Genomic DNA, 72,089 nt, shown 5'->3' with positions numbered 1-72,089 from the left:
AAAATTTTGGATTATTGTTCTTGGGAAATAAGAGGGTTTTTACATGAGTTAATTTGAAGAAGATGGGTAAATAATGCCCTTTTGGGTGTTATAATTTGTGCCTTGGACGTTTAGGGTTGAGGGGAAAGGACCAAAGTGACCCTTGATCTTTAAGAAGCTGAAACAATGAAGGAATAGACCCACGGCGCGCCCTCTAGTCCAGGGGAGTAGCCCCCACACCGCCCGCCTTATCAAGGGGGAATAATCCCCGCGGCACGGGCTTATTGCCTGCCCTTACTGCCTCTCACAAAAAAGGTCATACCTTTTTGCTCAGGTATTGGATTAAGGCAAAATGGGTATTGTTGGAAAGCTAACTCAATTATCTGTCATTTGGCCTATCTTGATATGAAAAATTCCACATATATAAAAAGTTATACATATTCAAGATGACCCTTGTAGAATCGAATACAAAGATATGAACGAATCAAAGACTCTTAGTTCAACTTCTCCCTAAGTGATTCCCATGAATATTTTTCACCTCATAAGCACTTCACACACTAGGATAAAGATCATGACACATGTATTCACATACAAATTATGGAAATAGAGTTTACACACGTAGGAACGACGGTTACAATTCCTCTCATGAGGCATCAACTCACGAGATGTATAAGCAATCACCTTTCCCTCCTGTATTAATACAATACCCAATTCAACACCTGAAGCATCACAAAATATGGTAAAACCCACGCCCTCCTTAGGTAAAGTCAATATAGGAGCTGAAGTCAACAAATCCTTGAGCTTTTGAAAGCTCGCCTCACAAGCATCAGACCACTGAAAGGAAATCTTCTTCTAAGTGAACTTAGTCAAAGGAGATGCAATAGATGAGAATCCCTCAACAAAATGTCGATAATAACCTGCCAAGCAAACAAAACTCTAAATCTCGATAGGCAAAGTAGGTTTATCCTAATCACGAACTGTTGTAACCATGGCTGGATCAACCATGATACTTTTTTTAGTCACCACATAACCCAAGAAAGAAACAGACTCCAACCAAACTCACACTTGGAGAACTTAGCATACAACTTCTGATCCCTCAATCTCTGAAGCACAATCCGCAAGTGCTCTTCATGCTCAGCTTCACTCTTGGAATACACCAAGATATCATACATAAATATAATAACAAAAGTCAAGATATGGTCGAAACACTCAGTTTATCAACTCTATGAACGTGGCTCGGGCATTGGTCAACCCAAAAGATATGACCAAGAACTCATAATGACCATATCAAGTTTGGAAAAATATCTTTGGAATATTCAAAGATCTAATCCTCAAATAGTGATAATTGGACAACAAATTAATTTTTGAAAGTGTCGCGGCACCTTGAAGTTGATCAAATAAATTATCAATGTGAGGAAGAGAATACTTATTTTTAACCTTGCCATGTTCAATTGCCGATAATCAATATACATCTGCATGGACCCATCCTTCTTTTTCACAAATAAGAAAGGCATATCCCAAGGCGATACACTAGGTCGGATAAATCCCTTATCCAACAGCTCCTGCAACTAATCCTTTAATTTCTGTAATTCGGCTGGGGCCATCCTATAAGGAGAAATGGAAATGGGTTTAGTGCTCGGCTCAACATCAATAAAAAAAAATCAATATCAATATCTGGAGTCATACTAGGTAAATCCATAGGAAATACATCTATAAACTCATGAACAATATAGATAGAATCCAAGGAAGGAAGTGAAAAAACACTAGTATCGCAAATATAAGCCAAATAAGCTAAATATTTCCTCTCAACCAATCAACGAGCCTGTGCATAAGATATGACCCTCTTGGGTACCAAATGAAGCGCACCCTTGCAAGTTATCCTTGGCACACTCAACAAAGCTATATCCACAGTCTTAGCAAAATAATCTAAGACAGCATGATAAAGAGCTAACCAATCCATACCTAAAATAACATCTAAATCAACCATATCTAATACAAGCATATCTACCCAAGTCTCACGGCAAAAAAAGGTCACAACACAAGATCACTGCACCCAATCCACCACTAAAAAATCTCCTACAGGGGTAGATACACAAATAGGCATGGCAAGAGTCTCACTAATAGAATAAAAACACAAAGAAAAACATACAGACACAAGGGGAAAGTTGATTAGTGATTAAATAATACACATGCAGATCTGAAATAAATGGGGATGATACCTATGATCACAACATCAGAAGTCTTTGCCTCTAGTCTAGCAGGTGTAGCATAACACTAACCACGACTACCAACTAACTAAATAGCCCTCCGACCACCAACATGGGCTCCACTACCTCTATCTCTTGCACCTCTAGTAAAACCCCTATCTCTTAAAACTAAATAGGAGTAACTCTTAAAACATGACGAGGATAATCCTTGGCCACATTGACAGTCTCATCACATACATAGCAAACTCTAAACTTACCCTGATGTCCACCCTGTACAGAAAGAGTAAAACATAATCCAGAACATGGGGTATGAAAGAACTACGCATGATAAGGAATGAAATGAGGAAAGTTTTCCTAAAGACATCTTACAGCCTCTAGTAGAAGTAGAAGTTTATGTAACTATCTACGAGACTTTATTAGACATCCCATTCGTACACCGTTGAGACTAATGAAACCAACCAAGATGCTCGGATACTAATTTATCATGACCCAAAAATCAAGAGTCATGATGGCACTTGTCGCAGCATACCTTGAAAAGTAAGCCTATCATCCAAATTGATACACAGTGCAGAAAAGACATAAATGCTCCCAAGATAAAGCTTCTAGAACAAAGACAAACCACACAAGTATGATAAATGTGGAAGGAATATAATCAACAACGCATCCATAACTCCCAAAACTTGGTGTCAATAATATAAGAACTACTAATACAACCATGAGTTAAATACATTAAAAATACCCACACAGGGTCAATATCTGTCTTCGAATACAAAATAAGACATAACTACTATAGAAATATAGAGGTGAACTATGAAAAAATGAATGTCCAACCGCTACCTTGAGTAAATCTGAATGATCTCAAAATCAACCAATATGAGGCGCATGCGAGCTAGGTCCTGCACTAAAAGGGCACAGTAGACATGAGTACAGTCCACTTATACTCAGTAGGTACCACAGGCCGACCAAAAAAATTAATAAATAAAGCATACAAAATACACACTAAGGATACGTCACATGCAATCAGAAAATATCTCACAACGGTAGCCCACACCACTTACACTAACAGCTCTACAATATCCACACGTAATAATACAACAAAACATAAGACAGAGATACAAATACAGAAAATAGCACATATAAATAGAACAAAAAAGGAGCATGCATAATCAAGATCATCGAGTACAAATAAAATAAGATAGAACAATTAGACATTAATAAGTTAAGATATAGAACAAATAGATAGATTACGAGTCAATATGGCAATACAAGCACAACATAAATACAATAAAGCAAGTGCAATATAAATGATGATGGTAATGATGATAAGGTGGAGGAGGATGATAAGGATCCATGAGGTTGGTGCACAACCTTGAGTTTGACACATAGCCTTAGGTTTGGCACAAAGTCATGGGGTTGGCTCACCGCCTTCGTATTTTCAGTATTTTTAGTATTTCTAATGCTTTTAGTAGTTCAAGATTTCCATTATCTCAAAAGTACATGCATAACATAAGAACCAATCAAGTACGCATACATGACAACAAGTAAACATAAAGCAATAAAACAAACAAGTGAAATGATGCGTATGATAATATGAGACTGATGATACAATATTCACAACCATACAAAGTGAGTATTTCCGCGACCAATCTACATGGTGTATTTTTCACAGCCAATCCATATGATGTATTTCTACCACCAACCATAATGTTATTATTCAACAACCACGTGAGCCAACACCCACCCACTATTTCTATCACATGATTCATATATATATATATATATATATATAATAATCCAAAGGCACCACAATAGGCATTTATAGCAACACGATACAATTATTCACATATATTTCAGGCTATAAACATCACATAAGACCTCGCATTGTCACACATACCACAGGATATCTCAGATTCAGTAATTACATCACATTCAGGCCCCCACACGGACACAACGTATAGATATCTATATTTCATTATTAGTTTTCACCCTTAACATGCATTTTGTACCAATATTTACTATCCAACCCAGTTTGAAAGAGTTAAGTCATAACATACCTCAAATTCGAGACCGATCCGCTATACTTTGAACCCATGACCGTACTTTTCATGAACAATCTCAAAATTAACTAAAATAAAAAATATAAAATCTATGCATCAAAATAAAGCCAATGATATTCATATTTTCTACTTTTGGTTCTAGTTCAAAATGGACCCTCGAAATGGGTTTTTAAAAAAGAAGGGAAAAATCATAAATTTTACTTAAAAAATATGATCTTCATATTTTTAGGAATCTACAGCTGAAAATTCAAGTCAAATCAAGTAAAAAATGAGGTTCAAATCAATGAAAAATAATTTTTAAGCTTTATTGGATCAAATCTTCAAAATTCATGTTAAAATCAAGAAATGAAGTTGTTTTGACGGTTCAATTGATGAAAAACTAGTAATTATTAGATTAAAACATTATTCAATTGAAAAGGAGTGAAATTGGGGTTTTAAATCAAACCTTGAGATTTTTGAGATTTTGAGAAATGAATCATGAAATTATAGTAGAAAAGGATGAAATCTCACTTTAAATCCATATCATAATCAAGAAATAGATGTTAATATAGCTTCCCAAGTTGACACAAGCTTCACTTTTAAGCCCTCACACTATTTTAGGATTTAACTCTCAAGAGGAAAGGTAAAATAATGAGCCAAAAGGACAAGAAAAGGGGCTATTTATAGCGCACCAGCAAAGCTGGAAAATCAGCTTTTTAAGTCCAAAAAAAGAACTTCGACGGGGTGCCCGGAATTTTTTTGGAGTCCGAATATCCAAACTAACTATGCAACCACACTAAATTCGATTCTTTGGACTCAATGGCAGTATCAGACTTTTAAAAAAATATTATTTTTATAGAGTTGACCCCCAAAATCCAAAATCATAATTTTCCAAGACGGAATTGAATTGAGATTTAAAAGTCATAAAACCCAACCAAATAAGTTAAAACCCAAAATTCAATGTTCCGAATGCACTGAAAAAGTTGGATTTTTCATCCAAGGTCGTTTCAATCAAATGTGGATCTCACACTCATATTTCTAATTTTTTCAACTTTCTGACCAACAGGTCAAAATGAGCTCGGGTGCATCGGGACCTGAACTAAAGGTCTACCTAGCCTAAAATTATTATTTCAGAGCTATTGGCGTAGTCTGTCCAGTCATACATCGCAAGGATGAAAAGATAACCACACAGGTCCATATAAGGCTCTCAAAGCTACCAAAAATCACAATATCGCACAAATGGTACCAAAATGCATCAAAAATTGTGTCAATCAACTCCACACCCCATAAATATCATAATTTAAATGTGAAGAGGGGTAAAATAGTCAATCATGAAAAATCATAAATTTCACATATTTTCAGATCGTGACATTTTTCTTCTTTTTTTTCTTCTCTATTTTGCTGCTTTGTTTCTGTTCTTTTTTTTTTCTTTTTTTCACATCTTTATTCTTCCTTTTTCTTTATTTTTTTGCTTAGTTTTTTTACTGATGGCCTATTTTTTTGCATTCTTCTTTCTTATTCTTTTTCTCTATTTTCCTTAATTTTCCCTCTATTTTCTGTTGTTGTATCTTTCTCTTTTTTTGTTGTGATTTTTGTTTGATTTTTTCTTATGCTTTCTTTACAACAAATTTAAATTTTTGATTCGGCTTGAAAATATGATAAAGGGAAAGTGAGACTAATAAGAATAAAGTTATATGTGTTTTTTTGTGGCTTGATATTTAATGGTGGAGCTTTTCGCCATAAATAACATCTTATTGCAAATTGTAACAACAATATAAGAAGTGTTCAGAGGTTGTGAGAAAAGAAATTAAAGAGTATGTTGAATGAGAAAAAAACCTAAAATATCAAATGTTATCTCCACTACAAGATACTAATCTTGATGATGATGATGAAATGGAGGAAGGAGAAACTGTTGATTTATCACTTTCTTTAAAATTACAAAAACAATCACAAAACACATTAGTATCTTCAAGTGATGTATTAGCTGATATGAAAGGTCCAATAGATACTTACTTTTCATTGAAGCAGGAAATGATTCAGCAAAATATGGTAAGAATTTGCAAGCTGTGGCCAACAAAATTTTGAGGGATCGTGTTGTTGCGGCCTTTACATGGTGGTTGTATGATGCAAGGTTGCCCTTCAATTGTGTCAATTATGATACTTTTGCAGACATGATTGAGTCCATTGGCTAATATGATCCTGGGATGAATCTACCCACTTATCATAAGGTTAGCATCATTTATCTAAATAAAAAAATGGAAGAGATACAAGAAATTATAGAGAAGCATTGGGTGGAATGGGACAAGTTTGGATATTTTATTATGATACTTGGTTTTCATTAAGTACAACAGAACATTGAGGCATCATTACAATGCTCGCAATGAATTTGACCTAATTAGCTTGGACAACATTGATGATGTCAATGAATGACTAACTGAAATCGAGAATACTGAAGATGAATCATTTTTTATGGAGATACTGATTTCACTTGGGGTGTTGTTGCTAAGGCGGGTGGAGTTGATGAACGTCGTTATGGTTTAAGGGGTAGTACTTAAAGATTATACAATAAGAGAAAAGAAGTTGCCATTTCAACAGGAGATGAGGAATATGAGAAAGTTGAAGATGATGAGCATTATCGTGAAACTAAAGGAATAGAAGATTTGGACAATTTTAACGAACTATAAAAGTTTTAGATTGAAATGATATTAATTTAAATTTGATTATTATTCTTTTTGTTTGTTTGTTTTCTTTGTTGAACTATTTTTTTTCCAATAGTTATTTCAGTCATCTTGGTGTTTCATTCAAACTTCTGTTTATATATATACTAGGTACCCGTGTCCGTGCAAGGCACGGGCATTTTGGCAACACTAATGTGCAAAAGAGATCCAACTTTGAAAAAGATTATTTCCTACTTGTTTTAATTATTTAGTATAGGAGTAAAAGAAAAGAAAAGTAGTATAATGAACTGATGTTAATGTAATATATACATTCAGTGTGGAACAAAATTGAGTTTGCTAGACTGGTCCAACCATTACAAAAGTGATTATATAAGCGGATAAAAATCTAGCTAGATTGTTGCAACTACAGTTGGTAGCACGTCTTTCGGTTGGACATTCCTTGAAAAGTACGTGATGCACGTCTCATTTGAAAGTTTCAAATATATGAGTTGAGGAGACATACGTCGATTTCAAAATATTTACTACACTGTAAAATTATTGAAATACACTAGGTAGTCATTTAATAAGGAACAAAAATATATTTATAAAAAATTACTACCATGTATAATTCAATTACAAAGGTCTAAATAAAAATATTATTAAAATAATACATGAGGACAAAATTAATAAATATAAGAAAAACACAATATGCATGTGTAACTATTTTATTGCACCATAAAATTGACGACAAAACTAATAAATATAAGGAAAAGGCAATATGCATGTGTAACCATTTTATTACATCATAAAATTACCGAAATACCCTTGGGGTATAAAAATCAAGTAATTTAATAAGGAACAAAAAGATATTTATAAAAAATTACTACCATGTCTAATTAAATTACAAAGATCTAAATAAAAATATTATTAAAATAATACATGAGGATAAAACTAATAAATATAAGAAAAAAATAATATGCATGTGTAACCATTTTATTACACCATAAAAATGAGGAAAAAACTAATAAATATAAAGAAAAAGCAATATGCATGTATAACCATTTTATTGCACCATAAAATTATCGAAATACCCTTGGTAGTCATTTAATAAGGAACAAAAGATATTTATACAAAAATAGTACCATGTATAATTCAATTACAAAGGTATAAATAAAAATATTATTAAAATAATGCATGAGGAAAAACTAATAAATATAAGAAAAAAGCAATATGCATGTGTAATAATTTTATTGCATCATAAAAATAAAGACAAAACTAATAAATATAAGAAAAAAATCATATGCATGTGTAACCATTTTATTTACTATTATATATAAGTGAAGGTTGGGGTGACTAAAATTACCGAAATACCCTTGGTAGTCACCCCAACCTTCACTTATATATAGTAGTAAAGAAAAGTAAAGTAATAGTAATAGTAAAGTAATAATAGTAATAATACTATTCATCAACACTTGGATCTGCTTGAAAAGTGGACGATCTCAAAAGTGCCACCCAGAAAGTTGTACCAAATGGGAACTTTCAAGACTTTAGGTCTCAAACAAGTTGTTAAAACAACTGAAGAGACACTTATAGTGAATAGTGATCATGCTACTTTCAAATTGTTACCTGAAAGTGATTTTTCTCCTTATCGTGAAACATGTAAGTTCATTCATATTGGTTTAATTCAAGTTCCATCTAAACCACTAACCTTGAGAGGTTTGCCTGAAAGCTTTATTGCAACCTTAAGAGATGGCAGAAATAAAAATTGGAAGAAGCCTCTTATTGCGACAGTTCAAATAAGTTTGGCTTATGGCCCTGTGAATTTTAATGCATATCCTAATTTACAGATATCTTTCACTGATGAGAATTCTTTAGATGCATTAATTTTGAGTATTAAAGTACATGGATATGATTACATGCCTGATACTGCGGTTATATGTATTTGTTATAGGATATATTATAATCCTCTTCATACCTTAAATCCAATGTGTAGGATGATGGATTTCAAAAATGAAAATATTTTAATGGAAACAAATTTTTGTAGGTCCAAAGTTGTTACTAGACGGCCTATAAAATGAGATGAAATTGATTTCCCAAGAAAATGGATCCTTGAGGATGCAGCTCCTCCTCAAACTGATCTCAATAAAGTGAGTTCAGAGGTAGAACAATCCACTAATGATACTGTTCGAATCAGAATTTCTGATTCATTGCCTCTATTAAACAGAGCTGAAGATTTGTGTGTTGCAATATCATTGAGATTAACAAGATCAACATTGTCATACATATCTCCTGTAAATTACATTATTAGATATTCTTCTAGAGCTTCTACATCTCAAATTAGAGAAAGCACTAGAATGAATAGCATCAGGATTGATAGTGATAGTATTGTTACTACAATCCCTGATATAGATCCAACTGAGTCCGAAATGGAATTTCCAACTGGTTTAAAATGAATCACAACCAGATTGATTTTAGTCCAGGATCCCTGGCAAGAAAAAGAATTTCTGAAGAATTTTATAAACCTAGATGAGAATTGTTCCAAACATGGTTTTTCCAAAACTTTAGCAAAGAAGAAAAAACTGCTTTCCAGGAAGAATTCTATGCAGATCTTTCTGTACATAGTAAAATAATTGCTTTTGCGCCCTGGTTTATGGCCAAATATGTGGATAGTTATATTTCCATGTTAGCTCGGTACTTTTAATTACCTACTGGAGAAATTACTACTTCAGTACTACCTCCCCATCAGTCCTTTCAAATTATAAAAGATAACAAGGTAGTTTATTTTACAGTTTTTGCTAAGCTGATTGACAATGATACTGCCTTAATAACTGCTCAAAATTTTGATATGATGCTAAAGCAGTATAATTATGCTAATTATTATATGATCATCTTAGGAGAGCAAATTATTGCTCTACATGAAAAAATTGATAAGGTCCTATCTAAATTAAAAAGGATAGAGCTTAGTAATACTAATCAAATAGACTTTAAACAAAAAGACCCTGAAGTCCTGGCTACTCCCACCATCCAACCTCCCCCTAAAATCAAAGATTTCAAGTTATCTAGTAACTTAGATAATATCGTAAAGTTGCTAGAAGAGAAATTTCATGGATTAAAAATAAATCCTACCCACGATGAAAGTTTTGCAGGAGACAATGGTGGGAATGCTACTCCTATTGAGATAAACAAAATCTCAAATAAATTTGCTAGGAATCCTACCCAAAAGATGTTTTATTATCCTATACCAACTCCTCAAGATGTTTTATTTGAAGAACAAGGATTATATATCCCAAATAGTTTCAGAGGAGATGAAATCTACGAGTGGAATGTAGATGGATTATCTAATAGAAAGATATCTACAATGGTACAAAGAATGTTGATGTACAGTGCCATTAGTAAAGCCCTTCCTAATACTAGTGATAGGGGCATTGCTGAAATGATTACGGTAGGTTTTTACTAGTCAGCTTAAAGGCTGGTGGGATAATTATCTTACCCAAGACCAAAAAACCAAAATCATTCAGTCTATAGTAAATAAAGAAGATGGACAAGAGGTCATGAACGTTGTCTATACTTTAATTATTAATATTATTGAGCACTTCTCTGGAAGATGGTCCAATAATAATGAAAGTATTAGGATTCTGCTCTAAAATCTTAGATGTAAGACTTTGACATCTTGGAGATGGTATAAAGATGTATTACTTTGTAGAGTGATGGAGTTACCTGAGATTAATAGTTCTCATTAGAAGTCCAAGTTTATAGATGGTCTTCCCATGTTATTTGCTGAAAGAATTAGGAAAACCCTTAGAGGTCATAATGTGAGTATTAGTTATGAGGCTTACACATATGGTAACCTTGTAAAGGTTGTTACTCAAGAAGGTTTAGCTTTATTTAATGAGATTAAGTTAAACCAACAGGTTAAGAAGTATCGTCTTACTGAGAGACAACAGCTCAAAGAATTTTGTGAGCAATTTGCCATAGATATCCCTAAAACCTCAAGAGAATCTCATAAACATAAGAAAAAGTTCTCTGAGGAGAGAAAGTCTAAAAAAATTAAGAACAAAGGAAAAAGAAATGAGGATTACAAATCCAAGAAGGCTTATAGAAAAGCCAAGAAAACCAACACTTGTTACCGATGTGGTAGATTTGGTCACTTTGCAAAAGATTGCAAAGTAAAAAGTAAAATCAAAAGTCTCACTATTGATGATGATATTAAAGACTCTTTGTGTAAGATTTTGCTCAATTCCTCTCCAAAAAACTCCAGTCCAGATCATAGTGATAATGAGGAAAATGATTTAACCGATGAAGACCTACGAGTTCTCCAACAAGAAGACTATATGTCTTCTGATAATGAGTGCATACCTTGCCAAGAAGGACAACCTTGTACTAAAAAGGAGAAGGAGGATGTTTTATACAACATCATATCTTAATTTCAAGATATAAAAATTAATGTCTTGAAAGATGATAAATTAGCAGCTCTACTAGAGATGCTAAAAGAACTGAGTAAGCAGGATGATAAGCCATCCACCAGTTCTTCCCCTATTCAGGATGAAATGCATATTATTCCCTTTCAAAAAGGTCCTTATACCATGACTGAAGTTAATAGACTTCTAAGGGAATGATAGAAGGTTAAAGTTATTCCAGAAACAACCCAAGACCTAAAAAACGAGATAGATAATCTCAAAAAGGAAATATCTTTCCTTAAGAGTCATAATTTAGCATTAGATCAAAGGGTTTCTGCTTTAGAAAATCAAAAATTGTTACCCGTTGAGGATAGTCAAACTCTCCCTGATGGGGATTTCCTTAAAACCTTAGAAGAAGCTGCCCACCAACACTTCTATTCTAAGGTCACCCTTCTTATTGATTACAATTATAAGCAGGAATTTATAACTCTCATTGACAGTGGGGCAGGCTGTAACTACATTCAAGAAGCTATGATACCTTTAAGGTATTTTGAAAAGACCACTAACACTGTGAGAAATGTAAGTGGTCAGAAAATCGGAGTCGAATATAGAATCCTTAAATCTTACATTTGTAAAAACAAAGTTTGTATGCCTGAAACTTTTGTTTTAGTTAAAGATATTACCGATGAACTTATCTTAGGAAACCCTGGTTTCTATAGTTGTATCCATTAGTCCGATCGGATGAAAAAGGTATCATTGGAACTTTTAATAATAAACATATTCAGTTTGAATGGTGTGATCCACACTATACCAAATATTTAAATCTGATAAAAGAAAGGATTCTTTTAAAAAATAGGCAAATGGAATTTTTGAAAAATGAAATTTGCAGTTTGACTATTAATGAAACTCTTCAGAAACCAAAATTACTTGAAAAAATTGAGTTTCTAAAAAATTAGTTGTCCATTCAAATTTGTGGAGATCATCCAAATTGATTTTGGCCAAGAAAACAATATGTTGTTAGTCTTCCATATGAAAATGATTTCCAAGAAGGTAATATACCAACTAAGGCCAGACCTTGTCTAATGAATTCTGACTATTTAGAATTATGTAAAAAAGAAATTGAATCTCTTTTGCATAAAGTCCTGATTCGATCATCTAAGTCTCCATGGTCATGTACTGCATTTTATGTGAATAAGCATGCAGAACAAGAAAGAGGAGTTCTGAGGTTGGTTATTAATTACAAACCTTTGAATACATTCCTCAAATGGATTAGATATCCAATTCCCAATAAGAAGGATTTATTAGATCGTTTGTACGATGCTCTAATATTTTTGAAATTTGATTTGAAATCAGGTTATTAGCAAATCCAAATTTCGGAAGCTGATAAATATAAATCCGCTTTTAATGTCCCAATGGGAAAATTTGAATGGAATTCCATGTCTTTTGGTCTGAAGAATGCTCCTTCCGAGTTTCAGAATATCATGAATAATATTTTTATACCATACAGTAATTTTATTATTGTCTACATTGATGACATTTTGGTGTTCTCAAAAAACATAGAGACACATTTTAAACATCTAGATCTTTTCAGAAAGATCATTATACAAAATGACTTAGTCATTTTGAGATCAAAGATATTTTTATTCCAGACTAATATCAGATTTTTAGGTAACAATATTGACAAAGGGAAAATTATTCCCATAAATAAAAGTATTGAATTTGCTTCTAAATTTCCTGATAAAATAATAGACAAAACTCAGTTGCAAAGATTTCTGGAGAGTCTAAATTATATATCTCCTTTTGTGAAAGATCTGAAAAAAGATACAACTATCCTGTATGATAGACTGAAGAAAAATCATAAAGCATGGTCTGAGAGTCATACTACTGTGGTAAGAAATATAAGGCTAAAGTTGAAAATCTTCCATGTCTTACACTTCCAAATCTCAACTGGGCAAAAATAATTGATACTGATGCATCTGACATTGGATATGGTGGAATTATCAAGAATTATTCTGAAGAAGAAAAGATTGTTCATATTGTTCAATTTTATTCTAGAAAATGGAGTGTTAGTCAAAAAAATTATGCAACTGTAGCTAAGGAAATTCTTGCTATAGTTAAATGTGTTCTTAAATTTCAAGGCGATCTTTATAATCAAAAGTTCTTAATTAAGACTGATTGTCAAGCTGCCAAATTTATCTTAAACAAAGATTTTAAACATGATGTCTCTAAGCAAATGTTTGCAAGATGGCAGGCATTGTGAACCCCATTTGAGTTTGAAATCCAATATTTAAAGGGGTCGGATAATAGTCTACTCAATTTTTTAACTCATGAGTTTTTAAGCTATTTTTTTCTCTTATGGATCTTAGGATAGCCTCATGAGGATCTTCTTCTTCGTTCAGAGGAAGGGGTGGAAGAAATTCACCAAGAGGCAGAGGTAATGTCCTCGCCTAAATGGGGAATCAGAGGCTGATATCCTCGAGCATTGCAAGCTCAAGTTCTTCTGGTATGAATACAGATGAACAAACATATCAGGAGTTTTTAGAATTCATGAAATTCAAGTCTAAGAAATAAGGGGTTAATGAAGTCCTTTGTATTCAAGTATTATTAAAGATGACAATGGGAATACTGAGTTGTATGAACGCAACAAGACAGAGGAAGTCATAATTCTCCTTGAAAATCATGATCTTAGATGGAAAGATAATCCTTGGCAGTTGATGCAAAGGTACTTGGATAATACATTTTATGCTGCAGTATCTTACAAATATCGCAAACATTATCAGTCCATATTATCTACAATAGGTTCTGCAGAAATCCAACATTTATATGCTAATGAAGCAGTCAAAAAAGATTATAGTTATTCTAAAATTATAATCAAACAGATTCTGACTCATGAATAATGGGGCTTGAGTACCCTAAAAGAAAAAGAATATATACATCCCGAACAGCAGAAAGTTGCTATAAAATATAATTACTGGGATTATATGGAAAGCTTTGATAAGATTTTCTTATGTGAGAATCCTGAGAGATCTCATTCATGGTTTATGAAAATATGTACAAATGTGCACAAACAAAGCATAGCAAATTGGTTTGCTAAATGGTGGATCTTGCATGGTCCGTCACCAATAATATTGCCTGAGCCATTTAAAAGTATGTATAAGGACAGGACAAAAGTATCACCGACACTTCTAAAAATGCAAAAATATAATATATATTTTGAAGGAATATCTATGATGTATTTCTTCAATGAATTTTCAATTTCCTGGATCATGAAGTGGTCCATAGAAGTAAAATCAACTATGGATAATTTATTATGTTTAATGCGGGTTTATTATACTAAATTTTGGAGTAGATTAAACCAGCAAACGAGTTATGGTAATATCCTTGGTCACCAACTAATTGAATCAACAAAGATGACTGTTGCAAAATATAGGCAGCAAGAAAAACTGGAGTCTCCTCATGAGTAGGAAGAGCTTGGCCCTTTCAAAAACATCACTAGAAAGCTTCAAATGAAAAAGGGCTCAATGACCAAAGCCGAGATTTTAGCATCCTATATGGAGGAAGTCAAAAAAGATTTATTGAAAAATCTTGATCAAGAATGCACTTCAGATATGTCAGTCTCATCTGCAGGAGATTGTTTGGCTGGAAGGTCCACAGCATCCAGAGTGATGAAGACATAGATCTGGATGAATATTTGAGAAAAATTCAATCAACAATAGAAGAATCTTCCAGCCCTGCAAAAAAAAAAGGAAAAATAACATGAGAACATGAAGGACAAGGAGAGCCCCGCCAATGTTGAAATTATTGAAAGCTATGATGGCTAACAAAATGAAAATAGCTTTATGAAAAAGCAAGAGTCATTGAATAGTAAAGGACACTTAACTTTCTGAAAAAGCAAGGGTCGTTTATAAATAGTAAAGGCCAATTGTGAATAGTAAGGGCCATTTTTTGTTTTGTCCTTTGTATAAAGCATCCATTATATAAGGAGCTCATTTTCATTTGGAAGAAGTAGGTTTTTCAGCACCCCTCTCTCTTTTGTACTCTCTAACCCTCTCTTGTAAAAATATTTTGAGTGTGGAATAAAAGATCTTTGCTTCTGAGCACAATCCATCCGTCTTAAGGTTAATTTAAATTTTTGTTTTGTTTTAATTTTAATTTAAACTTTATTGTTTCTAGCCTATGATGGGCTAAATTCCTAGTGTTGAACTGTAACAGAATATGTTACATGTATGAAATGGCATCTTGTTATTAATAAGAATTGTAAGCCTTTATTGTTGCAGAGGTCTGTATGTTAGGATGCTGCAGTTATGAGTACAATTTTGGCATAATGTCGGATGTCCCTGTAAAGGCCGATTAGCCAAGTGGGCGTGAAGGACCGTAATTGGGAATTGGTTTTAAGATTTGACTCATGACTAATATTAAACTAACATATAGTGAAGGTACCTACTGCAACAGTGAAGCGATCCGGTTCTACTTTGTATAATAATAGTAGTAGTAATAGTAATAGTAAAAAAATAAATAAATAATAATAATAATAATAATAATAATAATAATATAATAATAATAATAATAGACAATAGTAGTAATAGTAAGTACTCACAAAAAGATAAATTAGTAGTACACCAAAAACTTTCATGTATATATAAGAGTAATAGAGTCTTTATTATTGATTATATAGTTATTGTGGTCTTTTCAGTTATAAGTTATTGTTTGAATGCTCTATCAGGTCTTTTTTCTATTAAATTGTGTTTTACTTTAGTAATGCAGTCGCATCGGATAACGCATCGCATAATGGTGATTTGAAGCCTTGTTATTTTTTCCCACATCATATTTTCCTGAACCCTGCTCTGACAAGCAAAAAATTTAAGAAGAATTAAATCAAAATTGGTAAATGAGTGTTGAATCGTGGTAATTTGATGAAAATTAAAGAGAAATTGGAGAAAAACACGATTTGAAGTAGTTACCATGAATTTTGGTTAGAAGGTATCTGACAGATACTTTAACTGTGAATGACCAAATTTTAAGGGAGAAGTTACATCTTTAATGGATTAGGTAATGTATCAAGTATAATGGAGAGACAAATATTACAACTAAAAATTACATATATACACAAGGTAACTTTACTTTATTACATAAAATCTCATATTGAAAATAAATTACAAAAATCCCAAATTAATTACTTAAATCCCTACCTTTTTTATTTTCTCTCTCTTCCTTCTTATACATCCCAAATAGCTCCATATTTTCCTCCTAAAATCTTTCTACCTTATCTCTCTAATTATCTATCTGCATTAAACCTCCTTATTATCTCTCCACACCCATAAATTTTGATCTACAATAATCTCTCTCCAAAAAAAATCTTCTGCATTTTCTCCGTCCAAAATCAACAAACTCTTCTCCGTTCAAAATTATCTTTTCTCCGTCCAAAATTGATAAAAATCTTCTCCATTTTCATCAAAAACCCAGAAAAAAACAACAATTTCATCCAATATATGCTTCTCTGAATCTGGGAATATATGCTTATCTGAATTTCATCAAAAACAAATTAAGTTGAATTTTCTCCATTTAATGGTCGCGTATTGTTATTTCCGTTGTTGGTTTCTTTCTTGGTTCTTTTGATTATGAAAAATCCAATTTTGTAGAGAACCGTTCGAAGCACCGAAACGATCCAGTAACAATGAAGAAATTGAGGGAAGTTATCATTTCAAGTTCAAACAAGAAAGCTCCAAAATCGTCAAGTAAGAAAAAGGTTGATGATTTTGGACGACCACGTCTGCCGAAGGTTTAGCTATCATTAAAATATGTATTAGCAGCACTATTTTATGTATAAGATTTCATTATACAGTTGTTAAGATTATATAGTGACTTGTATAAGGTGTTCGTAAACATGTGAAACGGTATTAGATTATATTTATTACTTGTATAAGGTTTACACATACATGTGAAACTGTTGAATGAGGTTGTCTTTTATTTATTTTGGCAGTATGATTCTATGTATAAGATTTCATTATACATGTATTAATACTATATTATTAATTGTATAAGGTTCACACATGTATGTTTAATAATGTTCTAAAATTTGGTATCCTTATACATGAAACTATATTGTATCAAGATATTATAACATTGAATTGGTTGATCCATACAAACGCTTCACTACATCTATATTACTATATCATGAAACGTTACAATGATAGCTGCAAAAGAAAAAATTCTCACGAAAACATTGTATGATGATATAGATATAATGTCAAAATATTTCATCATACATAAGTCTATATGTACGATGAGTCATTATCCATTAGTATACCAAATTTTTACACATTTTATAATGTATAGGAATAACCAATACAATAGTAATTACATTAACCGCAGTGACACATCATAAAATGAACTTCTTTAAAATCTATAACAATCAAATTTCTCATATTTATTAAACGTATAATATAATACAATGTTATTTCCACAATACATTCGGGTATGCAGAATCTGTATATTGCAACAACAACTTCAACTCGAGTTCAAGTATGAACAAGAACACAATGAAGTATTAAATACCCTCAATACAAGATCAAAATGACCTTTCCAAGAGGTATATTTATTTTTCAGAAAATAAAGATGAAACAGAAATGATTAAGGCCAAGTCGTCCGAATTCACGGACTTTCCTTAAGGAATAATTCCCCTCACTATACCCGAGGTTATGGAATCTTCCTCCTAGAATAAAATGGACTTCAATCCGACTATATTGGTACCTTAAATAGGAGAATTCTTCGAACACACTCACGGTTTGAATGATCACACTTAGAGTATTTTTAAGACAAGAAGAAGAAGTTTTTAATCTAAAAATTTTTGTATTTTCTATCTCATAAACCTGTGGATGAACCAGGTTTATATAGACACTAGATGCCTCTTTGAAAAGATGTCATTGGTTCATATTGGAGGTGAGTGACTCTTCCTGAAAATGCATGTCTATTCACTTAAACCAATGCAATAATTTTCTGAAACAGTACACTATTTCGGAACAGTGCACTGGTTCGAAATAGTGCATCACTTCATTGAAGAGTTGTATCTATTCGAACCAATGTATCAGTTTAGAAAACATTGTTTCAAAAATCTGCACCAGTTAAGAAACAAAAACACAGAAGTAGTGCATCAGTTCGCAAAATAGTGCAATGATTCGTTGAAATAGTGGCACCATTTCAGGTCGAACATTGCATCTGTTACTGTTACTGCATGGATGTATTTATTAATGGAGTATTACTGATTTAGTCTGAATTATTTTCGTCAAATAAAATTTGTCCAAAAAGAAAGATCTCATCAATCGATCATTTGACAAATCCAAATCCGAAGCCGAGCCGAGCGAGCGACGACGACGACGACGGCGTGAGGCAACTCTATTTTCTTTCCTCACTTACCATGTGGAGTAAGTGTTTCACAATATAAACATTCTCAAGTTCTCTTTTTCCACTAATGTGGGAGAAAGAGTAAACTTGCCAAAATTGAGTACACTTTCCATTTTTGGTGTTAACTCAAATTTTCCCTTCCACTAGATTTCTCCATTTTCAATTCAACACACTTTCATTACTATGAACCTAACAATCCCCCATATGAATGGGGAATGGCTATTTTTCGTAAAAATTTTACGGACAAGTATGTGATCATCAAGCAAAGACTGATTGCATATGGATAAGTGGGTTTCCCTTTAAACTTTCCGCAGTGAACATGCATCGGATGAACTCGGTTAATCAGTAGATTTGATATCTTTGAATAGTCGAGCTTTAATGTACAGCTAGACAACACATGTCACACAACCAGCTTTTTACCGTTTATGGTTCTTTCGGTTTTGTTCTTTTCAGCCATGAACACGTCCTTGTTTTCATAATAGCTTAGAGAATAGGCCTTTACTAACATTCTCTTTGAGGTGGCTTCCACTTCGCCCACACATAGGTGATTTATAAACGTTCAATCCTATAGATTAAACTATTTGGTCAAATCTGCCAAATTTAGACAATCATTAAAAGACTTTTCACATTAAGTCTTATCCTTGTTTACTATATATTGTCTACATCATGAGAATGGGTTGGGTAATTGACAATGTTAAACCTGTCAGACACAACTTTGTTTGATCTCCTTGAACCTAGCTCTTGGGATCTCTAGTCTAGCGGTAGAGTTACCGCCATGCTGACTCATCCTAGGCCTTAAGCCTATTCTCTTAGATGTCCTTTCTACTCCTTCTCTAGATAGGCCTTTTGTAAGTAGATCCGACACATTATCCTTTGACTTTACATAGTGTACAGTGATAATTCCACTAGAGATAAGTTCTCTTACGGTATTATGTCTTCGTCTTATATGACGAGATTTACCGTTATACATCATGCTCTCTGCCCTACCTATTGCCACTTGGCTATCACAGTGTATACGTACTGGTGCCACTGGCTTGGGCCAATATGAAATATCTTTCAAGAAATTTCGGAGCCATTCTGCTTCTTCACCGGCTTGATCTAATACGATAAATTCAGATTCCATTGTAGAGCGATCGATACAAGTCTGTTTGGATGATTTCCAAGAAACTGCTCCTCCACCGATAGTAAATACATTTTCACTTGTGGATTTTACTTCGTTTGATCTGGTGATCCAATTTGCATTACTATAACCTTTAAGTACCGTATGATATTTATTATAATGCAGAGCATAATTTTGAGTATATTTAAGATACCCTAAAACTTTTTTTATTGCCATTCAGTGAGTTTTGTTGGGATTACTCGTGTACCGACTTAATTTACTGATAACGCATGCTATGTCTGGTTGTGTACATTTCATTATATACATTAAACATCCCAATACTCTTATGTACTCCAATTGTGAGTCACTTTCACCTTTATTCTTTCGAAGTGCAAAGCTCGCATCCAATGGAGTCTTGGCAATACCGAATTCTATATACTTGAACTTGTCAAGTACCTTTTCAATATAATGAGATTGTGAAAACTCCAACCCTTGTGGAGTTCGATGGATTCTTATACCTAAGATCACATCTACAACTTCAAGGTCCTTCATATCAAACTTGCTCTCAAGCATTTATGTCAGAAATGTCTCTACTGATGATCAACATATCATCCACATATAAACATACAATGACTTGGTGATTTGGAGTGTCTTTAATATAAACACATTTATCACATTCATATATTTTGAATCTATTTGCCAACATGGTTTGGTCAAACTTCGCATGTCACTGTTTTGGTGCTTGCTTTAGTCCATATAGTGACTTGATAAGTTTACACACCTTGTTTTCCTTTTATGGAACCACAAAACTCTTAGGTTGTTTCATGTAAATTTCTTCCTCCAAATCTCCATTTAGGAATGCGGTTTTCACATCCATTTGATGAATTTGAAGATTATATACCGCTGCCAAGGAAATTAACATTCGAATCGAGGTTATCCTCATTATTGGAAAGTATGTATCAAAGTAATCAAGGCCTTCTTTCTGTTTGAAGCCTTTTACTACAAGTCTTGCCTTGTATTTGTTAATAGTACCATCTGCCTTCATTTTTCTTTTGAAGATCCATTTAGAACCTAAAGTTTTATTTCTGGGAGGAAGGTCAACTAATTCCCATGTCAATAGTACCATCCGCCTTCATTTTCCTTTTGAAGATCCATTTAGAACCTAAAGGTTTATTTCTGGGAGGAAGGTCAACCAATTCCTATGTATGGTTGCTTAAGATTGAATCTATCTTACTGACTGCCTCTTTCCAAAAGGATGAGTCTGACGACGACATCACTTCTTTAAATGTTTGAGGCTCATTTTCTAAGAGAAATGTTACAAAATCCGATCAAACAAAGTTGACGTTCTTTGATGTGTACTACGTCTTGGATTTTCTTCATTATGTACATTCTCACTTGGTTTATCTAGAGGTTGTTTAGATCTTCCGCTAGACTGTTCGTGTCTAATTTTATACGGGTAAATTTTTTCAAAGAATTCAGCATTGTTTGATTCAATTATCGTATTTTCATTAATATCCGGATGTTCAGATTTATGAACCAAAAATCGACATACTTTACTACTTTTAACATATCCTATGAACACGCAGTCCACCGTTTTAGGTCCTATCTTAATCCTTTTAGGTATAGGAACTTGAACCTTCGCTAAACACCCCCACACTTTGAAATATTTTAAGTTAGGTTTCCTTCCTTTCCATTTTTCGTAAAGAATTGATTATGTCTTACTATAGGAAACTCTGTTAAGTATACGATTGGCCGTAAGGATGGCCTCCCCCCATAAGTGTTACGGTAAACCAAAACTTATAAGTAAGGCATTCATCATTTTCTTCAAAGTTCGATTTTTCCTTTCTACAATTCCATTAGATTGAGGTGAATACGAGTCCGTAGTTTGATGAATTATTCCATTTTCTACACATATTTGCGCAAAGAGAGATTCATATTCTCCGCCTCTATCACTTCTTATCATATTGATCTTTTTGTCTAATTGATTTTCAACTTTAGTTTTATATTTCCTAAACGCATCTATTGCTTCATGCTTACTATTTAACAAGTAGACATAACAATATCTAGTGCAATCATCAACAAAAGTTATGAAATACTTTTTCCCACCACGAGATGGTGTTGACTTCATATCACAAATGTCAGTGTGCATTAAGTCTAAAGGATTCGAATTCCTTTCAACGGACTTATAAGGATGCTTTGCATACTTCTATTCCACACACGTTTGACATTTTGATTTATTGCACTCAAAGTTTGACAAAACTTCTAAGTTAATCAGTTTTTGTAACGTTTTGTAATTAACATGGCCTAAACGTTCATGCCATAAATCATAGGACTCAAGCAAATAAGGCAAATTCAAACTTTTATTCATTTCAACAGTCATTACATTCATCTTATAAAGACCTTCCGTGAGATAGCCTTTTCCTATATACATTTCTTCTTTGCTCACTATAATTTTTTTCAGAAACGGTTGCACATTTGAATCCGTTCTTATCTAGGAGTGAAACAGAAATTAAATTCCTACATAACTCCAGAATATATAACACATTGTTCAGTGTCAAGACCTTGCCAGAAGTCATCTTTAGGCAAATTTTTCCTATTCCCTCCACCTTAGCAGTAGCAGAGTTGGCCATGTAAAGCATTTCTTCTGCTTGATCCGGAGAAAATGATGAGAACAACTCTTTGTTTGCGCAAACATGATGTATGGCACCTGAATCCATACACCATTCACGTGGATTCCCCACCAAGTTGCATTCCGTGAACATAGCACACAAATCATCATATTCTTGGTTGGACTCAATCATATTCGCTTGGTCCTTTTTCTTGCCTTTCTTCGGGGCTCGACAATCTGTGGATTTGTGGCCAATTTTGTCACAATTGAAGTATTTTTCCTTGAACTTTTTCTTGGGTTAATTGCTTCCATGTTCAACTTTCTTTCTTTTTTTCGAGTTGTTTTGGCCATCTTCTACAATATGTGCTCTACTCATTGTAGAATTTCTCTTTGACCTTCTTTAGACAGCTTTATTGTCCTCCTCAATACGAAAATGGATGATAAGATCTTCAACGGTCATCTCCTTGCGCTTATGCTTTAAGTAGTTTTTGAAGTCTTTCCACAAAGGTGGTAGATTCTCAACTAGTGTTGCTACTTGGAAAGTGTCATTCACAATTAAACCTACAAAACAGTTTATGTGAGTATTATGAACATTTTTAATTTGTTCAACTAAGATATTTTTCAAAAATATACCTTCTGCTAGGAGATCATGTATGATGACTTGCAACTTCTGTACTTGAGAGACAACAGATTTGCTATCAATCATTTTTAAATCCAAGAACCGTGCAACAAGGAATTTCTTAATTCCTGCATCTTTCATTTTATATTTCTGTTCAAGTGCCCCTCCCCCCACAGTTCTTTTGATGTCTTGGTTCCACTATAGACATTATAGAGGTCGTCTTGGAGACCACTCAGAATATAGTTCCTGCAAAGGAAATCTGAATGTTTCCAAGCTTCTACAATGACAAAGCGGTCTTTGTCCTAGGTTCCCACGAGCAACTCAGGAGTGTCTTCACTAGTGAACCGTTGTAGACATAAAGTGGTGAGGTAAAAGAACATCTTTTGTTACCACCGCTTGAAGTCAATGCCAGAAAATTTTTCGGGCTTCTCCGCCGGTGCTATCGTTGGCGGAGCATTTATGCGACTTGATGTGGCAATATTATTTATCCCCACAGACGTTGTCGCATCCATCATTTGACTTTCAGTTGTCATTTTTCCTGTCACCACAAGACAGAAAACTTAGTATTTTTTAGAATACTATTTATAAAGTTAAAGAACTTGAAATTCTTCTTCTTGTTTCTAGTTAACAATGAAGTTTTTATTACTTCGAATCGTCAACCGAGTGAACCTTAACTTGTGATGCAGATTTTATGTCTTCTAATCACTAGTTAAATTCAAGCGGAGTAGAAAGCCTAAGCTTTAATCTCCAAAACAAGCAATATAGATTCTGTAAAATTATTCCCTAAGATTGTTAATTTTCACAATACATTCGGGTATGCAAAATCTATATATTGCAACAACAACTTCAACTCGAGTTACAGTATGAACAAGAACACAATGAAGTATTAAATACCCTCAATACAAGATCAAAATGACCTTTCTAAGAGGTATATTTATTTTGCAAAAAATAAGGATGAAACAGAAATGATTAAGGCCAAGTCGTCCGACTTCACGGACTTTCCTTAAGGAATAATTCCCCTCACTGTACCCGAGGTTATGGAATCTTCCTCCCAAGATAAAATGGCCTTCAATCCAACTACAGCGGTATGTCAAATAGGCGGATTCTTCAAACACACTCACGGTTTGAATGATCACACTTAGAGTATTTTTAAGACAAGAAGAAGAAGTTTTTAATCTGAAAATTTCTGTATTTTTTATCTCATAAACCTGTGGATGAAACCAAGTTTATATAGCCACTAGATGCCCCTTTGAAAAGGTGGCATTGGTTCATATTAGAGGTGTGTGACTCTTCCTGAAAAAATGCATGTCTATTCACTTAAACCAATGCAGTAATTTTCTAAAACAGTACACTATTTCATGAACAGTAAACATTCTTTCAAAAATCTGTACCAGTTCGGAAACAGAAACACAGAAGCAGTGCATCAATTTGCAAAATAGTGCAATGATTCGTTGAAACAGTTGCACCATTTCAGGTTGAACATTGCATCTGTTACTGTTACTGCATGCATGTATTTATTAATGGAGTATTACTGATTCAGTCTGGATTATTTTCGTTAAATAAAATTTGTCCAAAAAGAAAGATCTCATCGATCAATCTTTTTCCAAATCCAAATCCAAATCTAAATCCAAATCCGAGCCGAGCCAAATCCAAATCCAAATCCGATCCAAGCCAAATTTGTTCAAAAATAAAGATCTCATCGATCGATTATTTTCCAAATCCAAATCCAAATCCGAGCCTGAATTTGAATCCCAATCCAAATCCAAATCCAAATCAAAATTCAAATCCAAATCTAAATCCGAGCCGAGCAATCCGAATTCAAATCCGAATTCGAGCCGAGCAATCCAAATCCGAGCCCGAATCCAAATCCCAATTCGAATTCAAATCCAAATTTGAGCCGAGCAATCTGAATTCGAATCCAAATCCGAGCCAAGCAATCTGAATCCAAGCCCGAATCTGAATCCCAATCCGAATTCAAATTCGAATCCTAATGTGAGCCGAGCCGAGCCGAGCCGAGCCAAATCCGCATCCGAATCCGAATCCAAATCCGAGCCGAGCAATCCGAATCCGAGCTCGAATCCGAATCCCAAGCCAAATCCAAATCCAAATCCGAGCTGAGCAATCTGAATCCGAATTCGAATCCGAGCCGAGCAATCTGAATTCAAGCCCGAATCTGAATCCCAATCCAAATCCCAATCCCAATCCGAATCCAAATCCAAGCCGAGTCGAGCCGAGCCGAATCTAAATCCGAAGCCGAAGCCGACCCGAGCCAAGTCGACCCGAGCGAGCGACGAAGACGGCGCTAGGCATCTCTATTTCCTTGTCTCACTTATCATGTGGAGCCGAGCAATCCGAATCCGAGCCTGAATCTGAATCCCAAGCACTCTCAAGTTCTCTTCTTCCACTAATGTGGGAGAAAGAGTAAACTTGCCAAAATTGAGTACACTTACCATTTTTGGTGTTAACTAAATTTTTCTCTTCCACTTGATTTCTCCATTTTCCATTCAACACACTTTCATTACCATGAACCCAACATACAATACATATCAGAAAAAAAAAACTTAATAATCATAATACGACAACTGTAATTTCTATTAAAATATGTATTAGCAGCACTATTCTATGTTCATATTGATTTTTCTAATAATTGAAGAAAGCAGTAGAAGATTTTTTTTCCATTGAACGCAATTCAACAAAGAAAAAAATTAATGTGATGTTTTAACATATTTTTTTAATTTAAATTTCAGTTACTATATTTAATAATACACCACTAAATGTTGAGTAATTAATGGCGTGAATTAAGAAACGTATTGATATTATCAGATTTATCTTTCCTTAAATATAGTCTAATCAGTTTTATCATATATTCCAACAATGTTTGAGGGTTAAGCAGATGTATGAGTATCTTTCTCAAAATTGTGAGAGAGAAAGGCAGAAAGAATTTTATGTAACTACTTTCATTTACTAAGGGATTTATGTAGTTTATACTTATTATAATGTGCGAAGATCCGTAGTTAAATTAATAAAAGATGTTAGAGGATATGTATAATTAGTAGGGATGTATGGTGATTTATGCAATTTATCTTTTTCAGTATTAGAGTAGAAAATTTTATAACATTGATTCCCTTATGATTTAAGCCTTAAGGTATATATTGCGATTGCTTTGTTTTGCTTGATCACGACCATCATGCCTCATTAATAAGAATCAACTTTGACCCTTCCTTATTTTGCCAATTCTGTTAATAAATTCCAGCAACTTCAACTCTCAATAGCAACATTTGCAACTCGTTCTTTGGGATCACAACAAAATCTCAGATTATTATTATTATAGTCACTATTATTATAGTAACCAGACCTTTTTTTAAAGGTTGAAAATAAATTTAATTTTTGTTTAAGGAAAAAAATTAACGTCATGTATCATTTTCAGAAGGCATCTTGTAACAACCCGTCCCTTACTTTTGAAATTTGACATTTAATTTAGGAATTTAAAACATTGGACAAGTCAATATAATCATTTGGAGCTTGTTTGATGGTTTGAATCAGGATGAGGGGGTTTTGGAATCTAAAACCCACAAAATGAATATATTGTTTTTTTCTAATACTGTTCCAGGTCCATGAAATTACAAGCAATGAGTCGTGATTGCACAAGGTAATCTTCCAATTCTTTGCATTCGTGTACTTTATTTTTTAATGGGAAAAAGGCTCAAATATGTCACTGGACTATCAGAAATGGTTCATTTATACCATCCGTTAAAAGTTGGGTTCATTTATGTCATAATCGTTACAAAATTGACTCATCCATGTCATTACTTTTTAACAGCCGGTTTTAAAAACAGTCTTACCACGTGGTAGCTTATTAGAGGGTCACATCATTTTTTATTTTATTTTTTATTTTTAAAAAAAAAAATTGTTTTTTAATTTTTTTTTTAATCCATTAAAAAGAATCCACCCAATTTTTTGATCCATTAAAAATTAATTTGATCTATACTTTTAAAATTTGATTAATTTTTCATGATCAAATAAATATTTAAAGAATTTTTTTTTAAGAATTTATAATTTAATAGCCACTATTATTTGTAACTCATGCCTTGGTTAAAAAGGAGATGATTAAAAATACACATGAAGTATGATGTTCTTGCAAATTTCTACCTGACATATTAGGTGTTTATTTTTTCTACTCGAGATGTCATCAACTATTTATCAAATTACACTCCAATTATCAATTATTATTTTTTTCTATTTGAAATATTACTAGTAGAAAAATGAAACAATCAATAGCTGAAAAGGCTTTACTTCTCTGGGTGGAATATCCTCTTTTCAAGTGGTCCCAAGGTAAAAAGAAAACAAAAGACGAACTTTTCTAGTTTATAAATATGTCATCGGTGTATTTTGATAAATAATTTGTAATAATCTAGATAGGAAAAGGAACACCTCATAATTAGGAAAGAAAATTCAAAAGTTTAATTTTTGAAGTGTAATTTTTATTACTCAATCTGTCTCAATTTATATGACTCAATTTTCTTTTTAGTCAATTCAAATAAGAATGACACATTTCTTTATTAAATAATCACTATAAGAAAAGTTCTTATTACCTGCGAATTTTCATAGGAATAATGTGGTAAAATACCCAAATAATCTAATTACCTGCGAATTTTCTTACCAATTAGAATCCAAAGGAAATACCTTCGTAGGTAATTATTACCTGCGAATTTATAAAATCTCCAGGTACTTTAGCTGCGAAAATAAATCCGCAAGTGCGTTATTTGCAGATTTATTTGCGTTAACTATCAAAATTTTGCATGAACTATTTGGTAAAATTTCATAAAAAAAAAAAAAAAAATTTACCTGCGAATTTTCATGAAAAAAATCACAAATTATTCCCCATGAAGATTCCCAAGTAAATCCCTAGGTAATTTAGCTGCGGAAATAAATCCACAGGTACGTTATTTGCGAATTTATTTGCGATTAACTATCAAAATTTTGCATGAATTATTTGATAAAATTTCATAAAAAAGGAATTTTACCTGGGGATTTTCACGAAAAAATTCACAAATTATTCCCTACGAACTATTTCGTAAGAAAATTCATATGAAATGCCCCTAGTAAATTCACAAGAACAAATTTTTTTCAAGAAAAATTTCATGAATATTTAGCATGTACATCCCCATAAAAATTCTCAAGTAATAATTCACACGTAAATTACTAAAAATATTTCACAATTAATCAAAAATCTTTTCAAAACCTTCAATAATTCTCAAAAACATCATTCAATACAAGTTTAATGTAAATCATTACAGCTAACAAAAAAAAACATAATTCAAAACATCCACATCAATAATGTATGATTCTTATATGGTCCAAAACAAAATATTTCAAACTTGAATCTTCAATAAAACTACCAACCATAAAGGTCAGAATCACTTTCATCCATGTTATTAAGATTAGAATCACTTTCATTCACGTCGTCAGAGTCATCATCATTTCATCCTCTTGGTTGTCTTCTTGAGATGGACATTCATCATTTAACAAATCCTTTAACTTCCAACAATCGAGCAAGAACTCTCCACCACAAGAGGTCGCTTGTACTAAATTGCTTGATGCTACAACAAAATACACAGAAGACAAATGACAAGATTAAAGTTGCAATAGGAAAAAGGCAAATACAAAAAGAGTATTGGCAATAATGTAGTAAAATAACAGAAAAATCTATCTCAATAAAAATCTTGTTATTCTCTTACATTAATTGAACATGAAATAGAAGAGTGGGGTTGATATTATAATTTTATGTTACTATACTTAACTATTTTCAAGTAACTAATTCGCATTTCAAGTAACTACACTTGACCATTTTCAAGTCACTACTACACACTTCACGTCACTACACAACCATTTTCAAATAACTAATTCATATTGCAAGTCACTACACTTAAAAAACATTTTCAAATCACTAGTACACATTTCAAATCACTACACTTAACTCTTTTCAATTAACTAATTCACATTTCAAGTCACTATACTTAATCATTTTCAAGTAACTATACTTTATTATTTTCAAGTTAGTACACATTCAAGTGTCTACACTTAAATCATTTTCAAGTCACAAGTTCACAAGTTCAAGTAACTACACTTAACTATTTTCAAGTCACAAGTTCGCAATTTCAAATAACTACACTTAATCATTTTCAAGTCACTACACTTAACCATTTTCAAATAGCTAATTAATTGACATTTCAAGTCATTATACTTGACAATTTTCAAGTAACTACACTTAACCATTTTCAACTCAGTAGCACACATTTCAAGTCACAACACTTAACCATTTTCAAATGACTAATTTACATTGCAAAGCACTACACTTAATCATTTTCAAGTCACTAGTACACATTTCAAATCACTACACTTAACCATTTTCAAATAATTAATTCACATTTCAAGTCATTATACTTAACCATTTTCAAGTAACTACTTCACATTTCAAATAACTATACTCAACCATTTTCAAGTCATTACATTAATCATCCATTTCAAGTCACTATACTTAACCACTTTCAAGTAACTACATTTAACCATTTTCAAGTCACTAGTACACATTTCAAGTCACTATACTTAACCATTTTCAAGTAACTATACAACTATTTTCAAGTCACTAGTACACATTTCAAGTCACTACACTTAATCATTTTAAACTCAGTAGTATACATTTGACTACACTTAATGATTTTCAAGTCACTAGTACACATTTTAAGACACTACACATTTCAAGTAACTATACTTTATTATTTTCAAGTTATTAGTACACATTCCAATTGACTACATTTAACCATTTTCAAGTCACAAGTTCACAATTTCAAATAACTACACTTAATCATTTTCAAGTCACAAGTTCACAATTTCAAGTAACTACACTAAATCATTTTCAAGTCACTACACATTTCAAGTCACTACACTCAAGTCATTTTCAAATAGCTAATTGACATATCAAGTCACTATACTTAAACATTTTCAAGTTACTACACTTAACCATTTTCAACTCACTAGTACACATTTCAAGTGACTATACTTGACCATTTTCAAGTAACTAATTCACACTTCAAGTCGCTACTCTTAACCATTTTAAAGTCACTAATACGCATTTTCAATCACTACCCTTAATCACTTTCAAATAACTAATTCACATTTCAAGTCATTATACTTAACCCTTTTTAGGTTCACCTTTCATGTAACTACACTAAACCATTTTCAAGTCACTAATCCACTTCTCAAGTGACGACATTTGATCATCTTGAAGTCACTAGTACACACTTCAAAACACTACACTTGATCATTATATACAGTTTTAATTTAAGATCACAAGATTTCAAAATGTTTCTCACTTTGTTAAACTCTGTTTCAAGTTAAACCAGACAAACAAATTGAAATGGAATACTTAATATAACTTGACAGTAATGAACAATAATGCACTTCATAGTCCTACCAGTCAACCACATTACTAACGTAAATACAAATTAACTTGACAGTAATGAATAATAAAGCACTTGTTAGCCCTACCAGTCAACCACATTACTAGCTTAAATAAAAATTAACTTGACAATAATGAACAATAATGCACTTGTTAGTCCTATTAGTCAACCACATTATTAACTTAAATACAAATTTTTGAACACATTCCTTTATGTTCTGCCTCTTATTTATCTCTGTTAAAAGAGCTTGGAACATCTTTATTTTTAACTTAAACTCGTATCAATTTAAACTATGCCACATAAATTAGAACGGAAAACAATTACTAATTATGTTACAGATGAGAAGAGACATAAAAGGTCTGTGTCAACATAAAGGTTCAAATAATGTTCGGGCTAATTTTTACTTGGGCTAAGTTCACACCAGATCATCAATCTAAAATCTACTTCACTGTCAATTTACCATATACATGCATACATACAAATGCTAATACGAATAAATCTTTAAAATCCCAATCGGATAATTAAAATTGCATATATAATGAGAGAAACAATTAGACACACCTTCTGCTTTTCATCACCCGATTTTGCTGGCTTAGAAGATGGCGTTGAAAAGTCCTTGCAGTTGAAAAGTCCTGAATTAACTACACACCTAATTATGAATTATCAAAGATTCTGCTTTCAGTTGAAAAATTGCTTTTCAATTTTGGGCTGATCGCTGATTTATGATTTATCCAGAAAATAGCTACACCCTTGAAATTACTACATAAAGTGGATACTACAATGAGAGGACTAAAACAATAAGAACGTCTGTTGACCTGCATAAGATGCTTTCATTTTACTTTGTGCTTTCTGTATCAAGGGTTTGACGAGGTAATTCTAAGAAGGTATACTTCCTTACTCACATTCTATAGATCAATCGCCAGGCTTATTACTCAAACAAGCTAAAAGAGTAACAAAATGACCACTGGAAGTACCCACCTTCCCCTTCTCTTTTCTAGAACCACGAAGAAATGCTGAATTACTTATCCAATAATAATCAGTAGAACAAGCTATGTTAAAGAACATTAAGTACTTTTCCTTCTCAAATTCTTTCACACGAGTGCTCCTTTTCCCACATACAACTTACTCTCTCCGAAAAACCTATGTATTTATATTTTATAACGTCCGACAATTTCAGCCAGTAATGAAGTGACAAATTTTGTATTTACAGCATCTACAACCACAGAAAATGACCATCAAAAGCAACCAACAATTATCAAAACATCAAGTCTCAACATAATGCAAAAACTAATCAGTCATAAGAGAAACTGACAATCAATAAAAGACAAAAATATGCTCAGCAACAAAACCTATGTCATTATGCTTCATAACACCCTACAATTTCAGCCTGTAATGAAATGACAAAATAACATTTACAGCATGTATAACCAAGAAACTGACCATCAAAAGCATCCATAGCGGGTTGTTTGGTAGGATGTACTAGAGAATCTAATAGTACATGTATTAGTTATGGTATTATCTAATCTTTTGTTTATTAGAATCTTCAATCTATATATATAATTGTTACAAATTGGTAAAATCAGACTAGAAAATAAATAAGTTAAAAAATTAAATTGACTAAGATTGCGGATTAATACAATAATAATAATAATAATAATAATAATAATAATATAATTATTCTTAGATTAGTTATCAATAAATTGTGTAATTAAAAATATGACACATAATATATTACTTTAAAATTAACGATGAAAATAATATATAAATTTTATTATGTATATATAAATTTTATATTTATATATATTTCTTTTTTATTTTATATATTTAGTATAAATAATGTTTTCTCGTTATTTCATTTCATTTCATCCATGTTGAGTTATTTTATATTTGAAAATGGAAAATATATTTGAGAAAAAATATTTTTTCTAAACAGAAATCACAAATTTTAAATGCTCGATCATGACCAAGAAAGACTTACTACTTTAATCTTCAAAATTGAAATAAAAATTCAAAATAACTGAACCGAATTTATAAAAATTGAATAGAATCGAATTTATTTTGGTTTGATTACAGCTGTCATTTTCGTCAATCCGAAAATTGAAAGGACAAACGGATATTAAACAAGCAAATCAAACAAACAGAATCCTCACCCCAAATCTCATCATATATATAATTCAGAAACTACCTAATACTTTCAACTCAATATAAAATTAATTAATTTTTTATTTTATTTCGTAATTATTATACCTTATATCTCACACCAAACGACTCCTAAATGTACATTATATTGATATATTATATTATCGTGTGTAGTATGATGCCTTACAATTATACTTAAATTAACCAATAGAAAAACACGCTCTATCTGAGCCCTGGGTTGTTCTTCGCCTTATCTTAGGCCAACGAAATTTCACTTCTTTAATTTTTTGGTGATAACATAACGAGTCAAGCTAAGGTTTATTTGGCTCAAATACATCAATGATACCATCCATGTCAACAAACTAATTTTAATTTCTTGAGCATCTTTTGCTTGATTATACGTGTCTACCGATTTAATGTCTAATTTCTTTTTATTTTATGTTTTTTATTCTTCAACTTTATCCTTTTCCTATTTAAATTTTTCACATCACAAAAATACTACGTAAATCCCCAAGAAATAGTTTCAGCTAAATTTGTAGCAACACAATCCCCCAATGATTTCTCAAGTAATAATTCCGTAGGTAAATCCCCAAGAAATAATTTTAGCTAAATTTGTAGAACACAATCCCCCAATAATTTTTCAAGAAATAATTTTGCAGGTAAATCTCCAAGAATAAATTCCCAGCAAAATTCGCAGCACAAAATCCCCAAATAATTTTTCAGGTAATAAAATCTGTTACATAAATTTCCACCAAAATATCTCTATGTAAATTTGTAGGATAAATTACCTTGAAATTTTTCTATGAATTTAAGAAATATATATATTTGTCCATATACCTGCGGATTTGCCTAGAGATAAAATACCTGCAGATACATTTTCCTAGGTAATATTCACAAGTAATAATTCGCAGGTAAATCCCTAAGAATAAATCCCCAGCAAAATTCGCAGCACAAGATCCCCAAATAATTTTTCAGATAATAAAATCCATTACATAAATTTCCACAAAAATATCTCTAAGTAAATCCGTAGGATAAATTACCTGGGTATTTTTCTATGGATTTAAAAAATATGTATATTTGTCCATATACATGCGAATTTACCTAGAGATAAAATACCCTCCAATATATTTTCCCAGTTAATGTCGCAAGTAATAATTTTGCAGGTAAATCTGCAAGAATAAATTCTCAACAAAATTTGCAGCACAAAATCCCTAAATAATTTCCTAGGTAATAAAATTCATTACATAAATTTTCACCAAAATATCTCTAAGTAAATCCGTAGGATAAATTACCTGAGAATTTTTCTACGGATTTAAAAAATATATATATTTGTCCATATACCTGCGGATTTATCTAGAGATAAAATACCCGCCGATATGTTTCCCAGGTAATATTACAAGTAATAATTTCATAGGTAAATCCCCAAGAATAAATTCCCATCTAAATTCGCAGCACAAAATCCCCAAATAATTTCCTAGATAATAAAATCCATTACATGAATTTCCACCAAAATATATCTAAGTAAATCCGTAGGATAAATTACCTGCGAATTTTTCTACAGATTTAAAAAATATATATATATATTTTTCCATATACCTATGGATTTACCTAGAGATAAAATACCCACCGATATATTTTCCAGGTAATGTCACAAGTATGAAATTTGCGCAATATGGCGCCAAATTTACCTGCGGAATTTGTTGCAAATATATAGTTCGCAGGTAATATATTTTAATGTTGAGAAATTTAATATTTTTCATAGGTAAATCCGCATGTATTTTCTACGATATTATTCCCTAGGTAAAATCCCCATGTAATTTGTAGTTTTCTAATAGCGAATAATTTAACTTTAAATAACTATTTTATACTTAATGAAATGATTTATTGCCAGACAAACATCGAGAGAGTGACTTAGAAATGTGGCATACTTCTAAGGCCTCCATTCCTTTTTACCATTTTTCTCTCTTTTTCTAAAAAAGGGTTTCTTCATTCTTTCACTAATAAATTTATTTATTAGTTTAAAAAAAAAAAAACTATATCATATTTTCTATATCTAATTATAACTCATGAGTTATAATAAAAACTTTCATCCATTTATATTCTCTACTTAAATGACATGTCTTCTCAACTCACTTCTACCTAATATATATATTGATTGATCATTCTATCTGTAAATAATAATCATCTATGGAGTTGTTAGGCGCTCATTTTCATTTTCTCCTTTTTTATTAATATATTTTTTCTCCTTTTTGATTTTTTCGTCTTCATCTTTTTCATCAATCATCTATTTAATAATCAAATAAGCGGATATAGAAGATGATGTGACAATATATCCATCACTTTAATGAAAATCATAGATATATTCTTTAGAATTTATTTTGTATCGTATCAAATGAAGAAGGAACTTGAGGAGATGAAGTACGAATGAAGTTTAATGTATCTAGGCATGAACAAGTTTCACCAAGATAAAGAATAAAGGTTGATGACAGTGTAAGATTCATTAAATAGAGATTTAGTTTGGTACAAGTTCATCAAAATGATGAAGAAGAAAGTTTAATGATCTTGAAAGATTCATCAAAATGGTCAAATTAGCTTGGTGAAGTATAGCAGTTTGAATGATTTACAAATATATAAAGATAATTTTTTATTGCTAATTTTAATATTTTTAATTAATTATTTCTTCAAATACAAGATATGTACCCTTCAAGAATAGAATTCTGTTTCAAAATTTTACTGTGTATCAATGATAGAAAAGCTTCTTCAACTAAATTATGTTGTTGCTCACATAAAACTTACTGGGTCATGCCATTTTCTAGCATTTTCAAAAATAGTATACCCAAATTACAAATCTTCATCACTCATGAAGTAAATGAAATAAAATAAAATAAATATTGTGCATATTTCAAGAAACTGCAATTTGATTATATTCAAAAATAGAGGTTTTGATGCACAGGAATCATATAGAAGGTTAAAACTTATACATAATTTGGAAAAAGTCATCGTTTCCACCTCAAACTATACACGAAAAGTTTAGGTCACATCTAAACTATAGTAGTGACCTATTATACACCTAAACTATAAAAAAGTAGAACTATTACCTCCCCGCGACACCCATGCCCAAGTTCAATGAGTGGAGTGTACTCCACTCGCTCCATGTCACTTTCCAGATCACTTTCCACGTCAAAAACAACTTTAAACAATATTTTTAAACAAAAATTTTCAAGTCATCTTCCTTACCCCATTCATCTCTCCCATCACCTCTAAAAGGGAGCTTCACCAACAAATGAATACAGTAGCAGAGTATCAAGCCAATCAAGATTTAAAGGCTTCTCAATAAGGATGAGTCGTGAGATAGATAGCGGCAAAGAAAAAAGTGAAGGTCGCCGGAATTTTATTTTCTGACGAAAGTAAAAGTTTTCAATCGATACTTTTAGATCTTAGGATGAAATTACAAGGATCTTCATAAGCTTATTCTCATTTATCACTTTTCTTCCTTCCAAATTACTTCAAATTTCTCAATTTGACTAACCATTAATATTTCAATATCCACTGACAGTTACCAATTCTTCATTAAATTTGTGAAGATTAATCGATCTGATTTTCTAAAAATCTCATTCTAGACTGAATCTTCTTAATTACCAGGTACAATCTTGAACTTTTCAACCCAAATGATCTGTTTACATACCTCAATTCCTCCGAAAGACCCCAAAATCAAGAATTCAACTAGCTCCTTTTTCTTTATAGATAATTTAAATAAAAAAAAGAATCTTGATAAGTGTTTGCTTCTATTTGTATGATTTTTCTTTAAATTTGCTCTGAAAATTTGCAACTTGATCTGTTTAATCATACTGTGTAGGAAAAGGATAATTTTGGTTGTGCCCTGAATAATGGTCTTACATATCTTAAACACACAATAGTACTAAGTACTAAAAAGGAAGGGAATGAAAGAAAAATGAAGAATTTTGTATAAATCTGGATTGGACAAGTTCACAAGAACTATTCCTTTTGGTTTTGTAGGAGAATTATGGCTCAATTTTTTCTTCAGATGATCATATGTTTAGGCTAGACTTTTGTGATCATTGAATTAAAGTCTCCTACATTTAAGGATTTGTTTTATTCTTAAAATTATTGTGGTGAAGATTTGAGTTTGATGATGATGGTGTCAATGTTGGTGTTTTAATGGTATTTTGGTGAAGAAGAAACAATTGAGGAGGTGGGACCCACATATTAAAATGAATAAATGAAAAAAATAATTTTATTAATATTTTTTTAATTGAAAAAAAAAGTTATTAATATTTAGTTACCAATTCTTCAAACAAATGATCTTCAATTTTGATTTTGAAAGATAAATTTGGGAATTAAGGTTCTTAGTTTGGAGCCCCAAATTGGCTTAAATAGGAATTTAGGTTCAATAGATCCATTGAAAATTAAAGTGTTGTATTTTTAATGTTTTTAACCGTTTATTTTTGTTATTTAAAAGGTTGGACGCGCCTAAGACGAGTGTAAGAAACGTATCTTAGAATAGGCGTCGCGGGGAGGTAATAGTTCCACTTTTTTATAGTTTAGGTGTGTAATATGTCACTACGATAGTTTAGATGTGACCTAAACTTTTCGTGTATAATTTAAGGTGAAAACAATGACTTTTTCCTACGTAATTTTGAACATCAATACCATATTATTGTGAAGGTAATGTTTTATCATATTAAAGTGATGCAGTCTTAGTCCAATTTTTTCCTTCTTTTTTTTTTTGGTTTTGTTAGGTGCATTTTTTGTAACTTATAATAGAGTAGTAATAAATGTTTAGTATGCTATCCTCCCTCTTTCTCCTTCTTTAAGCAGCTTTTTTTCATTTTAAGTTTTATCCTTCTCTGCTACTATTAGCACAGGAAAAAATTCACATGACTGTTTTCATTTATTTTTAAATCTTATGAATTTTTTTTTGTGATATAACTATTTGCTAATAATACTTTTTATGTGAATAATGTAAAGTTCTTCTCGTCTTTGTTCCACTCCCAAGATGAGTTTATTTTTCATTCATAAATAGCTAATTAAGACCACATTTATTGTTACAGAAAATCAATCACTTGACATGTTGCAATGAAAATAAATGGAGAAAAATAATAGTTTATAAAATGATCTATGTGCTATTAGATATTATTTTTTATTCACTAACATCATAAAATTTTCTTTTTATGGGTAAAATCTCATGTGTATATTTATTTTAATGAGAAAAGATATCAAAACCCCTCCGAACTTGTCGCCAAAACTTATTTTAGATCCTAAATTAACTGGACAACTTATTTTAAAAAATACTTTATTTACGTGGCTCCGACGTGGCGGTGATGTGTCGCTGATGTGTCAACGAGTGTGATGCACTCTCCATTTGAGAATGGTATTATATATTAAGGGGTGAAATTAAATCACTTTAAAGATATTAAGGGGTAAATAAATAGAAAATTAGTGTTAAAGTAAATTTTGACGACAAATTCGGAAGGATTTTGATGTATTATCTCTATTTTAATCAATGATAACTTGTGTTTGAATATTATGTACTTTCTTTAAATACATGCAAGAGAGTTTCGAGTTGATTATGATAGAGAGAGAAAAGATTTCTACAAATGACATACCATTGAACTTTCGACAATGAAAAATTTATCATTTTTAAAATTTCATATTTAAAGCACTCTATAGCTTTATGTAGTCCAAAGGATGTACAATATTTCTTTCTCATATAAGATTTACCTTATTTTAAAAATATTTTTTCAATGATCAATATCATTAATTACATTTAATAGTATTAGAAGGTGAAAAGTCTTATATAAGACCAAAGGTTTCTAATTATGAATAAAAACTAACGTTAAGTATAATTGCTAATGATATCATTATCTAGAATAACTAATGCAGTATTATTACTATTGTGAAACATCTTTTAAGTAGTAAAGAAAATTAAAGGATATATGAAGCTTACAAATTTTAACATTAATTTATTTCTCTTTTCAAATTGGAAGGATGCTTGAGAACTTGATATAGAACCTTCAATTTTTATATAAATTAATTAAAAATTTTATTTTTACATGTACATTTGGTTTATATTGTATTTTTTCTTTATACATTGTTTTTATTTTTCGTTATATATTCCCATCAAGTAGGATCTATCGAAAATAATTTCTCTATCTCATTTTTGAGGTAGTGATTTGGATTGCGTACGCTTACCCTCCCCAGAGGCATGATGTTGTTATTTTTTATATTATAAGAAAATTTTCTATTCATATCAATCAACCTATTCAATATATATGTTCAACTGCGCAAAGTGCGAATAATTTACTAGTTATATCATAAGTTTTAAAAGTCCTTATTTGTTTCTTAAGATCCGAGCCAAGTCAATATAACTCATATAAACTGGAACAAATAATATACTCCATCCAATCCAATTTATATGGCATTTTTGAATTTTGAGATTCAAACAAATTTATTTTTGACTGTTATTTTATCTGTGAATCTTTTAAATATTTTAACTTGTCAATCATTGCGTCTTATAGTACTTGTTATGTAGTTTTCAAGTATATAAATTTTATTTCAGAAAAATTTAAATATTTCGTCTTCAAATTCGCGGTCAAACATAAACTATTTTACTTTCGAAAAATGCGAAATGATTAGATAGACCTTTGTACTTGTTTGAGTTTGTAAAGTGGATACTTCTACTTATCTTTTTGTCATCTAAACTCTTTGACCCAATAAAAAATAACTTTTTAAACTCTTTTTTGACATGACATCCTATGTGGCATAAATCACATAGGTGCGTGTGATGTAAACATAAAAGATTCATCCCACCTTTTAAACATGGCATCAACGGTCAAATTAGGGCCTTATTAGCTTGCTTCCTGATTTGCTTCCAACATCATTATTGGAGTAATTTGGGCCTTTCTTCTCGATCTTCTTGTTCTTTAATTTTTTTTTTGTCTGTCGTTATACTCCTCTTTTTTTTGTGCATTTTCAGTCCATTTTTTTTCTAATTTTTTCGTTTATTTTATCTAACACCATGACAATGAGTGTTCGTTATTATGGACTTTATGCTGAACTTAAGATGTCAAGGGCACCAACTAATTTTGAAAGAATCTTTTGGGGCTGTTAAAAATATGCAGTTGATAATGATTGTGGATTCTTTCAATGGAATGATGCAAATGAACAATACTGCATAAATAATCTATCCACAAATTCAGATTAAGGAAATAAAGACAGACACAAAAGGCAACGAAGACAAGAAAGGCATGAGAAAGATGAAAGGCATGGAAGATCAAGCACTAGTATTGATATCACTGTTATCGTCATTGTTGTCATTTGATTTCTAGTTGTTGATTTAAGATGTCTCCATCTGTAGTTGCAATGTACAATAATAATGAAATTGAAATTTAGTTCCAAACACTATTTTGCCAACACATAAATCTTCAAGATATACACATATCTTAACGACAGTTGGAATAAAAAAAAGGGTAATAATAGTTATTCATAAACACTTGTCTTAACAACACCGTTACTGAGAAATTCACCCGAATTTCACAAACTCTTGTCTTGAATCCACTTGAACAAAAAGCTTTAAAAAAACTATCAATTAAGCTACACAAAGAGAATTTTACTACCATGTGCCTTAAATGTTTGGTGTGGACTGATTTTTATTGACATAAGTGATTGTATAAGATTTTAGTCTCCTGTAACTCTTTTCTTATAGCTTTCTTTGAGTAATTGAAGTTCTACCCTTCCACCTTAGACCATTTGATTTGTAATTCAAATCAATATTAGTTGGAACTAAACTAATCAATGTTGGACTATGTAACATTCTATCAAGAACTTCAAATTGAGAAATAATAAAATTAATTAAAGATGCACTAATTAATACCAGTTAAATATATTTAGATGATAGAAAACTTATCCTCTCCACTACACTGTCACTTGGTCCAAACAGTACACCGAAATCAACTGTTTTTGTCTTCTTTTGTTTTTATTTTTTATATGCAAGATTTGCACTATCTCTCAAAGTGGTACTAGTATTCTTCTTTTGGGCACTAACACCAATAGTAGATTGTTGAGTTGTTGTTGTAGTAACATTCCAGATACTACAAAAGTAGTTCCAGGCATCACAATAGTTGCAGGCCTCAAATTAGTTGTTGAGGCACTTTCAGACCTCACACCAGCTGATATAGCATTTGTAAGTCGCTACAAAAAGCACTGTAAAAAGAGACCTTAAAAAAGAGATCTCAAAAATAGGTCGCAAAAAAGAGACCTCATGAGGTCGCTTTTTCAATTAATATTTTTTTAATTCTTTTTTAAAAAAAATAGATTTTATTAGACCGATAAAATAAAAAAAATGATGAAATAATAATAGGGACCTCATTAGGTCAAAATTAAATTTAAAAAAAAAACGACCTCATGAGGTGACTAAACATTTCAAAAGATTTAAAAATACGTTACAAACTTATTTTTAATCAAAACAATCAATGAATATTTTTTTTAAAAAAAGAAAAACCTCACAAGCTATTTTTTAAAAATATAAAATTACACAACTTAATTCGAATTTTTCTAATCTGTGTACCTTCTCACAAAACCCTAGCTCTATTTTCCCTCTCTCATAACCGACGCTCCACCGGTCGCACGCCGTCGCAGCACCTCTACAAGAACAATCAGACCATGACAGCACCTCCACTAGCAACGTTTCTATATGATTCTCAGAGTTTTGGACAACTCGAATAGGTATATTGTCCTCTTATTTCGGTTTTAGTTTTTTAGTCTTTCTTTATAGGAATCCTTAAAGATGACACTTTAAATACATGCTCTGCTCATGAGATCTTAAAGACTAAATTTAATCCCATCTTAATAATTTTTCACGTGATTAGGCTCCTATGCTTCACAATATTTACTGAAAAGAATTAGGACTTCTTATGTTATGTTTGTTTGGGTGGCTTTTCTTGCTATTTAAATTGTTAAGGTAACATAATTTATGAATAAACTTCTACTAATTAATCTAAGAAAAAATAAATAAAATTTGTAGTCTCTCAACACATACTTATATGCTGCTTTTGCAGTTATCTGCTCTGCAGACCTACTGATTACGAGTTGTCCAAAACAATGACAATTACGTGGTTCAAAATAGAACGAAACTGGGTTGTCCTATCTTGTGGCGCCTTTTTGAATTGGAAAGACTGAAGGATGGCATCTTTTTATTGTTCCTTTTTTATTGGTCGAGTTTTGAGAATGATTAAAGAAATTGTGGCTTCTTGAAATTCTTGGTTTTGAAGTTGGAATTTCGATAAGTCTAATTGTGGATTATTTTTGGTCATAAATTTTAAGCCTAGATTTGTTGGTTAAATGCACTGCTTTCAATTTTTTATTTATTTCTTGTTCTTCACTTGTGGAATTTCGCTAGGTATGTTGTTGTATTTTAGTTAGTATGATGATATGAAATAAACTTAAATGAAGTACTGAGGAACCCAACTTGTTTGAGACTTAGGCTTAGTAATTGTTTACTTAGATCATAAATTGATCCTTTTCTTCCAGCTACTTTTCCTAAATCCTCATCTTTATTAATTAAATTGACCATGATACAACTTATTTCACCATTGATCATGGTTTCAAAGTTTTCGAATATACCAAGTCATGAGCGTGCACTTGAAAGAAAGAGTGACCAATGATAAAGATTATAATTTAAATTTTAACATGTATGTAATATGTAACTTTCTTTTTCAAATGTATGGTCTCAGACCTTGATTGATCTGTAGAGATGTGCTCAAAATTGCCCTTCCAAAAGGCGTAGGCCACTAAACAGCTAGGATCCACTAAAGATGGAATTAATGGTTCACTTAGTTCAGACAGCATAAAAGTTAAGGATAATGCAAAAGTTGAAATACATCGTAGACCTAGTCGAGAAACTTATTCTTTTATTGGAGGTTCGTCTGTAAATATGGATATTGATAAACATGCCCAAGGCTCTCAGGTTACAAAATGGACTTCTGGTTGTAATATTAGAGACATAGATTTTTGTTCCCAGCCCCGACAATCATTTGACTGTAAACCAAATAATGGAGATAACCAAAATAAGGAAATGGAGTATGCAGACCAAAATAAGAAAATAGAGTGTGCAGGATTCAGGAGCCGGTTCAGAACACTGATGTTTTAGATCCAACAAATATGTACCACTATGTGAAATTTTAGATGCAGGACGAGATGGCCCATTGTTTATGGTGTTTGATATTCTATTCGAATGAAACTGTTTGTTAGATTTTGATTTATTTGTCTGTGCGCTATGCTGTTGGAATTCTTATTTTTGAATATTGTGGTGCACTTAATGCTCCTTCACAAGGTAAGGATAAATTTGCATACACACCACCCTCCCCAGACCGCACTTGTGAGATTGCTCTAATATGATGTTGTTGTGGTGGTGCACTTAATGATACCACAGTTTCTTTCATGTTTCTTCTGCATTATATTTTCCATGTAATGTTGAGCCGTGCTTGTTTTCCATGTAATGTTGAGCCATGCTTAATTTCTTATTATGATTTGATAACATGTCTACTATACATTTTGTCATACAGTTTTTCCCTTTTGCTTGTTTTTTCTGGTTTTCCTTCTTGTGTCAGCTTAGTTAGCATCTCTATACCTGAGTACTATTTGATTATTCATGCCATTTTCATGTCATATTGTTAGGTTATTTCCTGTCATTGTGGTGTCCTCTTTTTAAGTAGATAAATGAACTTGCAGATTTCATTAAAGCATTGTCCAAATGAAGTGTTTGTTCACTTATCTCCTCTGCCAAATGTTGGGATATGGTTCAGAGAGAGCGAACCAAGAAATAGCAAAGCAACATAGGTTGGAAAAGCGAAAACTTCCGCCTTTGCAACCACCTGGAAGTGTTGATGGCTTGAAAATGTTTGGTTTTATTACAACAGCAATTACACAGGTCCTTTCACGTATATTCTTGAAATTAATATTTGATCCAGGATGAGGATGAGGATCATGTGGAAAACACATCATCACATTATTGAAGTTTAGTTGTTGAATTAGATAAAATAAATTATGTACTCTATGATGATTTATAAGAATTAGCAAGGGTTTTTGTAAATGTATGAGAACTTTGGAGTAGTTTGAAATAGAATTGTGTAACTTATGATTTTATGTCTTTATTCAATTTTGAAGTAATTTAAAGTTGATTTGGCTGTAGTGTGGATTCAAGGATATTTGGAATATGTATTTTTTGTCATTTGATTGATCATTGGCTAAAATAGCAAGTGGCCAGCTGCAAAAGCAGCAATATTGCTAGTTTTCTGCCTTTGCAGAAAAGAGACCTCACGAGGTTATTTTTTTTCATTTTTATTTTTCAAAAAATGCAAAAAAGCGACCTCATGAAATCTCCTTTTGTAAAAATAAATAAATATAGCGACCCCATGAGGTCTCTTTTTGCATAATTTAGAAAATAATATGGCAACCTCGTGAGGTCACTTTTTGGTGACCCCATGAGGTCTCTTTTTGCACAATTTATAAAATAATATGGCGACATCGTGAGGTCACTTTTTGGCGACCTCATGAGGTCACTTACAAAAAGCACCTATGTTTTTGCGATGTTTTTGCGATCTGATATTGAGGTTATTTTTAAGGTCTCTTTTTCATGAGGTTTCTTTTTTAGGTCTCTGTTAATAATTTTTTTAGTAGTGAGTCTTCTTTCAGTTGTTCTTGTATTGGGAGGCCTTCTTCTGGTTGATATAGCATTTTGCAGGTCTCTTAATACCTACTGTAGCATTTGCAGGCACCTGCTAAAGAATTTGCAGGTCTCTCCACACCTACTGAAGTGTCTGCAGGTCTATCACCAGATGTTGAGGTATTAGTGGTAGGTTGTACACTTAGTGTGCAGCTACACTTGGTTGACTGCCACTTGCAGATGTTGTACCAGTTCTAGAGCTACCAATGACACCATATTTCTAAAAAAACATGTTAAGGTCAAAAACACATCTAAAAAGAGTAAAATTCATTAATAAGAAGATATTAAGCATAACTTACCAAAGTTGGACATCCTTTCTTGTTGTGTTTAATAGTCTTGCACACAGAACATGTCATCTTTATTTACTTTCTTGTAGCCTTTTTGAACTTCTTAACATGCTCATCACTATCTTTCTTTCTATTTTTACTTGGTTTTCCTGGCATGACAGTAATCTCAAGTGGCTCAATTGTTGGTCTTGTGCTTTTTTTCCACATCTTCATGGTTTTTATAGGTTGAATATACTTATTGTATGCCTTTAGATATATTTTTTTCTTATACCAGTTATCAACAAATGACTCCACATCTCATTCCTTATAATGCATTGCAATAATTGCATATGTATAAGGAATTTCTTTAGTTATTGTGATTTACAACTACACACCATTCTCTTCACATAAACAACATGTGTATATGGTAGATCACCAATCTCAAAGTCAATATCACTATTAAACCTCATCTCACAGTTGTTTCCATACTCACTCTTCTCTGCAAGAACTTCCATAACTATTGGTGATATATCACAAATCCATCTCTTTGAAAACTCTCTCATTTGATTCATCTTTTAAATGACTTTGATTCTTATTTCCTCCAATATAATGATAACTGATTTGAACCTAGCATCCAAAATTCAACTGTTGAAAGTCTCACACATGTTGTTCTCAACCACATCACATTTGTTATGTTCTTTAAGAAAAGCCCTACACCATGCCTCTTTGTTGTACTTGAGGAAATCTTCCACAATTTCATCTCCCAACTCACTCATTTCATTGAGTTTTACTTGCAAATACACTTCAAATAATGCTCTGGCAACTTGTCTAAATTTTTTCCTCCTTTCTTCACCCCTTTATTCCTTCTTCCAGTTGACCCATATATGTTTAGCACATCATTTATGCTTCACATTTGATAGTAGATCAGTAAGTGCCAAATGAAGACTCTACCAAACAATATAAAATAGTAGTTAAATATCAATTACTGTCGCAGATTGTAATAAAAATATACTTAAAAATGTGATATATCATACCTTTTGCATACCAGACATCACTTTCAATCTTTTACCTCTAGTTTTTGTAAGCTTCAAATCATGTTTGATGTACCTACGAAATCAAGACCATGCGTCTTTTCTTTCCTTATCAATTACTGTCTATGCTACCGAGTACATCTGATTATTTTCATCTTTGAAAATGCAATATAACAAGATACATTTACATACACCTTTGACAAATACACCGTCTAAATCAATTATTCTTCTACACCCCTCTTTCTATCCATTTTTAAGGATCCAAAATAAATATAAATATCTATAAACACCTCTTTTCTTGAAATTGTATTCTTGGGTGTCCTAATGATACAGTGGTACCAGAATTGGTGGTCTTCAACTCTTCATTATAATCATACAACCTAGCAAACTCTTTCATGAAATCACCCAAATACCTATTCATTAACTCTGATTTTTGCATTTCTACAAGTTGTTTTACTAACATACAACCTATAGTCTTTTCTTATAAGAGCTTAGATCTGATGCAAATATTGAAGGCTCATTTAATTATGTTCTTGTACCACTTACTAATCCATTATGGATTACATAATTTTTTTTGTCCTTTTAGAACACTTCTGGATAGGAAAGTAAGTCTTTACACTAAAATTTTCAATGTTATCAAGACTTTCAAGAATAACTCAAGGACAACTCTTATGCTTATACTTTGCACTTATCCTTTTATTCTCATCAGGTTTCAACTTAAGATTCACATTTTTCTGTATAGAGGAAGTTGCAGTGCTTCTCTAAACTCAACACAATTCAAAAAGACCATACACAATTAAAACAAGACCCTTTTTTTGTAGTTTTATCAAAGTAGATTTTGGTAGATGAACTTCAATGTAACGACTTGAAATTTTGATGAAATATGTGTTTATGTGTGATTTGACTGTTTTACCCCTTTTCATAGTTGCATTTTGGTATTTCTAGGGTTTAGGGTTGATTGGCATGGTTTTCGATGCATTTTGGTGCCGTTTGTGTGATATTGTGGCTTTTGGTGACTTTGGGAGCCTTAATATAGACTTATGTAATTATATTTTGATCCGTGCGACGGATGGCTGAACGAACTGTGCCAACAGATACACAACGTCGATTTTAGGCAAGTGCCATATTTGGTTTGGTTTTGTGGATTTTAAATCTCATTTTGACCCTCGATTTGAAAAATTATAATGTTGAGTTTCGAGGGTCAACTTTATGAAAATGACATGCTTTTTGAAAATATGATATTTTCATTGATTTCGGAGCGTTGAATTTAGTATGGTTACTTAGTTCATTTTTATGTATCGGATTCCGAAATCCCTAGGCCTTAGCGAAAACTTGGAAATTCACCAAGTTTTAGTTGTCATCTATCATGGCAGAGAGTACTACGATCGCACCATGCCCTATGGCGATCGTCATATCTGCTCCTATAGCCAGGTAGTTCAATCGCACACCTGGTTGTGTGATTGTAGCATCTAGAACCTGGTATGGGTATAAATAGACCCCTTACGTTGCGAATTAGCTACGTTCCACTCATTCTTGAGAGCCAAAAATCCTAAAATAGTGTGAGAGCTTAAAAGTGGAGCTTGTGGGTGTTTGGGAATCTAGATTAACACCTATTTCTTAATTTTTTTACGGATTTAAGGTATGAATTCACTCTTTTCTTAGTAAATTTCTTGGTTAATTTCTCATAACTCCAAAATCTTAGGGCTTGATTTTAAACCTCAATTTTATCCCTTTTCATATGAATAACATTTCTAATCCTATAATTACTAGTTTTCCTCGATTTCTTCTTCTAAACAACTTCAATTCTTGATTTTAAAGCGGATTTCAAAGGTTTTACTCGGTATAGTTTAAAATATAATTTTTCTTTGATTTGAACCTCGTTTTCAACACGTTTTAACTTGAATTTTCAGCTATAGATTCTTAACATTATGAAAAACATATTTTTGAAATACAGTTACGATTTTGCCCTTTTAAAAAAAAAACATTTTGAGGGTCCGTTTGGACCCAAAACTAAAGGTAGGCAATATAGTTATTGTTGGCTTTGGTATCATTGGCTTTATTTTAAAGTATAGATTCTATATTTCTTGGTTTAGTTAATTTTGGAATTGTTCATTAGAAGTAAGGTCGTGGGTTGAATCATAGCAGATCAGTTTTGGCTTTTGAGGTAGGTTACGACTTAACTCTTTCAGACTAGGATGGGTAGTTAATTTGTCTAAAAATTTCATGTTAAGGGTGGGAACCAATCATGAAAAATATCTATGTGTTGTGCCCATGTAGGGCCTATATTTAACGTAATTATTAAATTTGAGATATTATGTGATATGTGTGACTATGTGGGGTCCTACTTGATGTTGATAGCCTTGACTACATGTGAATAATTGTATGTGTTGGTGAAAAAGCCTAATGTGGTGCTATTGGAGTATTGTGATATATTTAGACTTGTTGGAATATGATACATGTGGAAATTCATGGATGGTTGGAAATAATAAGTGGATAATTGGCTCATGTAATTGGTATATTGGTTGGTTATGGAAATGCTTATTGGGGTTGGTTGTGGAAATACTCTTTAGGTTGTTGTGAATATTGCATCATCATCCTCATGGCATTATACACATAATTTTACTATTTGCTTTATGCTTATGTATGTATACCTGTTGTTGTTGTATATTTTATTTGATTTGTGTCTAATGCTATTTATGTGCCCTTGAAAAACACTGAAAACACTGGAAATACTGGAGATTCTGGAAATACTGAGAACATTGGATTTTATAAACCTTCTCTGAGGGATGTACTGGAGAGGAGTCATAGATAGTGGTATTAGGCATTGGATCTTATAGACCTCTCGAAGGTTATGCTGGATAAGAGTCATGGATAGTGGTATTGGATATGCTGAAGGTCGTGCCCTTTATGTATATTTTATATGTGTTATTATCTACTTTGCTCGATCGGCTTGTGATACCTACTGAGTATAAGTAGACCGTACTCACACCTACTGCGCTCTTACAATGCAGATCCTGTTTCGAGTGTGCCCCAACTTGGTTAATTCGGGCAATTTTTAGTGCTTTCGGTAGAGGTTGACTTTCAGGTGTCCGTATGTATTCTACTACCTTTCTTAAAGACTATATCTTTACTTTATTTCAAGAGATGGATTTTCTCTTGTATTTGGACATCTTATGTATTTTATTTGAATTTGAGTTGTACTAGATATGTTCTTATATTGTTGACATCAGGTTTTGGGAGTTATGATTGTATTATTGATTTTGGTCTTTCCAGACTTGTTATACTTATATGGTTCGACTTCGTTCTAAAAGTCTTACCTTGGGGGTATTTTTGTTTTTTTTCTCTTTGTGTATCAGTTTGGGTGATAGGCTTATTCGTCAAGGTTCGCCGCGACGAGTGCCATCATGACCCTTAGATTTTTGGATCGTGATAAATTAGTATCAGAGCAACCAGTTTTCATTGGTCTCAATGATATAAGAAAGGAATGTCTAATAGAGCCTTACAGATCGGTATGTAGACGTTCGTATCTATCTTTAAGAGGTTATAGGATGTCTTTAGAAAACTTCCCTCAGTTTATTCCTTATCGTGTGAATATCTTTCATACTTGCATCCAAGAGATGTTTCACTCTTTCTGCGAAGATGGTGTCGACTAGGTCAAGAATGATCAGAGATTTAAAGCCTTCACCTAGAGGGCAAACATTGTCGTGGACAGGATCAATAAAGTAGATGGGCTCGTGGATCTGCCCTATCCAGGAGTAGTGCTAGGGGACTTTCCCCTGGGCCTCGTGTTGAGCACGTTGGAGGTGTGGGTTCTATTCTAATTTCTCAGAGTTCTTCTACCTCAATCTTGGAGGAATTATTAGTTCATCTATTGACCTATTTGAAGGATGCTCCTTTGAGTTTATTTGATATTTCCCCAGCTCTGAGTGTTGTACCTCTATCTATGCTAGAGTCTATTTATGGTATTCCTCTAGTCACAAGTGTGGATCCTCTAGTTGCACCTACTTCTGTTTTGGGTACTCTTCAAACCCTAAGTATTATTCTTCCTTCAGCATTGGCATTTGAGTATGGTGTTTTAAAGGTAGGAGTTCCACCTTTATCTATGTTGCATCCCCAGGTGAAGTCTCAGCCAGCTAGACTTGTTATGCCTTCTACTCTTTCGTGAGCCACGGCATAGATAGTAGTATTTAGGAAGTCTTTTCAAAGTATATAGGGTTAGGCAAGGATGCATAAACTTACCCCTCAAGCATCTCAGAGAGGTGCCAAGAGTATGCACCGTTAGGACAAGTTTAGAGGTTACTTTGCGTGTGATGAGTTTGGCCAGGTAGCCAAGGACTTTCTCTATTGTGTGATTCAAGATACTTCTATTTCAGATGTGAGAGGTAAGGATTTTACCATGGGTATGAGAGACAGTGGTAATGGAAATCGTGGTGGTGATCGTTGGCTATTCAGCTGGTTGGTAGTCGCAGACAGTGCTATACTATACCATCCAAACTTGAGGTAGAGGCTTCAAATGTTGTGATCACAGGTATCGTCCCCATTTATTTTAGATCTACATTTGTGTTATTTGATCCTGGACTGATTTTCTCCTATGTGTCTGCATATTTTGCTTCGGGTTTTGATTCTGTTAGCGAGTCTCTTGCCATGCCCATTAGTGTATCTACCAAGTAGGTGATTCTTTAAGGTGGATCAGGTGTACCAATCTTGTGTTATGACTTTCCCAAATCGTGAAACTTGGGTAGATTTACTTGTGGTAGATATGGTTTATTTCAATGTTAATTTGGATATGGATTGGTTGGCTTCTTATCATGCTGTCCTAGATTATTATGCTAAGATCATGACTCTACCTTTGCTAGGTATACCAAGGATAGTTGGGAGGGTATGCTTTATTCAGGTCCTAAGAGGATTATATCTTAAGTTAAGGCTCATAGATTGGTTGAGAGGGGGTGTTTATTTTATTTGGCTCATATTTGTGATACTAATATTGCTTCACCTCCCTCTTTGGATTCAATTCATGTTGTCCGTAAGTTTATTGATGTGTTCCCTACTAATTTGTCTGGTATGCCTTTGGATTGTGATATTAATTTTGCTATTGATGTGGAGCTGAGCACAAAGCCTATTTCTATTTTTCCTTATAGGATGGCCCAATTCGAGTTGAAGGAATTGAAAGATCAGTTGCAAAAGTTATTGGATAAGGGATTTATTCGACCTAGTGTATCACCTTGGGGTGCGCCTGTCTTGTTTGTGACGAAGAAGGATGGGTCTATACATATGTGTATTGATTATCGTAGTTAATAAAAGTGACAGTTAAGAATAAGTATCCTCTTTCTCATATAGATGATTTATTTTATCAGCTTCGGGGTGTTGCAGTGTTTTCAAAGATTGATTTGAGATTCAGTTATCACCAGTCGAGGATTAGAGCTTTGGATATTTCAAAGATAGCTTTTTGAACTCGATATGGTCATTATGAGTTCTTGGTCATGTCCTTTAGGTTCCAATGCCCCTACCACATTCATAGAGTTGATAACCTGGGTATTTCAACCGTATCTCAATTCTTTTATTGTTGTATTTATAGATGATATCTTGGTTTATTCCAAGAGTAAAGCTAAGCATAAAGAGCATTTACGGATTGCGCTTCAGAGATTGAGGGATGAGAAGTTGTATGCCAAGTTCTCCAAGTGTGAGTTTTAGATGAAGGTTGTTTCTTACTGGGGACATATGGTGGCTAATGAGGGTATTATGGTTGATGTAGCCAAGATTGCAGTGGTTCTTGATTGGGCTAGACCTACTTTTCCCACTGAGATTCAGAGCTGTATTCACTTGGCAGGTTATTATCAACGTTTTGTTGAGGTTTTCTCATTCATCACCGCTCTTTTTGACTAAGTTAACTCGGATGACGATTTTATTTTAGTGGTCCTATGCTTGTGAGGTAAACTTTCAAAATCTCAAGAGTTTGTTGACTTTAGTTCCTATCCTGACTTTTTCTAAGGAGGGTGTGGTATTTGCTATATTTTGTGATACTTTAGGTGTTGTATTGATGTAGGAGGGTAATATAATTGCTTATATGTCTTGTCAGTTGAATCCCCATGAGAAGAACTACCTTACTCATGATTTGGAGTTGTACGCGGTTGATTTTGCTTTGAAGTTGTGGAGGCACTACTTGTATGAAGTCCGTTGTGAAATTTTCTTGGATCATCGTAGACTTCATTACTTTTTCACCCAGCGAGATCTTAATATGAGTCAATGTCGTTGTCTTGAGTTGCTCAATGATTATGACTTGACTATTCTCTATCATCCGGACAAGACTAATGTGGTTGCGGATGCCTTGAGCCGAAAGTCGACTAGCATGGGTAGCTTGGGGCATCTTTTGACCTAGGAGAGGCCTTTGGTATTAGAGATCCAGTATTTACCTAACTAGATGGTTCGACTTAATATTTCGACACTTGAGTGTGTTTTGCAATTTATGGAGGCTAGGTCTTCTTTAATGGAGAAGATTTAAGCTCATCAGTTTGATGGTGTCGTATTGAGATCGACTTGAGATAAATTGTTGAGTGGCAAGGCTATGGAACCCTCACTTAATTTAGATGGAGTTTTGAGGATTGGAGCCCAATCTTATGTGTCGAGAGTGGGTTATTAGATTAAATTGATTTTGGAGGAGACTCATTGTTTCAGGTATTATATTCACCCAAAAGTGACTAAGATGTATTCTGATTTGAGGTAACATTACTAGTGGGGTGGTATGAGGAAGGATGTGTAAAGTTTGTAGCTTGTTGCCTTTGTTGTCAGTAGGTGAAGGCCGAACATTTGAGACCTGGTGGACTTTTTAAAAGATTATAAATTCTCGGGTGGAAATGGGAGCAGATTACTATAGATTTTGTGACCGGATTGCCTCCCACTTTCCATAGATTTAATAGTGTTTGGGTCATCTTAGATTGATTGATCAATTCTGCGTATTTCTTTTTGGTGCGGGTCTTCTTCAATGCTGAGAGGTTAGCTCGTATCTATATTTGTGAGATTGTGTGACTACATGGTGTGCCGATGTCTATCATTTTAGATCGGGGTTCTGTGTTCACTTTGCACTTTTAGAAGACTTTTCAAGATAGGCTTCATGCAGCTTAGAGTAGGCAGAAGTGTTATGCGGATCGTAGACTTTGTACCTTGAGATTTGGTTTTTGGTGATCGTATTTTCCTTTGAGTCTCACCCATGAAGGGTGCGATAAGGTTTGGAATGAGGGGCAAGCTTAGCCCTAGGTATATAGGTCCATTTGAGGTTCTTTGGACTGTTGGTGAGGTAGTTTATGAGTTAGATTTGCCTCAAGATTTATCAGCTATTCATCCAGTTTTTCATATTTTTATACTTCGTTGTTACATTCCTGATGAGTATCGTGTCATTCATTGGGAGTCAGTTCAGTTATATGAGCGGTTGTCTTTCGTTGAGGAACCAATCTCCATTTTGGCTAGGGATATAGACGGTTGCGTTCAAGAGTGATCCTTATGGTCAAGGTTAATTAGCGGCATCGACTTGTAGATGAGGCTACTAGGGATGTCAAGTGTGATATGTGTAGTTCTTATCCCCAACCCCTCATTGATTCAGGTATTTCTTTGCCTTCGTTAGAGGACAAATTAAATTTTTAGTGATGGATGATGTAACGACCTAAAATTTTGATAAAATATGTGTTTTTGTGTGATTTAACTGCTTTACCCCTCCCCATAGTTACATTTTGGTGTTTTTGGAGTGTGGGGTTGATTGGCATGGTTCCTGATACATTTTGGTGTCATTTGTGCTATATTTTGATTTTTGGTGGCTTCGAGAGCCTTATTATGGATTTATGTGGTTATCTTTTGATCCGTGTGATGGATGGCTAAACGAACTGTGCCAGCAAATCTGGAACGCCGATTTTAGTGTGGTAACAAGTTTGGTCTGATTTTGTGCTTTTTAAATGTCATTTCGACCCTTGGTTTGAAAAATTATAATTTCGAATTTTGGGAGTCAAGTTTATGAAAATGATTTCTTTTCAAAAATTTGATATTGTCATTGAGTCTGGAGTGTCGAATTTAGTATGGTTACATAGTTTGTTTACGTGTATCGAATTTCGAAAGAATCTCGAGGCCTTAGTAGAAACTTGAAAATTCACCAAGTTTCAGCTGTCATCTATCATGGTAGATGATCGCACCATACCCTATGACAATCGCCATATTTACTCCTGCAACCAGATAGTGTGATCGCACACTTGGTTATGCGATTGTAGAATCTAGGAACCTGGTATGGGTATAAATAGACCCCTTAGATCGCGAATTGGTCATTTCTCACTCATTCTTAAGAGCCAAAAATCCTAAAATAATTTGAGAGCTTAAAAGTGGAGCGTGTGGGTGCTTGAGAAGCTAGATTAACACCTATTTCTTGATTCTCTTACGGATTTAAGGTCAGAATTCACCCTTTTCTTAGTAAATTTCTTGGTTAATTTCTCAAAATCCCAAAACCATAGGGCTTGATTTTAAACCCTAATCTTACCCCTTTTTACTTGAATGATGTTCCTAATCCTATACTTAGTTATTTTTCCCCGATTCCATCTTAAAAACAACTTCGATTCTTGATTTTAAAGTGGATTTTAAAGATTTTACTCAGTAAAGTTTAAAAATATTTTTCTTCGATTTGAACCTCATTTTCAACTCGTTTTGACTTGGGTTTTTAGTTGTAGATTCTTAAAAGTATGGAGAACACATTTTTAAAATACAGTTATAATTTTGTTCTTTTTTTGAAAACTCATTTCGGGGGCCCATTTTGATCCGAACTAAAAGTAAGCAATATGGGTATCGCTGGCTTTGTATTCATGCATAGATTTTATATTTCTTGGTTTTAGTTGATCTTGAGATTATTTGTGAAACGTAAGGTCGTGGGTTGAAGCATAGCCAAACTATTTTGGCCTTCGAGGTAGGTTATGACTTAACTTTTTCAGACTGATATGGATAGTTAATTTATATACAAAATGCATGTCAGAGATGGGGACTAATCATGAAAAATGGCTATCTATGTGTTGTGCCCATATGGGGCTCTATATGTGAGTAATTGTTCAATTTGAAATATTATGTGATATGCGTGACTGTGTGGGGTCCTACGTGATGCTGATAGCCTTGACTACGTGTAATTGATTGTATTGTGTTGTTAAAAATGCCTACTATGGTGCTATTGGAGTATTGTGATATATTTATACTTGTTGGCATATGATATATGTGGAAATTCATGAATGGTTGAAAATAATGAGTGGATAATTGACTCATGTTATTGGTATATTGATTGGTTATGGAAATACTTATTGTGGTTAGTTGTGGAAATACTCTTTGAAATTATTGTGAATATTGCACCATCATCCTCATGACATCATACACATAATTTTATTGTTTTTTGTATGCTTTATATATGTATACCTGTTATTGTATGTTGTATTTGATTTGTGTCTTATGTTATGTATGTACCCTTGAAAAACATTGAAAACACTAGAAATACTGGAGATTCTGGAAACACTAGGAATATTGAATCTTATAGATCTTCTCAAAAGGATGTGTCGGAAAGAGTCATAGATAGTGGTATTGGATATTGGATCTTATAGACCTCTCCAAAAGTTATGTCGAAAAAGAGTCATGGATATTGGATCGTATAGACCTCTTCGAAGGTTATGCTGGAGGAGAGTCATGGATATTGGTTGTAACGGGTTAACGAATCCTCCATGGATCCTGCGTCAAGAGGCTACCTCTGTAGGTGTATATGAGGTCGTTTATGGGTTGATAAACCCTCCATGGGTCCTATATCGGGAGGCTTGCCTCCGTAGGTATTTATAGAGATTGTGCGACAACATCATACTTCACCCTCATTATCATCATTACCGTCATTATCATCTTCATTTGCATTCCTTATGTGGTGTTTATTCCATAATTATATTGCTACTGTGGTTGTACATATGCCTATTTAATCTATCTTTTCTTACTTGTACTTGATGCCTAGTATATGTGGTTCTCGTTTCTTTGCTTATATGTGGTATAAATATATACTTGTATTCTTTTATGGTGTTTTGTTGTATTATATGTGAATATTATAGAACTATTAGTGCAAGCGGTGTGGGCTACCATTGTGGGACATTTTCTAATTGCATGTGACATGCCCTTTATGTGTATTTTGTAAGTGTTATTATCTACTTTGCTTGATCGGCCTACGATACCTACTGAGTACAAGTGACTCATACTCACGCCTACTCTAACCTTTCGATGCAGGTCCTAGTTCGAGTGTGCCCCAGCTTGATTGATTTGGGCGATATTTAGTGCTTTCAAGGTAGTGGCTGACTTTCAGGCGTTCGGATGTATTTTACTACCTTTTTTTTAGACTGTGTCTTTACTTTCTTTTCAGAAACATAGTTTCTCTTGTATTTGAATATCTTATTTCATTTGAATTCGAGTTGTACTAGATACGTTCTTATATTGTTGACATCAAGTTTTGAGAGTTATGATTGTATTATTGATTTTGTTCTTTCCACACTTATTATACTTATATGGTTCGACTTCATTTTAAAAGCCTTACCCTGAGGGTATTTCTGTCTTTTTTTCCTTTGTCAGTTTGGGTGATAGGATTACTTTTCAAGATTTGCCGCGACGAGGTTGTGACATTCTAGGTGGTGGAACTACTACTTCATCATCATCAACATGATCACCTTCTTCTTCACTAACGTCATTATCAGGATTTGAGCTATCAAAATAAGGGTCATTCCCATCCAATTCACCTTCAAATCTAGCCTTTTTGTTGTTATAAATTTCCTCAAAAGCAGCATCTATACCTACAGATCCAGATGGTATGTCATCTAGTTTCACCCTATCAGTCTTTTGTTTAACCTGTTTTTTAATGTTAGACTGTCTAGCTTGAAGAAACTTTTCATTCAAGTAACTCAAATCATCAATGTTTTCATTAACATCATAACGTGAATCACAATTATTGCCATTGTTATCTAAAACTACTTCAGAATTAGAAGTTTAAAGGTGATAAAGGGAGAAGTCATTAACTTAACCTTCCTCTAAGTCTTCTAAAGAAGCCCTCTCTTTTCCTTTGCCTACTCTAGGAGACTGATTTTTATTTACATACTCATTTTCATTTTTATCAAATAGTTGAGATGAAGACACATCAACCCTATCAGTAGTGAAGGGCTTGACACATCACCATTTCAAAATAGCAATAATGATTGACTGATTGCCACATCGACCCTAGACTTATGGACACTAGATTCTCCTATTTTCGAAGATAACTTTTGGGTAAATTTCACTTCATTTACATCATCAACAATTAAATTCACAAATTTGGTGTACTACATATACATCAACAAAATCTCCAGCTATTAAACTGTTGAAAAAACCTAAAACATCACTATTAGTTTTTATATGTAATAACCACTCTTTTTTTTAACCACTCTTTTTTTTAACTCTACACTCAAAGGTTTCAACCTTTTCAACACCTAATTCTAGTGCTAATTTATGAAACAACATTATATGTAACTCATCCACATCTACTCTAATCTTTTCAGGATCACAAATTTCATTTCCAGGATACGACAAAAAATAACCCCTATAGTTGAATTGAAGTGTCAATGTTGTTAAATTCATTTAGTTACCATGCTTGTACAATGGCAAGAAAACATATACAATTAGTCAATTTATACATATATATAGAAAGCCCTAACTTTTAAAGATAAAAAAAAAAAAAAAAGCAAAAAGCGTAATTTTTAAAAGAAAACAACAAAAAACTATAAATTTTAAAGCAAAAGATGTCGAGATTGCTCTCCACGTGTTTGATATGTTATAATGGACTACTGATGTCTACAATACCCAAGCTAGTTGAAGAAAAAAAATAGTTTCAATTGTGATTTTAATAAAAAAAAATTCTAGAATCTAATTGAAATCACAAAATATGCCATTGAAGGTTTGAAGGCATAACACTAATACATATATATCTAACACCAACATTAGACAAGAAAGAAAGCAAAAACCTCAAATTTTTCAATCTCAATTATGATTTTACGAAAAACAACCCTAAAATCTAATCAAAATCACAAAATATGTCATGGAAGGCATAACAATACTACATATACTTTCTACACTTGCATTAGACACGAAACAGAGCAAATACCCCCAAAAAATTTAAACGAAAACATTACGAATTGAGTAAAATCCTAAAACCTCAAAACCAACATAATTAGCTCGAACGAAAACCATAAAACAAACTCAAATATACAATAACTAGCACAATAATTAAGATAACTTACACCAATAGCTTTAATTACGACTTCCGTAATCAACAACAACCGATCAAAATCAGTGAAATTAAAGGCGCTAGTGAAAAATGTTAAATACAAAAATCTGTTGAGAAGCAAAAATGAAAAAAAAAAAAGAAAAAAATCTCTGATTTTTAATCCCTGTACACGTAATTTTCTGTGTTCATTATTTTTTAATTTTGTAATAACATGTCAGCGTTTGTGTTACACATTCAGGTTATTAAACCAAAAAAGAAATTAAAAAGCTATTTTTTACTGAATTAAAGAATTCAAATAACAAAAAAAAATGGGATAATACCCACGAAAATACCTGAACTTTAACCAAATTTTCAGTGGAGCATATTGAACTTTGCGGGGGTCCTATTACCCCCTATGCTTTTTTAAGTAGAATTTAATCCCCCCCCCCCCCCCACCAAACTTTTTTAAAGTGAAATTAATCCCCCCAAAAACGTTATACCCAATTTTTTCGATGGGAAGTGTGGTACACGCGTTGTTTCTTCTCCGTTTTATCAGTTTTCAATATTTTTTCACTATTACAACCATATTAAAGATTCCACAACTCAAATTTCTCCTACAAATCAAATTCTAAATGATTCAATTGAGTCAATTTCAAATTCTAAGTCCATTCTTATCACTCCAAAAGTTTTCAAATTCAATTATGAAGAAAGTTTCTTCATACTTGAATTTCAAATTTCAAGTTTCAATTACGCCATCTCAATGGAATGGAATTTCAATTTCAAGTTCAATTTCAATTTCAAGTTCCAAGTACGAAGTTGTAATTACGTCAAATTTCAATTGAATGGAACTTTTCTTTAATCTTCAAGAATGGAAACTGAAATGGAATCTTCAAGAATTCAATTTCAATTAACAATGGAGCAACCATTGTTGAAGAAAGGAAAGAAAGAAAAGAGAAGAGAGAAGAGAGAAGAGAGAAGAGAGAAGAGAGAAGAGAAAGAATGAAAAGAAAAAAAGCTTTAAATAATTAGAAAATTTAGGGGCTGTTTGGCAAAAAAAAAGTTTTTAACGTTTTTTGACGCCTGCGCGTGACTAATATATAATGGGCCAAGTGGCAGATATATGTCATTAAAATACAAAAAAAAAGTCTGGGGGGTAATAAGACCTCCGAAAAGTTCAGTATGCTCAACTGGTAATCCGGTCAAACTTCAGGTATTTTTGTGAGTATTCTCCTAAAAAAAATAGAAGTATTCACTTTATAAATTTAAATAAGTACAAGGGTTTGTGTGATTACTTATGAAAAGCATTACATAAAATAGAAAATAATAAAATAAAATTGTTATAAACAATAAAGAACAAAAAAGAAGAGTAGAGAGAATAGAGAGTAATTGTTATTTCTCTTGAGGGATGAGAGATCATAAAAGATTAAGAATACAATGAATAAAACCCCTCTATTTATAGAAAAAAATACTCCTAGTTTCTAACTAAAAGACAGATACTTCAAATCCTGATAGATATCAACTAGATCTTATTAGATCTTGATAGACATTCACTATAATGTAAATACATTTATAACACTCCCCCTTGAATGTCTAGATAGATAATGTACCTCATTAAAACCTTATTAGAAAAAATCTAGTGAAGGAAAAAGAGTACACATCTCTAACAATACGCATTTAGGTTGCCTCATTAAAAATCTTACAAGGAAAACCCAGTGGGACAAAACCTCGTAAGGAAAAAAGAGTACAACGCATATCAACTCCCCTTAATGAGAATATCCTTGAACCTTTGCATCTCGATTTTATGCATCATCTTCTTGAAACTTGCAATTGAAGGAGACTCAGTGAATAAATCAGCCACATTTTCACATGAACGAATCTATTACGTTAATTTCATAATTCTTTTGGAGCTCATGTATAGAAAAGTTTTGATAAAGTGTTCTTCGTTCTATCTCCTTTTATGAATCATCCTTTAAGATGTGTTATGCATGTTGCATTATATCCATATAAAATTATGGGTACATTATCACATTTCAAATCATATTATTCTCAAATGACATGTATCATGGACCTCAACCATACACATTCTCGACTAGCTTCATGAATAGCTATTATCTCATCATGGTTCAATGAAGTGGCTAGATAGACTGCTTTATATATCTCCAAGATATGACAGTTTCCCCACATGTGAACACATTACATGTTTGAGATCAAGATTTATGCAGGTCAAATAAACACCCAACATCAGCATGACCAATAAGATCGGGACTATAATCTTTAGAATAAAATAAATTTATGTATTTTATCCCATTTTGATGTCTCCTCGTAGGAGCAGAAATATACCTTGCTTAACAAATTGACTGAAAAGGCTATATCAAGCCTTGTAGTATTTGCAAGATACATTAGTGCACCACTTGCACTAAGATATGGTACTTCATAACTAATCTAATTTGGTATATTTCTTATTTCAGCAAATAATCTATTGCTTTTGAAAAATCTCCAAGAGTTTCAATAATTTTCAAGCTATAAGTTTATACAATATAAGGATTATCAATAAGTTTCCCAGAAACTTTTATATTTTGAATCCTTAAAGAAGTTTTCATATAAATTTTGTCAAATGACAATATTCAACATTTCATGTGTGACATCTTCAAGTGTCTGGAATACAAATCTAATAAGTTTTACACTTACCAAGATGCATTCTTTCATGTCACTTGATATATGTTTCTACGTCAGCATGCTTAAATAAACATAGAATTCAGACCCTTGTAATATTTTACACTATTGCGTCAATATTGTATCAAAGATATTATCGACGATTTCTCATTTTGTATCAGTTCACAATGTGGCATAACATTTTGAGATCTCGTTACTTCTTTATTTTCAGGTACCTAAACTTTTCATAAGGTTTCATGAAGTGTTATGTCGTAGGCTCTTTAAGAGCATATTGCCTTCTTATTATGATTATTTGCTCCTTATTTGCTCTTTAAGACCATGCTTCACGCATGCATAGACTTTGTCCTTTAGGGACACAAAATAAGAGCACGTGCAGCTTAAGCATGAAATGCTTTCGACATTTGACTTGAATTATCTTTTGAATGAGGATCTGATGATAATTCCTAACATATTTCATAGCTGCTTATAATCTCTCCCTTATGTTAGAAAAACTAACATACATCCTCTATCTTCTTTGAGGAATCCATCTTTGTGCATCATGGTATATTTATTAATCGTATACCGTACATTAAAATTATTATATGGACAACGTGTAATTCCTGACTTAGAACCAACTTTGAGGGGGAATTAATTATAATTTATTGGTCTAATGCATACAAGTGTTATTGTATGCAACATATCATATTTCAGACCAATACATGAAGCTTTATTCTCATTAGCAATGGTTTAGCTATTTATCGAAGGCATTCGATGCTAAACCATCATCATCAAAATAAATTGTCTTAATTACACAATCTGAAAATTATGCTCTTGACTCAATTTTGTTGAGCAAACAATTTTATGAATGTCAAACTGCAGGTTGACAATAAATATACATAGTGATCATATTATTGATGCATCTTAATAGATCACATGATAGGTAAACGGGCCCTTATTCATTTTTTATACTTTTCAGATTTTAAGGAATTCAATCCCAAAATTAGTTGGTCCAACCAACGTAACATGAGAACAAGCAACATTAAAGTTCATGAAGAATTTTTGAATTCTTCAATATATGCTTAATACGCAATATGCACATCTTCGGGATGTCACAATCGTTCATGTCAACTTATGAATTTACTTGTACTAGTAAACTCCAAGTGTATCATGACATGTGTCTTTACTTTAGTAAACTTCTTGTTTACTTTGACATGAATTTTGTATCAATAAATAATAAATTCTTAGTTTATTATGGCATGTGATTTCATCATGCTTTGGTAACTTTTCACATGTTTCTTACCACAGTAACTTGAAGATATTCAATCTTTCAATTATTCTACTTCTTTTAGAGATGGATTGTGATATCTTCACAACAAAGAATACATTCAAGTGTATATACAGTCACATTCACCCCAGGGTATAGATCTGTATTTGTAATAATCGAAATTCTCATTCTCAAGAATGGAATATAATCATACCTTACGTGTATCAAATTATGATAGCTACTACAAAAGCAAATTGAAGCATACATATAATTTATTGCCACCACATTCAATTCAAGGAATGAAGCATACTTAATGGGACATGTTTTATCACTTTTCACCAAACACCCATTATTTTGCCTTAGTCATCATAATATCATCAATATGGTGTATTGAGATTCAAACTCAACGACTTATCTATATAAAGGCGTCCTAGGCGTAAACCGATAGGACTTGAACCCAACATATTATCATCCATTTTGATAATATTGTTCTTGAGGAATAAATTTAAAACATAAATAGTTCTAAACCAATTTTTTTCCTCAAATTCAACAATAATTATATTATTAGTAGTAAAAGACAAATAACATAAAGTTACTAACCTTGAAATTACTTTAGATTTATAATCTCACCTTGTTTGGCAGAATTTTGTGTTGATAACGTGTTATGAAATATAAAAATAAGAATAAAAAAATATAAACAAGAACATGAATAAATAGAGAGAAGAGGAATAATTCTTAATTTCTCTTGAGGGATAAGAGATCATAAAACATTAAGAATACAATGAATAAAATCATCTATTTATAAAGAAAAAAACTCCTAATTTCTGACTAAAAAACAAATATTTTAAATTTTAATAGATGCCAATTAGATCTTATTAGATGCATTAAATACATTTATAACAAAAATAGGTACTAGCCATAATTAACTACCAAAAAAGGAAACAACATAAGAGTAGCTAGTCTTAAGGAGAATCTCTCAATTATATTATTACTTTTTCCATAATTCTTTATACCCAAAAAGTACTGCACATTTTTATTTTTGTTTTTTTGTCCCTTTGGTTTTGTTCATCATTATCGAAATGAGTGTGACAGCATCGAAAACAGTGTGTGTAACTGGTGCATCAGGTTACATAGCTTCATGGCTTGTCAAATTCTTGCTCCATCGTGGTTACACTGTTAAGGCATCCGTTCGTGATCCCAGTTAATTTCTCCCTTTTCTCCCTCTTTTTCTCTTTTTATTATTATTATTATTATCATAAAATGTAAAGTTTTTTTTTTTTTCTTTTTTTGACAATTTGATAGAGAAATAGGAGATATGGGGTTGTGATTTTTTTTTGTGTGTGTGTGTGGTTGTTTGAGTTTTGGATTTAATTTATGAAAAAAAAAAGTGGAAGAAAAAATTGGCTGGTCTGTTTGCCATGCAATTGATATTCTTGGAAAGAAATGTTTTATCCAAAAAAAAAAAAGATATTCTTGGAAAAATGCCAAGTTCTTTTTTTTCTTTGAAATATGATGGAGAAATGGGGATATGGGTTGTGAATTTGGTGGGGGGTTTTTTGATTCTTGGATTTGATTTTTATGAAAAAATTGTTGGTTTGTTTCTCATGCAATTGATATTCTTGGGAAAATGCCTTTTTCTTTTTGCAATTTGATGGAGAAATGGGAGATATGGATTTGTACCATAATAACAATGTGATAATTTGTTCCATATATATTGTGGGATAATTAATCCCAATCCATGGGATAGACAAACAAAAGTCTATCCCATGGGATTAGTAACAAATACCCCCCCCCCCCCCCCCCCAACCAAATGCATGGTTAAATAATCCTGCATTTTAATCTTGGATTATTATTCCGTATTCCTTATCACGACTACTTATAGAGGGATGCACTTTTTTTTCGGTTTATCTTAATTCAGGCCACACGTTGATTTTTTTTTGATAACTGTTATGTCCGGGACAGCTTTGGCATATCTCAATGACCAAGCTTGGACAGATGGGAAGAAATCACCTTGTGATTTTTTGTCTTCGTTGGGATTTGAACTTGAGGCCTCGTGATTCTCAACCCACTTTATTGACCGCTAAACCACATTCTTGGGTGGAACATGTGATTTTATTTTACAATGAGAATTTTTTTTTAATGAAATGATGGGTGTGACAATTAGACTCAAACATAGGACCTCTACCTGCACAGATACCATATTGAATTGGATGAACTGCCTAATTTTAAAATCTTCAATTAAATTTTAGGTAAAGAAAACGAGCTTTTAAGCTATTGGAGAGGGGACACTTTTATTTATTTGTCTAAGTTCTGCAATATCTTATTGCCTGTTCTGGTTTGATGTCATTAAGCTTCTTATGTGCTCCAATAGATTGATAGAAGGCTTTGGATATGGGTACAATTGAGGTAGTTTTTCAACTTTTTAAAACTAAATGATGTTGTGATTATGGTAAGATAGATTTTCTATTTTGACATACAAATATTGATTTTCTATTTATACATACAAATGATGGCGTAAAATGCAAAATTTGACGTCAAGTAAACCTATGTTTCTCGGAATCTTCAAAAATAATGACAGGTGTGTGTCGGATACTCCAAAAATAGAGCATTTTTGAAGGGTCAGACACGGGTGCTGCAACATTCTTGGAGAATTCGAGCAACATAGAGTGCAGGGGCGGACCTACCTTGTATTTTGGGGTGCTCCGGCACCCACTAAACTCGACGCGGAATAGGTATAATTACATAGAAAATATATGAAAATAGGTATAAAACATATAAAAGCACCCACTAAAACAAAAGTTGGTTGGGTGCATTGGCATTTGAGTTGATTTTAAGGTGCTTCATTGGAAGGAGGTCATGGGTTCGAACCTCATTGAGGTTATTTTTTTAATTTTTTCAGTTTTTAAATTTTTTAAGCACCCACTATCCTTAAATCCTGACCCACTGATAGAGTGAAACTATCTCTCAAAGCAATTTAACTCGCAAGTAGTTCCAGAACAGGTTACAGTCAATCAGTTAACCACACCTCACTCTCGAACTAGATGGCATGGTGCTTATGCACTGCAGATCCTTTTCTTCAATTGTATTGTGTTCTTAGCTATGTCTATATCGATTTGGAGAGATTTTAGATCCTTTGAGACAATCCCACCTTGTGATTTAGAGTGGGCTTTTCTCTTTTTAGTACACTTATCAAATAAAATCAGTGTAGTAAAAAAAAAAGAATCTTAAAGGTTGATCTTGTTTTGCTCATCATTGGGACTTGAACTTTCACCTGTCCGCTTATTTTAAGATCTTAACTATGGAAAATTATATATTTCATTTCTTGTCGATGCCATAGGTTATATTTACTGCTTATGTGTTGAATGCATTGTGATGTTTCCTGCAGATGATCCCAAGAAAACACAACACTTGCTTTCCCTTGCTGGGGCCAAGGAGAGGCTTCATTTGTTCAAAGCAAACCTGTTAGAAGAAGGTTCATTTGACGCTGTGGTTGATGGATGTGAAGGTGTATTCCATACAGCATCTCCTTTTTACTACTCTGTTACAGACCCACAGGTCCTTTCCGTTCTCGTAAATCTGATTTTGAACTGCTTACCTTCATTTTTCGTAGTTCTGAAAGAATTCCAAAGTATAATGGCGATTTCTAGATATTGATAAAAGTATGGCAGTCGGTATCATTATTAGCTTAATATCAAGTAACTTTAGTTATTACAAACTCAACTTCATTTGCCATTCATCAAAGACAAGTCTTCTGTTTTGGATATTACAAGTGACAAGTGAACCTCGTGCTACATTAAAGGAGCTAGATGCTAATGCAGATGAACAATAACATGTGTCCTGTTTCTTGAATCAGATACTATATAACTTGCATTCCATTTACGCTGCATCTGATTTTTTTCCGTTTGCCTGGTCCCACTCGTATTTCATTCGTTCTCTTTTTTGGATTAAAGTTTCACTATATGTTGTCCTTCTTCTTTCTAGTTCCTTTTGTACGCTTAGATGCTTAGTAAATAAATCTAGGATTTTGTAAAAAAATAGACTACATAGAAAGCTGTAACAGTTTAGTTTCACGAAATACTTTCATCATTGTTACTTCTCCACTCTTGTAAATTTACTTGTTACCACCTACTAGAGTGAAATTCTCACATTAATATATGAAGTACCTAACAGAAATAGTAAAAAAGGGCAGCCCGGTGCACCAAAGCTCCCGCTATGCGCGCAGGCTTTGGGGAAGGGCCCGACCACAAGGATCTATTGTGCCTCACCTTGCATTTCTTGAAGAAGCTGTTTCCAAGGCTTACCTAATAGAAATAGTGCGAGAAGATTTTGAATTATGTCTGTAAGATAAATTGTCCTTGACAGTCCACTCTCTACTTTGGATCAACTCATGTATTGTGATTATAAAGCTATACGGTTATGGTTGGTTGAGGAAATTTTACATTGAGTAGGGGTCACTTCCTTAGAGGAAAAGTTGCGACAATGTCTTGAACATCACAAGAGAATAACTAAATTATAGGATATAGCTTTAGAATAACTAATTTGTCCTTTTAATGTAGTTGTTGTGTAATTCTGAAGTTTAAGGATTTCGTAATGTTATTATGGACCTTGTTTATGGACTTTTACTAGTTTATAGTATGGTTCACATTTGGTAGCCGCATAAGATTAATCATGTTCTCTAGAAAATGAAATGTGTATAATTTTAATAGTAGCTATTTTACAAAACTGACATCCGACTTCAATGGTACTTGAAGTAAATTAGCTTGTTTGTATGGCCTTTTAGAGTTTGTTCCCACTTCAAATCAACTCTACATCTGCCCATGTTTCAGGCTGAATTACTTGATCCTGCTGTTAAGGGAACACTCAATCTTCTAGGTTCATGTGCCAAAGCACCATCAGTAAAACGAGTGGTTTTAACATCTTCCATAGCTGCAGTTGCTTATAGTGGTCAGCCTCGGACGCCTGAGGTTGTGGTTGATGAGAGCTGGTGGACCAGTCCAGACTACTGCAAAGAAAAGCAGGTGTGCATATATTTTTTCTTCTTCTTTCTTCTTAAGCAGATTCTAAGACAAATGAAGGTATTACTCATAGAAATAATTAGTATTGAGCTATTCTTCTTGCTTGTCTTACCATTTTTGTGTGTTTTATAATATTTTGGCTAATGTCTCTCAAGCCAAATTATAGTGTGATAGCATGAATGTGGGGCCTGGGAGCGCTAGGGATCTACAAAATTTTTAAATAGCAGACAGAGGTATTACCTAAAAAATTTGCAACAAAATATACCCTCTGTAAGTTCTATCTGGATTTGTGATGAATTAGATGCACTTCGCCTAAAGTTACTTTTACCATGGATTGGTACTGCTATGGATGTAAGAATGATCCGGCACATTTCTCTTATTTTAATATCAACCAGAGCTCATTAACTGCCTATTGATACCACAAGCTCTACAAAAGAAAGTCCAAACCAATTTAGCAATACGGCCATCACTAGGAAGGTATAATGTGATCTTAAATTACCTTTGGTTGTAACTAAAGTTCTTGGGGAGCCATTTGTTTATGGGTCTTGATAACATGACAAGCTAATCCAGTTTAAAGAATTTCTGAGTGCTTTTAGTCACTGCACTATTTCTTATTGATATCATAAGTTTCTATTTTTGCAGTTATGTCAACTTTAATTTTTGATAATTTCTTACTTTGAGGGTGTTTGGATTGGTTTTTAGAAAGTAGCTTATAAGCAAAAAGCCTTACGTTGGGAAATACCCAACTTTTGGCTTTTGGCTTTATTTTACACTTTTTTGGCCTAAAGCACTTCTAATTTTCCGAAACGCCACCAAAATTAAAAATACTTAAAAGTCAAAAGCACTTAAAAATAAACCAATCCAAACAACCTCTTAAGGTGTTTATCAAGCACTTCTCTGGTTGGTGTAGGATTCGAAAAAGATTTTATTTTGGAGATTTGTGTTTTAAAACTATGCAGTTTCAGTAACTTTTCAAGTATAATGAATCATCTGATCTTGGTCACATATATCATCTGTTTTAGATGTGACATGTCATGTCTGGTGACGACAGTCTTTTTATAGTTCTGTTATGATTGAAAGCTATGATATTAATTTCAATGTGTCCTGTAAGTGGCCTTGTTTGTTTGCATGTAAAGTACTCACATATTTTAGAGATCTTCACTCTTCTCTGCCTGACCATCTATAAAGAAGGGGTTTGGGGGCGGGGGAGAATATAAATAATGTTTTCTGGATTTCAATTGTTGACATCTCTCTTCTCCTGTCGCTTTTTAGCTCTGGTATGTCCTCTCAAAGACATTGGCTGAGGATGCTGCCTGGAAGTTTGTGAAGGAGAAAGGCATTGATATGGTTGTAGTAAACCCTGCTATGGTTATTGGTCCTTTGTTACAGCCTACACTTAATACCAGCTCTGCTGCAGTCTTGAACTTGGTAAATGGTATGTTTTTTGAACTGTTGTTGTTAGTAAAATTGGTGAATTAAACGAAGGTACGGAAAGAGAGGGGTTCGAACCCTCGGTAAACATTAGTTAGATCTTTACCTCAATCTGGTGGGGTCAAATCGCTAGGAAATGTTTAAATCTAACAAATGGAATATCAAGGCCATGTGGAGCACCAAGGCTAAGGCTGTGTGCTATGCCAAGGCCAAGGAAGAACATACAAGCTGTAATTTTTTGCTTTATGGGCACCATAAGTAGACGAATACCCAGACCATAATCAGCACTAAGGAGGTCATTTGCAAGGCCAAGGCAAAAGATCTTTGTCTTTCTGGTCAATCTAGTTAGATTTCTCCAAACAATTTAACTAAAGTAAATGGATCAGAATCCTTATATGAATATGACTAGAACATCCACACTCTTGTGGCATATAACAATGGGGTTAAATTTGAGAGTAATTCATCCAAAATACTGGTCCTGTTTGTCTTTTTGTTATAGTTGGGTGTTTTCCTGTTGCTTTGGCCCGAATGAGGAGAATACATGAGTGAGGGGCTAGAAAACAGGTGGTCTATCGTATCTACAGTTTATCCAAAGATGAATGATGGTTGGGTGACATGCTTATTGAACTAGAGAAGTGAAGTCTCTTGTATTATTCAAACTAGATGGGAGAGCACTTTGTTTGTTTTTCCTTTAAGCTAGAAGACTTCTAAAGGGGAGCCAACCTTGGAGTACAATAGACCCTTGTGGTCTGGTCCTTCCCAGGACACACACACACCAACACACAAACACACACATAGCGGGAACTTTAGTGACCAGGCTTCCCTTTCAAACTAGAAGACTTCTAAGTAATTCACCTTTATAAGCTTAAATTCCAATCATAGACTAAACTAAACAGAACAACTGAGGGAGAAGATATAAATGATGAAAATGCATTAATAGGTCAGTAACCTCTGGGCCTTTTCTTTTCCCCTTTTTTCTTGCGATATTAAAATCTGTTCGTTCATATATTATACCATTCTTTTCATCATTTAGAATGTTCATTTTTCCATGCTATGTAGGTGCTGAGACATACCCAAACGCCTCTTTTGGGTGGGTTAACGTGAAAGATGTTGCAAATGCACATATTCTCGCATTTGAGAACCCTTCAGCTAATGGGAGATACTTAATGGTTGAGAGAGTTGCACACTATTGTGATATATTGAAGATATTGCGTGACCTTTATCCCATGATGCCACTTCCAGAAAAGTAAGTATTCAGATAAAAAAAAGTCTATTTTTGCTTTGATCACACAAATGTGCTATGTGATTAGATGAGTATGTTGATAGTGTTTTATGTTGAATGTGTAGATTGATTCTTGTTCACTTTATGTGTGTGTGAGAGAGAAAGAGAGAGAGAGACAGAGCGCACAAGAGACAATAAAAAGCTAGTGTTTTTCTGAATGAAATCTTAAAATCTGTGAAGGGCAATATCCTGTCAAATTTGATCATATTCATAACGTGATTTTAATTACGTACTCGCCTTAATATGATGTTTGCTTTATCCACTTCGAGTCATTCATAGATTGAATGTTCCATAATAAAGCCGTTTTATGACACAAAGAGCTTTAATTTGATACCTTGTCAACTTGACTCGAGATAGATAGGGAGTAATGACCATATGAAGTTGGACCTAGTGCATGCTTGTCTGAATCTTTAGTTTATCGTGAAGTTTCCAACTTTGCTTGGCCTAGTGATATTGTTCTAGTTTGTTATAATCCGCCTTTGACATGCAAAACACTATTTTGTAGTCATTATCACATTTGACGCCTTAAGTCAAAATTCTTAGCGTTGCCACATATTTTCTTGGGATTTTGTGTGTTTTTTTTTTTTTATATATATAGTCGTGGAAGTAAAAGTTTTTCACTGAAATTGCTTGAACTGCATTTTTGTTTTTCAAAATAACCTCTGTAGGTGTGGTGATGACAACCCATTGATGCCAAACTATCAAGTATCAAAGGAAAGGGCAAAAAGTTTGGGTGTTGAATTTACTACCCTTGAAGAAAGCATCAAAGAAACTGTTGAAAGCTTGAAGGAAAAGAGGTTTTTTGGAGGCTCATCTGCTATGTAAAAGGCTTTTATGGTTGTTGAACAATATTACAACCACCACCCCCTAAACTTTTTTTTTTTTTTTTTTCTGTTGGCTGATTTTAGAGTTGAGAAGTTGAATGCTATATCCCTTAATAAATTTCAACCAGACATGGTTGAAATTTCCTTGAGTTTCTATTTGTAGCTACTTTGGATTGGTTTGATGGAAGACATTTGAACACAATTGCTACTTTTTATTTATTTGGTTTGTTGAAGTAGACAAGATGATTTTATTGACATTTGAAGGTTTGAGTGATTCTAACAACTGAAAATATGAACTCGATTTGCAAAAGCTTGAAGTATTTTTTTTAAGCAAACAATTGTTATTAAACTTGGCTGGATATCAAATTTGAATTTGATTTGCTAAAAATTGAAGTATTTTTTTAAGCAAAAGTGTGTTATTGAACTTTTGTACGCGGTGATCGTCAGGATTTTTACTAGAATTTCAGTCACATGCCGAATAGATCTTGTGTTATGTTAGGAATTGATGCAAGAATTATGACGGCTACAATAACTTTGGTTTAAGGTAAGCTTGTTTATATACAGGGGAAAGGAAAAAATGACACTTCAAATTAAACTATTTTCATGAAAATGGTCATGCAATTTAAATTTCACTTTTTAGCCATTCAATTTACTGACTTGTTCTATATCGATTCTACACACCTTCTATACAGTTTCTATACATATCTTATACATATACTATACGAAAATTATAGAGTTTTGATACACAATTTTTACAATAACTGTATATTTTTTTTACACATTTTATATAATAATTATATAATTTCATATACTTTCTATATTATTTTATACATATACATATTTGATAGAACTATACAATTTCTATTCGTATATTTTATATAGATATATAGTATCTTGGGTCTATGATTCAGGGGAACGGCGAGATTGATGAGGATGTCTCTAACCGTATTGGAGTAGGTTGGATGAAGTGGAGGATTGTCTCAGGAGTGTGGTGTGATAAGAAGGTGCCCCTTAAGCTTAAAGGCAAATTCTACAGCGTGGCAGTCCGTCCAGCCATGCTGTATGGAGCAAAGTGTTGGCCAGTCAAGAACTCCCACATTCAAAAAGTGAAGGTGGCAGAAATGAGAATGTTGCGTTGGATGTGTGGACTTACTAGAGGGGGTAAAGTTAGGAATAAGATTATTTGGGAGAAGGTGAGAGTGGCTTCGGTGGAGGACAAGATGCGGGGAGAAAGGCTGAGATGGTTTGGGCATGTGATGAGGACGGGCACAGATACCCCAGTTCCTAGGTATGAGAGGCTAGCGTTGGATGACTTCAGGAGGAGGAGAGGTAGGCCGAAGAAATACTGGAGGGAAGTGATTAGACATAACATGGAGCAGTTTCAGCTCATTGAGGACATGACCCTAGATAGGAAGGTGTGAAGATCGCGGATAAGGATAGAAGGCTAGGGTGAGTGTGTGGGTTGTAGCAGGTAGTTAGAAGAGCTCATGTATAGCCGGATTAGCAATCCTAGGACTGTGTCCATAGGTAGGAGCCCCTAGTCAAGAGGGTTTGGGGGTGGTGGGTGCCTTTTGTCTGTGAGTGTATGTTACTACTAGGTGGTTGAAATTATTCCAGATGTCCTTTTCTTATCTCGTATTTCATATTGCGCTTATTTATCTTATTTCGTATTGCTCTGATTTCTATTGTATTATGTCTTATTCCTTATTTATGT

General features: G+C 32.9%; 2 protein-coding genes and 1 long non-coding RNA gene across 3 annotated transcripts; all 3 read left to right on the top strand.

Moving 5' to 3' along the window:
• The first annotated feature begins 10,237 nt into the window (after positions 1–10,237).
• On the top strand, positions 10,238–11,303 carry LOC107844225. The gene is made up of 2 exons (XM_047410890.1): positions 10,238–10,321; positions 10,737–11,303. The coding sequence occupies exons 1-2, from the start codon at positions 10,238–10,240 to the stop codon at positions 11,301–11,303; spliced, it is 651 nt and encodes a 216-aa protein (XP_047266846.1).
• A 29,743-nt stretch (positions 11,304–41,046) lies between these two features.
• Positions 41,047–43,825, top strand: LOC107874761. Its single transcript, XR_001675581.2, has 2 exons — positions 41,047–41,347; positions 43,352–43,825. It is a non-coding gene; the product is annotated as an uncharacterized LOC107874761 (long non-coding RNA).
• An 18,927-nt stretch (positions 43,826–62,752) lies between these two features.
• LOC107874768 (phenylacetaldehyde reductase) lies at positions 62,753–70,594 on the top strand. The gene is made up of 6 exons (XM_016721515.2): positions 62,753–63,023; positions 65,209–65,378; positions 66,650–66,841; positions 68,111–68,273; positions 69,329–69,515; positions 70,220–70,594. The coding sequence occupies exons 1-6, from the start codon at positions 62,903–62,905 to the stop codon at positions 70,374–70,376; spliced, it is 990 nt and encodes a 329-aa protein (XP_016577001.1). The 5' UTR covers positions 62,753–62,902; the 3' UTR covers positions 70,377–70,594.
• The last annotated feature ends 1,495 nt before the right edge of the window (positions 70,595–72,089 follow it).

Source organism: Capsicum annuum, chromosome 1 (assembly GCF_002878395.1).
Source record: "Capsicum annuum cultivar UCD-10X-F1 chromosome 1, UCD10Xv1.1, whole genome shotgun sequence".
In the NCBI taxonomy this organism is placed as follows: domain Eukaryota; kingdom Viridiplantae; phylum Streptophyta; class Magnoliopsida; order Solanales; family Solanaceae; genus Capsicum; species Capsicum annuum.
Note: the sequence above shows the minus strand (reverse complement) of the source record. Positions and strands in the feature narration are given on the sequence as shown.

What these genes read in the sequence shown, in the direction of transcription:
- LOC107844225 (XM_047410890.1), top strand. Translation starts at nt 10,238, where the DNA reads ATGGTACAAAGAATGTTGATGTACAGTGCCATTAGTAAAGCCCTTCCT. An exon ending in GCATTGCTGAAATGATTACG is followed by an intron (nt 10,322 to 10,736) that starts GTAGGTTTTTAC and finishes AACCTTGTAAAG; the next exon opens with GTTGTTACTCAAGAAGGTTT.
- LOC107874768 (XM_016721515.2), top strand. Translation starts at nt 62,903, where the DNA reads ATGAGTGTGACAGCATCGAAAACAGTGTGTGTAACTGGTGCATCAGGT. An exon ending in GGCATCCGTTCGTGATCCCA is followed by an intron (nt 63,024 to 65,208) that starts GTTAATTTCTCC and finishes TGTTTCCTGCAG; the next exon opens with ATGATCCCAAGAAAACACAA. An exon ending in ACTCTGTTACAGACCCACAG is followed by an intron (nt 65,379 to 66,649) that starts GTCCTTTCCGTT and finishes CCCATGTTTCAG; the next exon opens with GCTGAATTACTTGATCCTGC.